Here is a 72,089-nt window from a genome sequence, read left to right as displayed (position 1 = left end):
TAAATGTTTAGTAGTCTTATATTAGGATATGTAAAACATTTCAACAAACATAAAGTATTTTAATTTGGGTGCAATGAGTTCATTTTACAGTGAGCGAGTCCACCCACTACATAAAATTACAAAACAAATATGTCCAATAATATATACAAAAATTTTACAAACTCTAAATTTCAAATGTCGAGATGCTTACAAACTTGTACTCGAATACAAGTATATGTCATTTGTGACAATCTCTGATGATAGCTTGTTTTAAAGCTTTCTAACGATCGGTCATCATATGCTCATGCCCCATTTATAATAAACAACGAGAAAGTTATGATCATTTTACGAATAACTAACAATCAATTAAAGTGCTACATTAGGCTATGCATCTGCGCAAAGTTATTAGGCGCGAACGCGCGCCTAACAACTTTGCTTCCCAATGTTAGCCACTGTTCTGTTCTTTGTTGTTCAATGCTTTTAACAAGCTACGACTTAGTCATGATAATTATTAGCGTATTACTTAGGGAATAATTTAGGGTTTTTTTGTATAATTAAGAAAAAAAAAACATTTTTATAGACAACAAAGTGCCTGTGTGAGATGCATCCAACCCAAGATATAACTCCACTTTTGAAAGATATTGTGAGAGGGAGAGTGATGCATCTCTTTCATCGTATCTCTTCTTTTATCATCCTGAAAGCTAATAATAATAATACTATACCTTGCCATGTAGATTAGGTCATGTTGACCTAATTATATATATTTGTTTTTTCGTCTCTATTTATTTCATATACTACGTATTTTTGTTTTATATTTCGTCTCTAATCAATCAAATTACTTTAATTTACTGTTTTTATAATAGTAGGAAATATCCAATAACTTATATATCCTTTATTGGATATAAAATAATTGTATAATTTTTATAAAAAAATAATAATAATAATAAATAAAAAAAAAAAAAAAAAAAAAAAACTTGTAATAGAGATTAAAAATCGGAGTAACAATTTGCTACGGTGTACTTCGTATTTATTTGTCCTCCCAAAATAAAGTGTAGTACTCCTATTGGTACTAATGTTTGTACACACGAATGGTAGGTCCACAATCTAAAGGCCTCAATTAATTTGCTTAAAATTCGAATTGTACCAAATTTATCATAGCCGTTGGATGGGTCATGGATTACTAACCTTAAGTGGGAAATCTTGCATTTGTGGCCGTTGGATGGTCTGATGAGAGAAGAATGACCGTACAAGTGTCATCTTTTCCAACCTTTGAATGCAAGAAACGCTGAGTCATAGAAAACGACAATAAAAAGGGCAGTACTACTACTCCGTACTCCCTATAGGTTTTTTTTCCTTTTAAAACCAATGTAAAATTTAACCCAAAACCAATAATAGCCCATACTATTTATTTTTTTTGAAAGGCCAGTTAGAGCATTTTATTAGCTTGGTAAGTCCATCATAGCTAATGTTACAACGGATTCAGGGAAAGACTCAAAACGTATGAGCTCAGAGTGATCCCCTACAAAAGTTCTAGCAACAAGATGAGCAACAGTGTTGCAACAACGTTTAGCATGAGAAAAACTACAGACCATAAAACTCGCTCTAAACAGCCTAATATCATCATAAACATTGAAGATCGGAGAGTATCCCCTAGCCTTCGACAGTATGGATGAAATCACATTGAGTGAATCGGACTCAATCCATATGTTATCGAAACCATATCTTTTGGCAATGCACATACCATATCTGACTGCAATTGCTTCAGCAATCTCCGGATCCTGCTGGACAATGGGTTGAGTCGCGGTAAATAAGATCGTCCCTTCCTCGTTCCTGCCCACAACACCTACAGCCGCCATCCCATCCCTACCCAGATGAGCATCCACATTTAATTTGAGAACACCACTAGGAGGAGGTACCCAAGAGCTACTACTTCTCAGCCCCACCTTTCTATGAGAGCTGAATACATTTTTCGCATAGGAGCAATAATCCGCCACCCATCTACAGAAATTACTAGCCAGTAATATTGGGCTATTCCGTATTCCTTCACATAGAAACGAATTTCTGCATTGCCACACCGCCCAAATCAAAGCAGCTACCTGAGATACTCCTTCTCCCTTTACTTTCCTGTTTATCCATTCTCATCTGGATATAAACGACTCTGTTGGAGCTTCCTCAACCAGATCCTTGTATTGACTATACTCCCATATTTCTTTAGCCATGGTGCACTCAAACAAAGCATGTATAATCGATTCATTCTCATTGTCACATATGGGACATTTGCTATCACTAACAATATGTCTTTGCAATAATCGATTTTTAACAGCTAGATTACCTTTTACTGCATTCCATAGGAAATGTTTGAGCTTCGGAGGTCCATTTATATTCCAAATTGCGTGCCATAGCTTTCCCATAGTACCCGTATCACTTATCACGAGGTCACCCCTCCTTGCCAAGTGGTAACAAGATTTGACAGAGAAGGCTCCATCTTTTGAATGGAACCAGTAAGCTATGTCCTGTCTCTCATGGGTTGGAAGAGGAAGAGATAGGACATGTAAACATAGGTTATCTCCCAGCAGCTGTTGTACCTTAGATGCATCCCACCTATTTCTCCCTTCGTTCATCAGCTCACAGACCTTCATGTCAACTGCAGCGTCAGTGGGTCTTTGAATACTCACAGGGCAACCATTTTGGATTAACCACGTATCGCTCCATATGTTCGTGTCCCTCCCATTTCCTATTTTCCATGCCAGCCCATCCCTAAACAGCCCCTTCGCGTTCCACAAACTTCTCCAAATGTAGCTTGGATCGTACCCCCTATTCGCCTTTACAACACTAGAATTTTTATAGTAGCGAGCTCGTAGTACTTTCGAAATTAGAGTATGTGGATTAGCCTGCAGTCTCCATAACTGTTTTGCCAGAAGAGCAAGGTTGAAACATTTTAAATCTCGGAAACCAAGCCCACCAAGAGCCTTTGGGCGGCATAGAGCATCCCAAGATTGCCAGTGTAGTCTCTTCTTCTCCTCCGTCGTTCCCCACCAGAACCGATTTAAGATAGTGTGAATTTCATCGATCAAACCAGTCGGAATATAGAACAAGCTCATCATATACATAGGAATCGCTTGAGCAACTGCTTTAATTAATATTTCCTTCCCGGGCCTAGACAAAAGCAACTCTTTCCATCCATTCAATTTCTTCCAAATTCTCTCTTTCAACCCTGCAAATATGGCCTTTTTCGACTTGCCAATTACAGTAGGGAGCCCAAGATATTTCTCATGTTTATCAACTTCCCTAACACCCAAAATGCCAATGATAGTAGACCGTCTCTCCGGGGAAACACATTTGCTAAAAGCAATCTCCGTTTTATCTAAATTAACTTTCTGACCAGACGCTCTTTCGTACACACTGATAATTTCAGCTATCTTAGAGCATTCCTGAGACGTCGCCCTAGCAAACAGTATGCTGTCATCAGCAAAAAATAAATGTGATATCCTCGGAGCTGATCTACATATACTAGCCCCATGAACGAGTTTATCTTTGGCAGCCTTTGTAATTAATCCCGAAAAAGCATCAGCACAAAGGAGGAATAGGTAAGGAGAAATGGGGTCCCCCTGGCGTAATCCTCTAGATGGAATTACAGAGCCACATATTTCATTATTCACCTTAAAGGAGAAAGAGACGCTGGATAAGCATTGTAGAATACGACTAATCCATAACTCCGAAAATCCCAACTTATTCATCACCCTTTTCAGAAAAACCCATTCCACCCTGTCATATGCCTTGCACATATCCAGTTTTAAAGCCATTGTTCCAGTACTTCCCTCCCCACCCCTCTTCATAGCATGGAAGATTTCGAAGGCAATCATAGCATTATCAGTAATTAACCGGCCCGGGATAAAAGCACTCTGATTAACAGAAATAATATCATCAAGGAAAGGCTTCAGTCTGTTAGCTAGAGTTTTAGAGATTATTTTATATATGACATTGCAACAACTTATAGGTCTAAATTCCTTCATGTATTTTGGGTCATTACATTTAGGAATTAAAACCACACAAGTCCTATTAATCTCTGTCAAATCCCATAAACCATTCCACCAATTTTGCACATATATAATGATATCAGGACCAATTATGTGCCAGAATTTTTGAAAAAATAATGCATTCATACCGTCAGTTCCAGGGGCTTTATTAGGATGCATTTGAAACAGGGCCTCCGAAATTTCATCCGCTGTGGGAGTTACGTCCAGGGCAGCATTCATCTCGGTAGTCACCTTCGTCTCCACTCCTACTAAAGCCTCTTCCATGCTAGCTGGATTCTCCGTCATAAAGAGTGTGTGAAAGTAGTCTGCAATAATCCCCTTCACTGCCTCCTCATCCGAAGTCCAGACTCCGTTATCATCGTACAAGCCAATGATACTATTTTTCCTCTTACGTTGGTTCGCCTTATGGTGAAAGTATGCTGTATTTATGTCACCGTCTTTCATCTCCATAGCCCTTGCTCTTGCAAACCAGTATGATTCCTCCATTCTCCTGAGTTCATGGATTTCCCCAGCTAGCTCTTCACACTTTCTAATCATTCTCGCATCAACCGGCCCATCTTGTGCATTCTTCAACTCATTTTCCTTATCTACTATCCTCTTCTTTACACTTCCGAAAGCCTTTCTAGCCCATCTACTTAGGCTATCCGCACAACCAGCAATCCTATCTTGAGGAGCAGCCCCCCTTTTGGTATCCCATGCCTCCCTCACCACCTCGCCACATTCCTCTTTAGATAGCCATAAGGATTCGAAACGAAATAGTTTAGCTGATTTGCCTCTTTCAAAATAACTTAAGGTATCTAGCAATATAGGGGAATGGTCAGATTCCGTCCTTACCAAATGCCGTACCCCGTATTTAGGGAAATTTACGCACCATTCATTATCACCTAGAAAACGATCAAGCCTTTCGCGAACCAACGTTTCTACACTTTTTCCCCTTTGCCATGTGAATGTACTGCCTTTATACCCTAAGTCATGTAGCCCACAATCAACAATTGCTTCTCTAAAAGCTTCCATAGCACTCTCCCTTCTAGCAAGACCCCCCTCTTTCTCCGAATGGTAGAGAATTTCGTTGAAATCACCAAACATTATGAACGGGAGGGTGCAATTTTGCTTCAAAGTTCTCATAAGATCCCATGTTTTGCATTTATTTTCCACCTCCGGCCACCCATACATACCCATTGCCCTCCAGCACGCTATACCATTGCTATCGCATACATCGGCTTCTATATGATGTTCTGATCTGGATACCAGAGCTAAATTGCACTCTCTCCACCATAAACATAATCCCCCTGACCTACCCGAACTATCCACATATACGCCATTAGTAAAGCCACAACGTTTTTGTAGTTTAACCAAGTAGCTGCTATTCGACTTCGTCTCCATCAAGAAGACAATATTAGGCCTCTCCTTCCAGCAAATGTCCCGGAGAGCTAGTTCCGTCTTCGGGTTGCCAATTCCGAAGACGTTCCAACTTAACAGTTTCATAGCTCTTCGAGGGGTTGGGTTTTGCCAACGCCCTCTACTTGGATGAATCTGTCCCCAGACAAAGGTTTTTGTATCATTCTTCTCTTCATACTTCCTCCCCCCTCCTCTTGATGGTATTCATTTGCATCTATTTTCTCGTGAGTTCTTTTTCCACAAAGCTCTACTGTAGTTATCATGGAACTCCCACCAACACCCTCCTCGATTCCCTCACTCATTCTATCCACACGAGTCCACCCTTTCTTAGTTTTTCTAGAGAAATTCCCCTGTTCCCCCTTAGCTCCCCTGAATAGTGCCTCGCCAACAGCCCTACTGTCCTCTCTCCCAGCCTCTCCCCCTACGATCTCCTCACCTCCCAACCCGGAAAAGTCAGCCCTTATTGCTGTATTGTGATAAACAGAACTAGCTACTGCATTCTGAGGTTCTGGTTCCATCTCTTTATTCAACGCCAGACTCTCTTCTCCCCCCATACTTCCTTCACAACTCAACACCTCCATAGGTCGAAGAACGATTTTGTTACTACTACTATCATAAACCTCTCCTAGTTGAACCCTTCTTTGTACACCCACCGTATCACCAGAACAACCATCATCTGTATTCCTCATCTCCTTGCCACTCGACAATGGTTTTGGGGTAAATTCCAGCTTCTTCGATGTCGACTTTAGTCGATTCATCTCTTCAGCTTTTTTACCTATCCCACGTCTTGGAGATGCCTTCAACCATTGCCCCCATTGTTTCTCTCCACCATCATCCTCATCATCACTAAGTGAGCAATCCTTCTCTTGGTGGCCCAGTATTCCACACCGAAAGCAGAACATTGGTAGACGTTCATATTTCAGTTGTATCACTGTGATCACCCCTTTTTTGTTTCTTATTTTTTGAATTCGTCGCAAGGGTTTTGTAGTGTCCATCATCACCCTGACTCTCCTGGATGTATCCCATCCAATTTCATCCCTCTCAATCTCCATAATCGGTCCAATTTTCGCAGCAATCACCCTTATATCCTCATCAGTTCTACTGTCAAAAGGCAAGTTATAAAGTCTAATCCAAAACGGACAAAATTTCAATTCAATTGATTCTGGTTGTTCATCCCCCTGCACCTCCTTCAATATCACTAGATGGTTATCAAAGCTCCAATAGCCCGTACTATTAATTACGGAGTAATAAAAAAGTTAACAATTGAAAAAAATGAGTTAAAACAATTCTAACCAGTACTACCTCCGTTGATTTTTAATTGACACGTTTTGACTTTAACATTATTCACTCACTTCCTCTTGATCGTATTTCATGATTTATAAGTAATAAAAAATATAATCATGTGAGATCTTAGCATGTTACATTCGTCACGATATATATTTTCAACATATCAATTTTTTTTATACTTTTTGCTTATCCGTAATTAAATATATTAATGATTGAATTTGTACACTGACAAACATGACTATTATAAGGTTCTTTTCGTTTTAATTGTGCACAATTACTTTGACCATAAATGCGAAGTATCTATAGTTGTACTATGTGTCTTCGTATATTAATCTTTTCGTTGCTTTTTAATCTTTATATTTAAAAAAATTTTATGAGAGAAAAATATTCAAAGTATAAAAACTAAGTGACAAAATGAATAATAAAAAATGTAACAGCTGAATATTAAGATGCACTAGTAATTAACTATTAATTGAGACGAATGAATTAAATAAAATCCAACATATCTATGTCTGTTTTATATACTCCGTATTAAGAGTAATTTTAAAGTTTTTCTTAACTTATGAATAATATCAAGATATCAAATATGAAAGCTAAGGGATTATAAAGCACCTGTATTGTTAATAGTGATGTAAGTAAATAGTGCATAAATCAAATTAAAGTACTACTGTAAAAAAAAATTGTTTATATCTTTTTTACAATGAAGTATTTTGTTTATTTTTACCAAGGTTAAATTAAAGTAGTCATAACAATGATAAATTCTTGTTGAAAAAAGAAAAGGAAAAAGGGTGGAATTCACAGATTCACTGTGACCTGACGAAGCATTAGTTGAAAAGTAAAACTCAACTACTCAAAATTAACAATTTTGGTAATTTTCGTTAAATACGTTTTGTGTTGCTATTAAAAACAACGTTGATTGTTTGACTGTCAAATCAATTGAATATGACAACTTCTTCACCTAGCCCTTATAGGCATACCTAAAGTATTAAAGTGTACCCTAAATTAAGACAAGTATATACTCAATTTAAAAGGGAAGGAGTACTCCTAGAAAAAACTGATCAAGTATTGTATTATAGCGCATGCATAACATGTGTGACTCTTGAAATATAGAGTGAGATATGAGTTCGCTATCACATGAGTTACATATATGTTACTCCGTAAACATTACATAAACGTATTAAGCTCAAATTCGATGTATGTCTATACTCAACAACCTTCCGTTCAAAGATATTGATCATTCCAATCCCAATACCTTTATATTTAATGTAATATTTATATAAATATTCATCACCAGTTTATTTTACTCCAGGCTAAGAAATTATACTTCATAAATACTTCTCCCTTTGATCCGAAATATGTATACCTACATTGATTTCAATTCTCTCATTTCGATTGATCTAAAATATGAATAATTTCACTTTGTCAATCTAATGTTACATGTCACTTTACAAAATCAATACAACATGCATCTAAATTACTCCAATTTTATAAGCACTATTAATTTATTGTCACTCTTTTATATCATTGCAATAGAACTTTATTTACTTTTTTTTTTTATATATATATACGAAATACTCTGTATGAGTAGAAATTCTAAAAACGACTTATATATTGAATCCAACCAATCAAAAGGGGATTGTACATTTTTTGGTGTTGAAAGGTTTGGTTCATGCATGTTAACAACTCACAAGGAGCCAAAAAAAAAAAAGGGGTGAAGAGAATAAACAGTTTTAAAGAAAGCATCATTAAGAGAAACACAGCACCTGTTTGCAGATTTTCACAAGATTTTATTACCACCTGCACTGAAAATTACTGATTTTCTGTCTTAAGTCATGATTAAGATGCATGGACTCTGATAACTCATTACAAACTAATTCCCTAATTAAGCAATTTTTTCCTTAATTTAATTGTTGGGGATGGGGACCAAAAATTAAAATTAATTTACTCTACAAAAAAAAAGATTTTAATTTTATTATTTTAGTTTTTATTTATTTATTTTTAATTTTATTTATGCTGGTGAACGATTCAATTATACTGAAAAGTGTTTTATGTAATGATTGATACTCTTTTATGTTAGACCTCCTTGTCAGTAAAGTGAAGAGAACTTTTCTTTTTTCATAGTATAAGAATAAGATGTTTAAGCTTGCTTTATTTTAAGACTTTTAGAGTACATGTACATGCAATAAACATGTACTAGACAGAGGTAAAGAAAATACTTAAAGTTGGTAGCTTATTAGGTAGTACTACTAGAGAAAGGATGAACACATTATGGCTTAATGTCCCTTCATTGCAATTTATATATATTTTTTTAATGAACAATATACATATCAAATTAGGGGAATTATATTTTCTCTCAAACCCTACCTTATCAAGAGATCGAAGGAAAAAAAAATAATAATAACAAGCTAACAATGGATCTATTTCTTACTCGTATCTGACAAATTAAAACCAACCATCGTGACTTCTAAAAGTGCGGCTATGGAAACTTTATGCAATATAATAACATGAAATAATCAAATATATTTCCTGTAATTGTTGACACGAACTTGAAAAAAACGTAATTAAACAAGAACCTGAAAAAATGTAATCAAATAGATAAAAAGGTATAAGTTTTTTAAGAAAATAATCTTTACTTGTTAGTTAAGAATTAAGTTGAAGTAATATTTGAATTAATTATACATTACAAAGTACAGAGTATGAAACTGTACATGTTACAATATTAGTAGAACATCTCGAAAAAGTATTGTTTTTTCAATTAAAATGCATTATTGTGCTCTCATTCTAGCTAGATTATATAACTCAAAAGCTCGTGCTTAATTAATCTCATTGTGATTAATATATAGAGGAATCGATCGATTATTTAACTAAGCATGCATAGACTAGTACATATATCGCCGTGATGTGGGAGAAACTAAGAAGTATGGAGAGTAATATTAATTAAAAGCTTATATGGAACAACGCGACGTACGCATAAACCATGCCTCAAGCAAACAAACATTATATTAGACGTAAATTCAAATCATACTAATTTAATTGATAGCTTGCTTGTATAATTGAATGTACTAATTATGTTCTCCTTATTGTTGCTTAATTTAGATTTTCTTTGTTTGTTTTTCAATTTATTTATTTATGTTTGTTATTCAAGACTTAACATACTTTGTGAATTTTAACTTATTATTATATATGTTGAATTCAATTTCATGTGTTTGATACAAGGTTAACATGCTAAAATCAATCGATGTTAGTGTTTTGTTTTAAGGGTACGTTGCAGAAGTGGCAAATTTTAATTTGTTACAGGTAGGGGGTCACATTTTCCCGAATTGAATGTATGTTGAAGACTTGAAGTGATGATAAGTTGCAATAATAATAGAGAGAGCAAGAATCGATAGAACGAGCTAAGGATTAAGGAGAAAACCAATTATCAACTAATTAATACAGCATGCTATTCGAAGTTGGTTAACCCTTAGTGCATAGTTGCTATTTGTTAGCAAACATATAGGATGGAAAAATGTACCACTAATGCATAATAGGTGACAAGTGGTAAGTATTTTGGGGAAAAATATTCAACCTTTAGAATGGTAAAAAGTACCACTACATGCATAATAATATACAAAAAGTACTATTAAGACAACTTATACTTTAATGGTACATTATACCACTGTAGAGTCAGCTTTTTTCTAGAAGTTTGCCAAATTTACATTTTTGCCCTCCTATATGATTTGTAAATGCATAGCAGCTATGCGCTGAAATGCGTTCATTTGAATTCACCAAAAAGAATTTCGCAATTCTCATATGCACTTGATCGATACATGCGAGTGATGCTATAATTATCTATTTGCTATACACTTATACTCCCTCCGTTTTTAAATACTTATTCTACCTTTCATTTGCGGCCGTTTTAAAATCTTGCTCCATTTTCTTATTTGAAAAGCTTTTACAATATTCAATTCATCTCTCAACTTAGTGGACCAACATAAATCATATTTTTATTAATTTCACAGTCTCTCTATTCCAATTCTCTCAACTACTTTTGTATTTTATAATTTTTTATTCTTCCACCTACCTACTACCTCTATATTTTATTACTTTTTTCAATTTTTCCTAAGACTCCGCGCGTGCAGAAATAGAGCAAGTATTTAAAAACGGATGGAACATCACTTACTTGTATATATATACGTTCTATCGGTAAAACACCGTTAAATATATCCTAGCTTCTCAAATACACTTGCATAATTTACCTCTTTTTTTCTAATTATTATTAAAGCCACTATTTTAATAAAAATATTGCTTAAGTATCAAAAGGATTGATAATTCTAACACGGTCACTAAAATTCTAAATGATCACATAAAAAAAAATAGTACGACGAGCAGCTCGAAATAGTGCACATGTTATTATATAGTCCACACGGTGGCCGGTGTGACAATGCACGCAAACAATAATTTTGAGTTACTTTGGATGAGATTAATTTATAATTTATTTTGATCCCAGTTTATATTAATTAAATGAAATTACTCCTTAATTATTACATTTAAATAAAAGGGAATTTAATTGACAGAAATCTAGCAAGGTAACAATCTTGAAATATGCTCCAAAAAAAAGCCCCATTATCTTGAATTAATGATTTAATATCTTTATTAAAGCCAAAAAGAGTCATAAAGTGGGAATTGGAATTACAATATTTTAAGTTAACTCACGGATTAATGACTTATTTAATTTATTATGACTGACACCATGGTTAAAACCCTCTAACGTCTGGTTTGTCAGTGTCATAAAATATAAATACAAATAAATAAATTAAGCAGGCCTTAACTTGTCGTTTTCTGGTGATTGATCGTTCAACTAGTAAAAATAAAATAATATCTTAGAACTTATTTGGTTGATATGGAAATTAAATTTCCATAGGAAATTATATTTTATGGGAAGTTATTTACCTAATGAAATTTCTAGGAATTTTCTAAATTTGTTTGGTTGGCTATGTGGGAATTTAGAATTCCCGTGAATTTTGATTGACCTAGGGGGGCTAGGTAATTTACTTCCCTTGTTTTGTGGGAAGTTGAAATTCCCATGAATTTTCACTTCCCTCATTTTTGCTTTTTTGTGTCAACCAAATAATTCCTCAATTTATCAAATCCCATGAATTTCCACTTCCCCCATTTCATGTTGTCAACCAAACAAGGCTTTAGTAAAACAAAAAATATGAAGGAAAAGGAAAAGTAACTTCTATACTTGCTACTCCGTATATAAGTAGATAGGTTATTGTTTTGATTATTCCATTTTAATCATATGAAAATTTGCTAACTAAATGTGGGAAAGAAAGAAAGGAAAAAAAAAAAAAAAAAAGTGAAACGAAGTTAAAAAAAAAAAAAAAAAAAAAAGTAAGGTAGTGTGTATAAAACCATCCTGGCAATTCTTGAAGGCAAAGGGATTCCAAAAAAATTTAATGACATCTTTATTATTCTGCTTCCGAAAGTTGAAAACCCCGAATTGGCTTCACAGTTTAGATCAATCGGGTTGTGCAATGTGGTCTACAAAATTGTCACCAAGGTCATCATTAACCGCTTGAAACCGGTGCTTCCGAATTTAATCTCTAATACTCAAGCAAGCTTTGTGCCGGGAGGACAAATCACCGACAACATTGTTATCATGCAAGAAGTGCTTCATACCATGAGAAGAAAACAAGGGGCAAAAGGTTATATGGCTATTATAATTGATTTTGAAAAAGCCTATAATCGCCTTCGATGGTCTTTCATTCGGGATACTCTTGTGCAAATGAATATTCCGATTACGATGGTTGAGTTAATCATGGAGTGCGTTACCAATGCTTCTCTACAAATATTATGGAATGGAGAACCTTCTCGATCTCTTAAACCAAGTCGGGGTATTCGTCAAGGTGACCCTCTTTCACCATATTTATTTGTCATGTGTATGGAACGTTGTTATCAAGTGATTGAAGAAGCCATTGCTCATGGCCATTGGAAGCCTATTAGGGATAGCCGTGATGGACCGACTCTTTCCAACTTATTCTTTGCCGATGACATTGTGCTTTTTGCGGAAGCCACTGTTGATCAAGCTCACTTGATCCGTAATTGCTTGCATAGATTCTGTGAAGCCTCTGGACAGAAAGTCAGTCTTCCTAAGTCTCGGGTTTTCTTTTCAAAAAATGTGTCGGATTTGAATCAAAGGGACATTAGTTCGGCTCTAGACATGGAAGCTACTTCGGACCTTGGTATGTATCTTGGGATGCCTACTTCAACTAGTAGAGTCACCAAGGACACTTATAATCATCTTTGTGAAAATATTGATCGTCGTCTCTCGGGTTGGAAATCCAAGTATTTATCTCTTGCCGGTCAAATCACTTTGGCTAAATCCACACTCAATACTATGTCTATCTACTCTATGCAAACGGTAAAAATCCCTCGTACAATTTGTGAAGAGATTGATAAAAAAAACTCGTTGATTCATATGGGGTGGTAATGATGAGAAGAAGAGAATTCATCTTTTAGCGGGGGAAACCTTATAGAAACCAACGAAATTAGGTGGGGTGGGCATACATTCGGCCAAGCAGGCCAATGTTGCCTTTCTCACCAAGTTGGGTTGGAGGATGTTGACTGAACCTCACTCGCTTTGGTCTTGTGTTCTTCGTGCCAAGTATTGCAAGGGAAGGTGCGACTTGGATATGTTTGTTCCGAAGCAAGGTATGTCCAATGTTTGGTGTAGGATAACTGAAAATGCAAAGCTCTTAAATGCTGGTTCGAGAACTGCTATTGGTAATCACTAGTAGAAAAATCGAAAAAGCCACCCCACTTTTGCCACCGGTTCTTAAAAACCGGTGTGAAAAATAACGGGGTTGAATTTTGATAACAACTTTTGCCACCGGTTCCTGAAAAACCGGTGCCTTATCCTAATTTTTTTTTGAAAAAAAAAGGAGGAAAAGAGATTTGCCACCGGTTCAAACCAAACCGGTGGGGAAAGGTACTTTTCCAGCGGTTCGAACCGGTGGCATTTAAAAAAAAAAACCTGCCTAATTACTTGAGTCTTTTTCCTTCGTTCAGGGCACTATTCCATTCATTCGCATTCTCCATATCCCCTGCTTTCCCATGCTGTTCTTCTCGCCTCCATTACTGCAACTTCATCAATTATTCTTCCTCTCTCGTTCTCGCCTACATACGACCCTCACCATTGTTCTCGTCCTTCCTGTCGTCCTCCATTGAAGCGCATTCTGGGTTTCTCACCTCCATTGCCGCGCAACTCTTCTCTTTCTCTCCATAACTCTCCTCCATTGAAGCGCATTCTGTCGAGCATTGTTACCTCCATTGAAGCGCATTCTGACTTTCCAACTGCTTTGAGGTATTATTGATTAATTTCGCAATCTAGGGTTAGTCGTTGATTTAGGGTTTTATGTTCTATGTGGTTTTATACTCGTACTATGGTGACAGCTTCAGCAGGGTAATAATTGGAATTAACCTGAAGAAAATCCCCTGAATTTTTACTCATATTCAATTCTTTGCTGTAGGCTGAATTAGATTACTGGTTTGTGTTGTTACAATTCAGAAATCAATGTGTATTATCATTGAAATTGCGTCCCAAAACCATTCAAATGCTCTTTTAATGTGATTTCAAGCCTTAGGTGCCTCTAACTAGGTAATAATGACATGTTAAGAGGAAGAATGAGCTAATTTGATCAAAAATATAGAAAATAGGCATACAAGTAGTGATATAGGCCTTATTTAGGCCCTTTTGGTTGAAAATGCGTCTTAAAATACTTGACTTGTTCTTTTAATGTGATTTCAAGTTTTAGCTGCCTCTAACTAGGTAATATTGACATGTTATGAGGAAGAATGATCTAATTTGATTATAAATGTAGAAAATAGGTGAAGTAGTAGTCATATAGGCCTATATGTATTAAATTTTTGCCTAACTTAAATTGTAAATGTATTTTTACATACATAACCTAAGTAATTAATTCTAGCAACATCATTTTTGATTAACCAAGTTTTGCAAGGTACAGAAAGGAGGTCCATTGACGAGCAAAGAGCTGAATGAAGTTCGAGATATGTTAGCGTCTTTCATTACATATAATTTAATTTGAACTTGTTAACTTGTACATTAATTATTAGTATAGTTTGTAAATATAACACATTTTAATTAATGAGTTGTAAAAGCTATATGACATTTCATTATTGTATCGCATTTACGGTTATTAATTAATATTTATGTATTGTTGTTATTATTCCAATGTAATAATTATTATATTATTAGTATATTTAATAATAATAATAATAATAATAATACGGGTTATAATTTGGGGTATTATTACTGTTATTATAATATATTTTAATGGCAGATTTAATACAGGATGTGCAGGTTTTTAATTATTTTTAATTATAAAAAAAAAAATTTAAAAAAAAAAAACAGGTTTTGCCACCGGTTTTTTCAATGAACCGGTGGCCAAAATTAATTTACAAAATGGTGCGCAAGAACTTCTGCCACCGGTTCACTGTGAAAACCGGTGGGGAATGGTGAAGTTTTGCCAGCGGTTCATGTTAAAACCGGTGGCAAAAGTGCTTAGATTAAACCCAAATCAGCAACTTTTGCCACCGGTTCACCCCAAAACCGGTGGGGAAAGTAATTTTTGCCACCGGTTTTAAACCGGTGGCTTATCTTTGACGGTTTGCCACCCCCCAAATCAAGAACGGTTCAAAACCGGTGGGGAATGGGGGGTTTGAACCGGTGGGGATTGGGGTTTTTCGTCTAGTGAATGCCTCAAGCACACTTTTTTGGGATCATAAATGGGCAACTAACAAGCGGTTAAGTGATCTTGTAACTCAGCCCGTACCTGTAGTGTTGGTTGGCGCTACAGTTGAGGAAATGTATGAAGATGGTCAAGGCTGGAGGTGGAATATATTTGCTCCATATTTAGATCAAGATACCCTCAAATTGATTCAACACCATGTGGTGTGTGCTGATCCGAATATAGGTGACTTAATCTATTGGCAGGAGGGTGGTAAGGGCAAATTCTCGATCAAATTTGCCCTTAGCATTATGAGGCATGAGTCAGATGTGCTCGACGAGGAATGTTGGAAGAGAATATGGGAGGCCCCTGTACAGCAACGCGTTAGAGCATTCCTTTGGCTAGCATGTCATGACTGAATTCTTGGTAATCTGAATAGATTTAAGCGCCGCATCACAGATTCTCCTCAATGTCACATTTGTGGCCATGAAGAGGAAAGCATGATGCACATCTTGATGGATTGCCCAGCAACAAAACAGGTATGGCGCATGGTTTTAACTACGAATTTATATCAGAATTTTTTCCAGAGTAATTTGAAGGAATGGTTAACTCATAACCTCAAAGAAACTGGAAATCCGGATGATCAAGGCTGGCCAACTTTGTTTGGTATTGTGACATGGTGGATTTGGCGTTGGAGAAATTGCTATGTTTTCAATCGGAGTGATGAAATTCCTGTGGACATTGGAGCTTTCCTACGCATAAGAGTGGATGAGGCCTTCAGAAGTTTAAATCAACAGGATAGCAATACAACTACTCCTAAGGTGCAACATTGTATAGCTTGGCAGCCTCGACAACCTCCCCTTTATGGTTGGTATGTACTCAATTGTGATGGAGCTGCTAAGGGGAGTCTAGGGATGGCAGGGGGAGGTGCAATAATTCGTGACCATGAAGGGAATTTTATTTCCGGGTTCTCAACAAACTTTGGGCGTTGTACTGCTTTCAGAGCAAAAATTTTGGCTCTAACTCGGGGTTTAGAACTTGCAAAAAACCCTTCGGATCATGCAATTGGAAGTGCAATTGGATAATCTTGCTTGTGGTCAAATCATGCAAAAAGGTTGCCCTCACACAAATGAAAGTGTTCATGAAATTAACCAATGCCTTCGTATGTTGAATTAGGGGTGAGCAAAAAATCAGGGTATCCTGAGTCGGAACTGAAACCTGTTAAAAACCGCAGGTTTCGGAAACAAAACCTGTACAAGAGGTTTTGGTTCCGGGTAACAAAATGGAGAACCTGTTGCAACAGGTTCTGGTTCAGATTTTCAATTTTTTGGAATCGGAACCTGCAGGGTACCCTGTAACCTTATAAAAGTATCACTTAATTTCAAATTATTCACCAATTCTAACTTATTTTTTAAATTATAAATATCAAAATTAAAATTATAAATATATGTATTAAATTTGTTAGACAACTACTATTAGTTTGTTTTATTTGCCAGTTGTAAACATGTAAATTAGTGACCAACCATTTTTTTGTTAAAAAAATCTTCAAAAAGTTAGTAAGTATATTACAAGACAGGGTACCCTGAATTGGAACCGGAACTTGTAGGTTCCGGTTCGAAACTTGTTCAACAGGTTCCGGTTCCCATTTTGAGGAACCTGTTGCAACAGGTTCCGGTTCCGGTTCCAGGAATTTTAACAGGGTACCCTGTTATGCTCACCCCTATGTTGAATGATGATGGTTGGGAGGTGAAAGTTGCTCACATCTACCGAGAGGGAAATCGCACTGCGAATTGGTTGGCCAACCGCGGAGTCACTCACGACACCGATATTGATATTCTTAGTTTTATTCCGTCTAGTCTTTCTAGTATTCTAGAGGAGGATATTAGGGGAGTGGCCTTCCCACGCCTAATACCTTCTTAGTGTGTTTTTTTATTTCTTTTTTGTTTCGTTTTCTCTGTTTTGTGTTTGTGGTGCTTGGTTTATATTTCACTTGGCTTTAGCCTCATTCGAAGAATAAAAAAAAAAGAAGAAGAAGAAGTAAGGTAAGGATAAAATGAATAAAATATCGAGAGTGAGTAAAAAAAGATGGATAAATGAGAGGGTGAGATGGTTAAATATACCAAGTACGAAATATTTGTTAAAAATGAATAAAAGTAAACGTGATTAGAATTAAAAAAAACATTCTTAAACATATGAAACAATGTTAATAAAATATTCAATTGCTCATGTAGTTTCTCATTATTATTTTTGTTTTTAAATTTAAAGTTTAATACTCTCTGTATGCATGTATTCTTTTGAGTTAATGATGAACAATATAAATTAAGATTACCTTTTTAAATTACATTGGTATTTCCTTAATTAATTTGTATCCTTGGTGATTGTAGATAGTTAGAAGGGCTATCTTAATCTAATGAGATCACACTTGATAATGGTTAAAATATTTTTAGTTAAATTAAACATTCAAATCAGGTCAAAAACATTCAAATCGACCAAACCAGACTTTACAAAATTTATATCAGAACACTTTAAATAAGGTGAAGAGAACAAGCAAAGCTTCCAAATAAGGCATTGAACAATTATTTTATTTTTTTCTTTATCCATATTAGTATTAAAAAAATAAAAAAAAAAGAAATTGGGGAAAAAAATAAAATAAAAATGAGCCTAGTAAAATAACCTAGTCTGATTTTTAAAATTTCGATCAAGTCTAGACATGTTTTGGATATGTGAATACTTAATATCGATTATTATAAGATGCATGATTATTGAATGAATAAAACATCAACATATAAATTTCTCAATAGTGTATACAACATATACACTTTTAAAATTAGCTATGTATGTAGTTGTTTTGTTAAAAAGGTGAATTGCTACCGTAGCATGCAAGATGACACATCTCAATACTTTCAATCCTCTACGTAAAAACAGGAATATAAAGTTTGAAACTTATGTAGAATTAAACAATAATCTCATTAGACGCAACAGATTGTGTAGATATAGACAAGTCATTAAAGATATTCACCCGACAAAAAACAATAATCTTTAGTGATGTTTTTCTTCAAAAAAGTTATATAAATGTTTTTTTTTTTTTTTTTTTTTTTTTTTTTTTTTTTTTTTTTTTTAATACTAACTTAAAAGTCTCACAATCAATATACAAGTTATAGATCTTACAATTAACCTTGAATTCCATATTTGTCAACCAATAAAAGTTATTCAATATTACCTTATCCGTCCTTAAAATTTTCAAAATATACTTCTCTCAAGGGTTGAAGGACAATCCTTACAAATAGGCCAATCTTTGTTTGACACAAGACATGATAGTTGAAGAATTATGATTTTGATTACATCAAAAGATACATTCCTTATGATGTTATACTACGTTTATGCTTAGTGTACTCCATTATTGCATAATTACATTGTTTTGAATTGAGTTATTAAGGTAGCATGAAAGTTGACACGTTTCGACCATATAATGAAATTAATCATGTTAACTTTGAAACTTATAAAGAAAGAAGCGATCTCATTATATATATCATATTGTGAAGATAGATATAGTCAATTAAGTCCTTAAAGATATTAGTAGGACAAACAATCACCGTACATACCACAATTGACCATGAATTTCATAATTGAAAACCAATAAGAGAATTAAAGTTGTGCAATGCTTCGCTATTCATTGTTAACATTTTAAAATATACATTTTTTTTTTAGTATATTGCAATAAAACCAAAGTATGAGTACAAGAGTTGTGATAACCCTTAAAATTCATAAATGTGTACATTACTCACAAGTCGCAATTTAGAAACATTGATCACCATTTTCTACATTGTTGTTTAATATTGACTCTCATCCTATACATTGTAATGAAAGATGTAAAATTACCCCGTTTTAACACAGAGATTATTTCTAATTGACCTTTGTAAAATTCATACTAATATTGTATTTAATATTTTGTTTGAAGTAGTCTCATCTAATCCACAATTTACCAAAAAGTCAAACAAATCAGAATTCACAAAAAAAAAAACAAAAAAAAACTCAAATCCTTGTTGTATAAGTGACGTGGCAAAAGGTAAGAATTTAGTAATTTCCAATTTTATTTATTTATTTTTAATAAAAAAGCACTTTCCAGAAATGATCCTGACCGTCTATGACTACAGAGTCCATCTTTCTTCTCTCCTTTAAATTCACAGTAGAGAGAGAAAAAAGAGAAGAGAAGGAAAATAAAGAAAGCAAAGAAAGAAAAGAAAAGAAAGAGTATTTCAGAAGCTCTCTTTCTCTCTCTTCACTCACTAACTATGCTTCGCTGATTTTGATGCATTTTACAGTAACAAAGAAGAACAATTAGAGAGAGAAAGAGTGGAAGACAAGTCTTTTTTTTTGACATTTTTATTTTTTTTTGCTTCTTTTGTTCATCCTTTGTTTTTTCCCTTTTTTTTAACACCCTTTAATTTCTTCTCCCAGAAAAATACATTTCTCCCTCATTTTGGGTTTTTTTTTCTCTCCTAATTTTCTTGGGGTTGTTTTGTTTTTTAAAACAATTTTTTGGGTTTATTTTATTTTATTAAACTGAGGAAAATCAATTAATCAAATCAAAAGGTATGTACTCTTCTTTCTCTCTCTTATGATTTTGCTCACTTCACTTTAGCTCATGATTAGAGTTATAATCTTTAGATTAACAACATTTAATCATCATTTTTGTTTGATTTTTGTTTTTTATTTGAACCCCATTTGTTGTATTTAGTGATTTTAAGTACTTTGTATAATTTTTATCTTGATCGGTTGTTGAACTGATGGATACAGTTGTATGGGTGATTTTCATGTTTTTTTCTAGAATTTTTGGGAATATTTGAATTTTTTTTTTTTTTTCTGGTAATAATTAGGACCTTGGAAAATGGGATAATCTGGGCAACAATTTCAATGATCTAATTTGTTCTTCATTATGGGTTTTTATCTAATTTTATCTGCATTTGCTTGAATTTTTCTGGGTTTTTTTTAAATTTTTTTTTTTTTTTTTTTTTTTTTTTTTTATAACATTTCCTCCTATTTTCAGTTCCTAGATTTGCATGTTATTTCCCCCTCCTTTTTATACTGTTTTTAATTTTATTTTTTTGGAATTTTATTTTTCTGGGTTTGATGATATATGTATTGTTTAATATACACTTTCTACCCAATTGTTGATATGATTTTCTGTGAATTATTAATACAGATTTTGGAAATTTATATGATAATGTTGAAGAAGAGGAGTAGATCAATTCAGCAAGAACAACAAATAATGGGGGGTCAAATAACATCAGATGGAGGTTCTGAAACTTGTTTACAGGCTGAAATTTTAGGGCAAAGACAAAAGACCAACTCTTTTTTTAATGTTCCTGGTCTATTTGTAGGATTAACCCCAAAAGTTGCTTCAGATTGTGACTCAGTTAGAAGCCCAACTTCACCTCTTGATTTTAAGTTGTTCTGTAATTTGGGCACTTGTTTTAGGTTCCCTAAATCCTCTTTAGAAGTGCACCAAAAGTGTTGGGAATGTCACAAGGTTGGACTTGGAAGCATTGTGGATTCACTTGATGATGATGACAGGAACTTAACTGAGAAGGATAAAGTTATGCCTTCATCTAATAGTAAGACTATACTGTTTGGGTCTCAGATTAGGAGTAAAGGAGCCCCAAACTCGCCCACCAACCGTGTCGATTTTTGTGAGTCGTCGCCTAAGTCGTTGCCAAAAAACTATGCAATTTTCCCCCATGCTAGGTTGATGAAGCCTTCTAATCTTCAGAAGGGTAGCTCTGATGTTTTATTTGAGATTGGAGGGGACCCTTTAGAGTCTGACCCTTTTGGGAAGATCCAGTCTTTTTCTTTGGATTCTAAGAGGCTAGGGTCAGAGATGTATAGGCTGAAGTCTCGTAATGTAGAGTCGAGGACCAAGCGTTCTTGTTTTGAGAACGAGACAATGGAGAAGTGTTTGAGTTTTGACTGGATTGGAGGAGGTCTGGATGCCGAGAATAAGCTGACTACAGGTACAATGGCGATTCCTTCTTGCAATGAGATGGCTCGGTCTCTTACCCCTGAAGAGATTGAGCTCTCAGAGGACTATACATGTGTGATTTCGCATGGTCCCAATCCCAAAACCACTCATATTTTTGGTGACTTTGTTTTGAAAAGTCACCCCAATGAAATTGATCCTGAAAATAAGAAAGAAAGTTTAGAGACCAAAATGCCTTGTATGGAAAACTGTTTGCAGATATCTGCACCATCACCATACCCTTCAAACGATTTCTTGAGCTGCTGCTACTTTTGCAAGAAGAAGCTGGAAGAGGGAAAAGACATTTATATGTATAGGTTCGTCCGAGTACCTTACTTTCAGCTAACCTTCTAGTTGTTGAGTTGTGATTATCTTGTCATTGCAGCATCCCTAAGCTGTGTATTTAACCTTGTTGCAGAGGTGAGAAAGCTTTCTGCAGCTGGGATTGCCGTTTGGAGGAGATCTCCAATGAGGAGGAGCAAGAGAAATCTATCACCGGAGATTCTCCCAAGGCGGAAACTGGTGATGACATTTTTGAGAAAAGCATGTTCGTTGCTATATAGAGAAATTATTAATTGCTTTCCTTGAAGTCATTATGCCCATGATTGATGAAACTGCCAATGTTTGATCATCTGATAATAAAGAGCTGTATCTTTTGTATATCTATAAGCAGCCTCGGGTGTTCACTGTATGGCGTGTTAGTAAAACCTTTTGTTGCAATTCATCTCTCATGGTTCTAATGACTTTTGGATAGCAAATCGGCTAGATCCTATAATTTTGACCGTAGTTATAAAAGCCGGGGATGGCTTCTTTTGCCATTTCTGCTTCTATCCTCTCCTGGCTTCTCCAGGAACTGTGAAAGACCCAAAAAAAAAAGAAGTGTTTTTTGTTCCTTCTTTTTGATTCACCATTTTGAAAGGAGTTGATGTATAAGCCTCCCATATGGACAAATTATTGAGATTATTATATAGTATTTTGGATATAAACCTTGATCATTTTGCTGGATATGATTCATATATAATTACAGATTGTTGTTTGATGTACATTATCATGAATATCATCATATATTACATCTTTGTCTTACAGTTGAGGCCTCGCGTGAATGTCCAAGGTATTTGCATCTCTGCATCTTATTAACAGAAACTGTTTTTCAGTTTCTTTTTTTCCCAGCTATCACATACATGTAACGTTATCATTATCATATACATGTAACGTTACGTTACACCCGTATAATTAACAATTTACCATAGTTGAAGAAAAGAAGTATCTTGCTAAAGACTTGATCAAAAACTGCATCAGCATAGGGTTGTTGAGAGATCTTATTACCCAACCCTGTATTTTTCATTAATTTCAAATCAATCTTTTTCTTGTTGTTGAATTATTTGCTTTACACTTTATTTGATACAAAAGTTGAGCAAATTTAAGATTTCCCTTGGCATTTTTAGTGTATGTGTTTGTTTATTTGGGACCCAGGTTTTCTATATCTGCATAGGTGGGGGAATCAGGGTAGTACAGTTTGTCAGTTATGAATTAATATGTATGACAGAAAATGCATACTTTCATGACCATGCAATTCATTGCAAAATCTAGGACATAAAATATTGATGCAATTTGCAATGATTCTCACTTCTTTAACGCTAAGGTGCAGCAGAAGCTTATAGTAGTAGTGTTTCCCACTCATTTTGTAGTTTTCCCAGGTTAGTAATGTCTGATCAAGGTTAACACTTAACACTTTTTGGTAACGAAATCGAGAAACGATAAACAACCGTTTAGAAGTCGTATTACCATGAACCTAGAGATTCTTCCTGCAAAAATTACATACATAACTTCTCCGTATTACTGCATTTACTATCGCCTATCTAATTAACCATCCTTGTTTGTTGAAGAATTGTTTAAAAGTTTTACCTTGAACATTGAGATTTTCCGAGCTAAACTACATACAAAACCATTACTATTACTACATTTATCATCGCCTTTTAACCGACCATTCTTATTTGTTGAGGGTATAATCATTTAAATGTCGTATTTTACTATAAACAATAAGATATTCTGATCAAAATTACATACAAAACCATTACTAGCTACTAGTGTATTTATTATGCCTACTTAATTGACCATCCTTGTTCGTTGAAAAACTGTTTAGAAGTTTTACCATGAACATTGAGATTTTCCGAGCAAAAACTACATAAATCATTATTATTATTGCATTTGTTATCGCCTATCTAACTGAGCATCCTTGTTCGTTGAAGCTAAACTACCATTTAGAAGTCGTATTACTATGAACATTAAGATTTTCCGAGCAAAAGTATATAGAAAATCATTACTAATACTGCATATATTATCATCCTTGTTCATTGAAGGATTGGCGTATTGGTTATTGTCCACATCATCCTCCTCTCCCCTTTGAGATTTATTGAACAAAATTACGTACGAAGCCATTACTATGAACATTAAGATGTTTTAGTATGGACTATGGAGTACTACTAAACAATGGAAAAACAAAATTTCTACTCTTTAAAATATGATAGAAAAAATTAGTCATAAGCTCATAACGTCAGTAATAGAACCTTGTTATAGGGAATTTCCTGTAGTTTGGGCTTCACGTGCAACCTCGTTCTATGTGTTGCAACACATTTTATTTTTTTTATATATTTTTTTAATAATCTAATATGGTCCGTCGTATGTTATATATATGCATTTAAACAGAGTTACCTTTGACAATCACAATAAATAATTTCTTGGTAAAATGCTGTTTTCACTTTACCAAAAAAAAAATAAAAAAATAAAAAAAAAAATTGTTGGTGACATACTGACATTTAGTAGCAGTAGTTTTCTTTTCTTGTAAAGGGGTGATTTCTTAACTTGTAAGTGTATTAATTTTCATGTACAGATTTGAGACTAGCAAATTTGTGTGTTACAAGCAATTTATAGAGGTATGATTATGACATAAAACCATATAAGTTCAGCAAGCATGCCCTCAAAAATAAGTTCACATATTCACCACAGGTTTCTTTGTTAAAACGTGATCAAAGTTAATCATTAGTTAATTTCTGTAAAATGATCCAATCTCGGTTTTTTGGACTAATTATTTCTCCATGAACCAACCACCTCTTAATCATGTGAGAGGTGTTGGGAAGTACTATGTTTTGTTCAGATGTACTAGTAAATAGATGACACCCTCTGTCTGAGGTGTTATCCGGTATATTTTCCGAAAGCAAACCAGACAAAGTATTTCTCAGGTGAAATTTTAACTGAGCAATTTCTCTAGATTATGATTTTAAAGATTTCAAGTTTAATCCAAGGAGATAGTAAACCTGAAATCAAAGTAAATTGAGCTCAACAGTACCTGGAGCTCTGCTGTATAGCGTACAAGATACAACACATTGAATCATACAAAAGACCAGACATAAACTTAAATAATACAGTTTGTACTAGGCGGAAGGTGACAAAATTGCAGCTACTCGAAGGCCTCAACCGAGCTTGGTTACATAGTTTGCAAATTTCCCATTCCAAACACCAATCATACAACCAGTTGCTCTGGAGCCAAACAAGGGGTAGGCACCAACATATCCATCGGAAGAAATCATACGGTACTCAACAATAGCCACATTTCAACCTAATTGGCGAGTGTTGTAAGATTTGCAGTTTGGGCACTTTTGAGCCACGATATGGTACTGAACGCAAGATTTTGACCCACAATCATTGCAAAGGATAGAGACCTGCATAAAAAAAATTTATGATTAGTTATTAGAGAAGCAAATCTTGAACCTAACAAATTTGCACAGTAAGCAGAAGAAGATATGCTTCTAAATCAGGATTAAGTTGCATCTTCCAGGCTGCCACACAATTATAGGTAGCAAAGACAACGAATTACTCACCATCTTATTCTGGTAAGGTTCTGGCATTGGAGTTGCGGCAATTTCCACGTCAAATTTCTCCCACACCTTTGACATGTCACAAACCGATTTTGAGCATAGGGGGCAAGCATACCTGCAAGACGAGATCATACAATGGTCCATTTAACATCCCATTCCATACAAACTGCAATTACACAAATACGTAGAGCATTGGAACCAAAAAACTCACTGATAGTGCTCCTTCATTTCATCCAAGCAGTTTTTGTGGATCGTGTGTCCACATGGCAATACTGTGATATCATATCTGGACTCAAACAAGTACTGAAAACAGAATCATATTAACACATTATTAGCTTCTGAGGAATTCATATTTCACAAATAGCTACATTTAAAAAATGCTAGAAAACAGGTCATATATACCATACCTCAAAGCACACGGGACAGTCATGATGCATTGCCCCCTCTACACAAGGATGACTATTTTTCAAGACCATGGAATAGCAGCAACCGCATTTGTAACAGTGAAAGAAATTTTCCCGTCCTCCAATTCTGTACAAAGTCAAAACTTGTTATAAGCCTGCTCAAGACAATCATCACAGTGCATACAAGTAACACCAGGGGCATTAATAACAATGCTCCTAATGTCATATAAATGGTTAATAATCATCACATTTCCCAATGGCATTGAGATTTCAGGGATCTTTAAGGAGTTTTTGAGTGATGTAAGATCATAAGAGAACAATCAATGTGAGACATTTCAAAATGGAAAGGGGAACAAATTAAGTAGGGACAGAATGAGTAAAGCAAGCTATTGAACTAATATTCAAGCAAAGAATGCAATCTATATCAATTAAACTCATACCTGCAGATTCCACACCCTTCACAGTGGTACTGCTTCTTAGATACCTGCAAAATCACCAAAACTATGAGTTAGGGAAACACATTACAGGGCTAATGTGGCAAGTCTCTATCACATATAGTTTCCATTTATTAAACTGAGACCATAACTTGAAATCATCCACACTCATACAGCTCCTAGTTTTCTACTGTATTAATTATAACATAATCTCTCTATGGGTTCTTAAAATCTAGCTTCAAATGTTTAAGTTTAACATATTACAGTCTGTAGTCATTGGTTCAGCTTGACTTGAAACTTGAAAGCAAAGATTTATGCTGTCCAAATTACACGACAATAAATTTTTTTGAAAGATATTCTGCAGAAACACGGAAGCCTGGTATTATGAAGAAAAAAGCTACTTACATCATCATCATATAGCTTGCATGTCTCACAAAAATATTTGCCCATGCAAACACCACAATTGATACACACTTGTTGAACCTGGATAGACATCATCCAACAACATTAAAATCCAATCAAAGTCAACATCTTGAACCATTATAGGCTTCACAATTGGGCCAGAAAGCTCAAAAATTAGAGATCAGACAAACCTCTTGTTCAGTACCACAAAGAGAGCAGATCACCTATTTAAACATAGTAGGAAGACAAGGTCAGTCAATAAAACATTGAATAACAACACTAGCTCAAATATGAACTCCTATTAGCATACATTTTCATAAAAATTCTACCTGCTGAACTTGACGTCGAGGAATGTCATGCCTCTTTGTCTTTTCAAGCTTGATGTTGTTCTGCATATCAATAAGACATAAGAATAAGTCAAGTAAAACAGGGAGAAAAATAAATGCCTCAGCTCAGTATATTGTTCTGCATATCAATAGGATCTATGTAAAAATCTTGCAAAACAGGGAGCAATTGACGGGGTAGTCCGGAATCCTGGCTAGTGGCTGTGGTCAAAGTTCATAAATACACAATGAAAATTATCCTTACAGACTCCATAAACTCAAATAACAATTAGAAACTTGTATTTACTTCCATCCCAATAATAACTTCACACTTGACATAGAGATTAAGAATAGTTGTTTAAAAGTATAACAAATATTTTGGAAGTGATAGAAAGAGAAATAAATAAACAATAAAGTGTTACGAGAGAGAAAAAGCATTGATGGGTCAAAGAGAGAAACAGGAAGATTACTCCATAACAATTGATATTGAAATGTAACATTAAATGGTGGAATTTACTTTAATAGAAAGGCACAGTAGTAAAATTTTGTAAGGGAAGTCTGGTGCCAACATCTCTTTTCCATCACAAATTTGAAATTTCTACAAAAACCATTGCCACTTTAGAAGCAGTAAAAGCCACATATTTGAGAATTAAGTTCCACCATATACAATGGCATGGAAATTTGAAAGTACATAGTATAAACTTATTATAAAAAATAACACCATTTATTACAGCCTACCATAAGGTTCCTATGTGTTATGGTGAGTATTTACCTATAAGAAGAAACAAGATGCTTTCTATTTACATCAACATAGAAGTGATAGAACCTGCATAATCAGGAAGCCCCAAAGTACCTCCCAGACAAATGGAATAGGGTGCCAATAAGGCTATAACTCAGGTAAAGGTCAAATATCAGCCTACACTTCAAGATTCAACAGCAAATCACAACCAAGACAATTGAGGCAAGCTAGTATATGCCAAATTATGCAAAGCTCACTAAATTAATCTTACATTGGTTTCTGTCAGTGTAAAATGTGATGAAACACAGGCTATATATTCATCAAGAACCAAAATTATAGTGCGAAACAAAAAGCTCTAATTAATAACTCCAAGATAACTACCAATCTTCCTAGTAGGAAGGGTCATTCACCAATTCAAAACATTGTTAAAAGTAAAGAATGATCACCTAAAAATTGGTAAACCAATCATTTTAGCTTTGGAAGTGTATGCCTACAGGTCACCAACCCATCAACAGTTCATTCTCAAGGAAGAATTTAGGGTGACAATATCACAGGTGTGGATTGTGGAATATGTAATCATGGGTGGCTATAAAATGCATCCCCAAATATCCTACCCAAGGCATAATATTGAATACTAAAAAGCTATCATTGTGGAAGGGATACTTACCATCGCTTCATTATGACAATGGCGGCAGTCAAATACCTCATTACAACAAGGTGCTCTAATTCGACATCTTCGCCGATAATGCTGACATCTGCAATGAGAATTTATCATTGTAACGGACTAGAGATTGTTTAGTGAAAATCTAAAGGGAAACAAGATTAAAGGGCCCCTGGGAACAATAAATAGCACATTACATACCCATACTCCATGTAACCCCTATCTAGCAGAGTGTCTGCACAATTGGAGGCATCCACAGAGACTTTTCTGTCTGAGTGCGACTTCATAGACTCGTACTGCTTCATGATTGCTCCCATGATGAATCTTACAGTCACTAAGCTGCTTAAAGCAAGCTAAAATACCTGCATTGAGAGTATCATTTAGGGACTAATCCTACAACCCAAAAAGGTACACTAAGCATCCAAGGCACCCAGGTAAATATCCTTGATTTCTTCTACACTGCTGCAGAGCAATGACATCAGCAAGAAGATAATTGAAGCAAGGCTGCACAGCTCCAATCGTCACAACTGCCAGAAGAGAGCAGATCAAAAAAGAAGATCTAAATATATCCCACTACAAACTAGAATATACAGCAATCAGGAACTCCGCAGCTTCTTGGTTTTGTAGAAATCAACAGTGATGCAAGATCTCTTGATGCCTTGAAGGTCCAAAAACGAGTCCAACTAAATTGGAGATGAACAATACAAGCCTCAACCTATGGTAAGAGCAGTAGATCACACAAATCAATTCTCGTCTAAAACGAAACAACCATACAGGGAGAATGTGTGAGAGTTGTGTGTTGATGGTCCATCAACATGCCTACCTTGATTCATGACTTCCGATGAAAACACCTTTAAGTTCCATTAATTATCCTGATTACTAATACTTGATCTTCATGAACTCCACTTTTGGATATTGGAACATTAATCCATTACATATCATGCAATATCAGGGCCTCCTCTATGTTCATCCCTAGGGCAGAAATTTAAAACCTAACAGAAACTACTTGAGAAGCCTGCACCCTAACGTGATATAATTCAACTTGTTGCCCAATGCTCCGAAGTACCTTCAGTGAGACCATTCTGACAATTGGTATGCAGTTGCCTAGGGATTTAATGAGTCCTTCAAAGGCGTCAAAACATACTAAACAATACATGTCAGAGTATTCTAAGTCTTTCTAATGGTTCAAGACTTTGAGATATAGTACCAAAGAATCCTCGGCCATTGACGGGTGAGAGTTATATCCAGAAATGCTACGGCAGGGTCAAAAGTCAGACTAACAAAAGACTCAGATTAATAATAACCTACAAAGTAAAGACAAACAACAGACGGTGCTTCAAAGTATACGAGAGACTGATGACTGCAGAAGGTGACTTGAAGAGTTTTAGAGAAATGGCCTCATGGGTTATTTCTCAAGAGCCCTGAAATCTTATCGTACAAAGTTAAATGCCTTATATTCATATAATCCGGCGAAATCCTACAGTATCACCTGAAGTTAGCAATCCTTTCCAATCTAAAATCAGAGTTACGAATCGTGGTTACACAGCCTGTAAGTCCAACAACCAATGATAGAATTGCAGCTTCATAGTTCTTATGAAACTGAGCAGAGACACTATGGTCATATCTCACACACAGTGTACTTGTCTCTCATGAACTCACTCATTTTACATATGAAATCGAAGCATCTATCCAAAAAACGCACATCAAAACCCGCTGTAAACCACAATTAGAAACCCCATTTGAATCATTACTCAATGATCCTCACCCCGTCCTCCCAAAACCCTCCTCCAATATACATCAGAGGAGAGTTCATCACATCTACAAACATGGAAGACAGGACATCCATGTCTCACATACGACAAACGAAAAATTGGGCATGCCAATCGTATATACACATCACAATAGCATGCACAATAGGCAGGTCATACAGTAAAGTTTCAATTACTTATGGAGCTGCAGCCAATTCAATTGCTTACATAATACATAATTACAAATAAGCAGATCAGCAAAAAGAAAATCACAGCAAACACCAACAAATTAAATAAGTTTAAATTCATCAATAAATAGACAATCAACACAACATAAACCACAAATCTGAGCTAAAGTGTTCATCTTTATGTCTTAATTTAGCAACACTAATTTCCAGAGAGCAATCATATTTACCAAATTAATTCCATATCATCAGTACCAAACCCTAGATCAAGCTATATCCTAGCATAAACTGTTTCCCACAACTTTTAATCTTCTGTATAATCCAAACCTAAAAATTTCAATAATTTATCACAGACCACTAAAACCTAAAAAAAAAAAAAATTAATCTTTGATCATAAACCACTAAACCTACCTTTTCTCGGCTAATTCAAGCACAAATCAAACCCCAATTCGATTCAATCAGATGGAAAAGCAATGATTAAATATTCAAATTAAGCAAAGATTAAAAGAGGAACCAGCTAAAATTATGATTATAACGACGAACTTTCGTTGGTTGATTAGGGTTTTTTCCGATGACGATCGTTGAATTCTGAAGACTGATTAAGCCGAAATTAATGAATTTTGCTCCCTTTTAATTGCGAAATCGAAGTTTCTTCTTAATTAAGAGAGAGAAAACATTAGTTGAGATGAAATGATGAGAGAGAAAATTTTGAATGAGCAGAATTTATAGAGGATTGGTTTAGTTCCAGATGCTACGATTTCGTGCACTCAATATCCACTAATTTTTTTAATTTTTTTGAGATATTTTTTATTAAATTGATTACTTTCATTGGATAGAAAAAATATCTTGCATTTTTATTCCAATAATATGATTTGACGTATTTAAATTAGTAACAATCTCTTCGAAATAAACTCCCATTCTATTGTACAGTAATATTTTCTATTGACTTACTAGTATGCATATCATTTTAGTGTAGAGTTTAGATTTGTATGGTTACTAATTTGACATATCATGTTTATGAACAATGTTATGGCCTTTGATTTGAGTTACAATGTTTATAAGCATTATTGCGACAACTACGATAAAAGTTCTTACATACTCTCTCCATTTTTAAATACTTGCTCCATTTCTCCATGTACGGAGTTTTAGGAGAAATTGGAGAAAATAATAAAATATGGAGGTAGTGGGGTAGGAGGAAGAATAAAAAATTGTAAAAAGCAAAACTAGTTGAGAGAATTAGAGGAGAGAGAATATGAAATTAATAAAATATGATTTATGTTGGGTCTACTAGGTGAGATAAATGAATTAAATATTGTAAAAGATTTCCAAATAAGAAAATAGAGCAAATATTTAAAAACGGCTGAAAAAGGAAACTGAAACAAGTATTTAAAAACGGAGGGAGTACTTAGTAACATAGTGTATCAGTAATTTTAACAAGTAGGTCACGTACAAACAAATCGCAACCTTGTTATAAAAGCAAGTTAAGTTCGACTATTATTGCTTGACTAACTTATAATCATGATCAACTTTGCAACTCAACAAGTTTTGTTTATGTACAAGGATATAAGGAGGACAAGATTATGTAACATGAACGATTTATCTTACATGTACAAAGATATATTATTACATGTACAAAGATATATTACTCTATTTTGTAGGATTGATGAACATAATTTTAAAGTTGCCCCCCCACTTTCTAACTCCAATTAATTGATCATTATATTTGAGAAAGTGTTTATAAAAGATAAGAGAATCGTTATTCTCAATTTTAGTGGAACTTGATCACAAATTATCAAGACAACAAAACTACATATTTATCACTAGAGTACAAGCTAGATACATTACGAAAATAAAACAGAAATGGAATCGTATACGGAATGCTCACTGCGTTTTGTAATAATTGCATGCAACATTTTGACTTTTACACTATTTACATGCTTATTTAAACTATACTTTTTTTATCAATACATAAAATCATATATTGCCATGTAAAATACTTTTGAATTCGTCTTATGTATATTTTAATTAGATCAAACTTTTAAACTTTTTAGTAATATACCATATCTATATTAATGGTCAGATAGTGTATCGACATGTATATCGGTCAAAATATTGTTATTATCACAAAATGGAGGGATTACATAGTTTTTCTCCGTTTAAGTTCATGTTTTGAAGAGTAAAACACTAGAACTCTATCACTCAAATAGTCACGTAGCAACAGGAAGTCTATGAACCTATTATTGCCACAAAAAAAAAACAATTCATGAACGAAAATTTAAAAAGTGTGGTCACATTATTCATTTACTCATGCCTAAACTCAACTAGATAACGATTCAAGGGCTTAGATTAGATTCAACAAATTCAAGACTACCAGACCACTAAGATCTTGCCACGTCAATGCCAGTCTTTTTAAATACTTTATTAGTGGTTTGAACACGTTAGTTTAGTGTAGAGAATAGAGATCTCTAAAGACGGACAATACGGAGTAAGTATTGGAAAAAGACCCGAGAAAGTAACGTGGAATGCTTATCCATAACAACATCAAATATTTGTAAACTTCAGATTTGCCGCCGTGTGTGTGTTCATCTGTCACGCAATTATAAGAGATTGCTTGGTAGTTACCAAGTATTATTAGATAGGTGAGTCAATTAGGCAAATAATTAATGATAAGTCTACATGGACCATCCCCGTAGCTTAGCGGGATCAACATCCTTCGCCGTACATGAGATACAACCGGTTGTTTGACTAGTTTGCTCAATGCATGAATATTCGATTTTGATTACTCCCTCCGTTACTTTTTATTTGCAACTTTGGGGCAAATTGCGGTTCACCAGCCAAAAGTTAAGGGGCAAATATTAGAGGAAGTATAATGGTGATTAATATATTATAGGAGTATGTAATTAAGGTGGAAAGAGAATGTTTAAAGAAATTAACCACCCACTGCCACCACCACCGTTGCCTCCACCAACAACACCGCCGCCTCCACCAACACCACCGCCGGCTTCACCACCACCACTACCACCCCCACGAAACCACCACCGCAACCAACCCCACGAAACCAGTCCGCAACCAACCCCACGAAACTAGTTCGCAACCAACCCCTACGAAACCACCACCGCAACCACCTTCAACAAAACCCAAAACCCACGCCCTAGACCCACCTCTAACCCAGACCACCCAAAAATCTGGCAGCTCCAGCCACCCACTCACCCCACCGTAACCAATTCACCACTAACCCTAACCCAAAAAAATCGAACAAAATCCAAAAAAAACCCAGAAATTCGAAGATAAATCACCCAAAAAATCGAAAAAAAATACAAAATTGTAGATCTACAATAATCAACAATAAAAATTAACAATAAAACGGAAAATTAACAATAGAAATACAATACAAAACCATACAATAAGCTTACAAAACGGAAAATTAACAATAAAAATTTTCCTCGCCGCGGTCGTCGGTGACAATATAAGCGTCGCGAAGTGGTTCTAGGTTTACCATGGTGGTGGGGGACTCGTTTTTTGGAAGTTGTGAGGATGAAATCTCAGATTTGAGGAGGAACAATGGAGAAAATTACAGAGGCGAAGGAGAGAGAAAGATGAAGAGGAATGTGGGTGGTTGAGAAAGACGAAGAGGTTAATTTAGATGTTTTGTAATATAATGTGGGATTAAGGTTAATAAGGGGTAAAATTAAAAAAAATCAGAAATTTTAAGTAAGGGTAAAATAGTAATTTTCAGGGTTTTTGTTTACCAAAAATGGAAATAAAATAGAAAGTTGCACATAATTGTTAGCGGACTAAAATGACAAAAGTTGCAAAAAATTAACGGAGGGAGTAGTTTTATTTGTTCTTATTACTTTCGGAGTATCACTTAACAAATTTGCTCAATCTATGCAAGTAAGAAATTTTTTTGCGGAATGAGCAAAGTGTAATACTACGTATATGGTTGTAGATTGCAAAATAAAATCAGTTGTAAAATGAGCAAGTTAATTAAAAAATAATTTAAGATGTGCCCTATTCACTTTAAAAAATACCGTGTATCACAATTAATTAATTTTACTTAGATTAATCAAACCCAATCAGAGACACATATTCCATCCAAATTAAAAATAATCAGATTTAATAAATTACATTCACATAAGTCAAGTTAAATGAACAAACCCTAAATTCATATTATGTATTGTATCTATGATCTATTGACTATTGGCGACCCTAATTTGTTGACACCCTAATTTGTATGGACGTGTCTTTTAACTAGGTCATGACAAGTCGATCATCACTTTGAAAGTTGTGTTACTTTGGTGGATGATTTATCCCAAGTGTTTACATGATTGTAACAACTTTTTTAAAGATCTAAAGTAGCACTAGAAAACAACCACCTCAAATAGAATAGACATTAAATTATTAATTCCTATGTTATCTTATCATTATGTGTAAGTAATTTATGCTGAGATAGATCTAAATTATTTGTTTTGATTGTCAATTTATAGTTTGACTCCATCAATCCATCTTTCTTCATCAAGATTTCTTGTTTTGAGAAATGGTTTTGCCTAATTATATCAATATTTATTCTTTGATAGGGCCGAATGTCAATTTTATTAATGACCAACCAATCAAGGATTAAAATTCTAATGACAAATTTAAATTTTAGAAGTCAATTTGGAATTTTTAATAATTTATTGAATACAATAATAATAATTTGTTGATATTGGTTCGCTGAATTTGAATTATTTGATATGCAATCATCCATGAACCTTCATAAACACCAAAACAAAGAAGAGTTTGTACGCAATTTTTTGACCAAAGAGAAAATAGTCAATTAATATTCATCAACCGAAGTAAATGCGACTTGTTATAATCACAAAGAGTTTTGCCAATCATAATAATGATATTATGATAATTGTTACGGAGTAATTAATTTCAGAATACTGCATTTTTCGTCATTATTGTAAAATACTCCGTATGAAGTAGCTAATACTCTGCAATATTCGATACTTCTGAAATTAGAACGTGTATCTTAAACAACTTTCTCTTTTTCCTATTTTATAACCAACAAATGATACGAGTAACAAGTATAATTCAATAATTCAAAAGGCCAATGCCTTCTAAAACCAACGTTTTAGTGAACATTTTGGATCTCAAACAAGAATTAGCTTAGAGCTCTGTGCTAAGCCAAGCATAAAATGTTAAGAGATACAAAGTGCAAATTCTTACGGAAAATAGGCCAAATTATAATTAATTTCAAACTTGATGGCCTTTACTATAGAATAGATCATATCATACATTAGATTTAAGCCTTCTAGTAATAACTCTTCACAGCAAGGAGTTGGCTAGGCATGATTCACTTAACGACATCATTATTTGTCATCATAAAGTTCGTGTGTGTGTCTATGCTATGTTGTACAAGACACAAGTCCACAACCCAACACGCACAATAGCTTATAAGGGCAAAACCATGTCGGGCGGGGCATGCTTAATTGCCCATAGCATTGCAAAAGCTGAAGTATTGTACTCCGCATTTAACATAGAAATCACAATTAAGGAATAGAGTGTCCGATTCCTGGCAAGGTAAAGATAAAGTGAAGTAATAGTACTTAAGATTAATCTAGTTAAGTAAAAAAAAGCATTATTCTTGTATAATCGATCTCATGTAAAGGGTAGAAAAAAATGGTGCTTATATTTATCTAATTGTAGAAGAAATTGATAGAATATGATAAATACTACCTCTGCCATTTTAGTCCGTTCACTATTATGTGCAACTTTCTATTTTCTTTCTATTTTTAGTAAACAAAAACCCTGAAAATTACAAATTTACCCTTACTTAAAAATTCAGATTTTCTTAATGTTACCCTTATCTTATTTTAATCACAATAACTTTTTTATCTAATCTAAAATCATTAACCTAATTTTACCCACCCATCTACTCATCTCTCTACCCACCAGCCACCACCCATTCACCCTCTTCATCTTTGCTCTTCATCTCTTTCACCTTCATCCTCTTCATCTCTTTCACCCTCCTCCCTCAAGAGTCACGACCACCGCTCCTCCCACCACAATTCTCTCTCCTCCTTCATCAACCTTCAATATCCTCTCAAACACTTTCACCAACGCCGCCTGCGCAATCAACCCTTCTTCCCTCTCCTCCCCAGAATTAGGGTTAGGGTTTTTCGAATCGGCGATGATGTGAATTATCCTTTCATCACAGCGCGAAAAGGGAGGAAGATCATCAACGATGCGAATTCGAGCACCGGTATCATCCCTAAGTTGGCGGACTACGACGCCGTGTTTTCCGATGACACCGCCGACTTTTGCGAACTTCCTTCTCAGATGAATCATCGGCGAAGAAATCCGTCACTTTCGCAACGAAATCAATGGCAGATTGGAGAAACCCTAGCGGATTCGAAGGATCGAGAATTGTAGAATACGGCTTCGGAGTAGGCGGTGGTTGTTGAGGTAGTTCTTGTGTAACACCCCAATAATTCTCTCTTTAAAACCTATAATCACCTGTAAATACTTTTAATAACCTGTGAGAATTACTGGTGTGCTACAGCCACGTGTTAAAACGTTAAGGCTAGTTTCAGAAATCAGCAGCGGAAAACTAACTTAGTTTTAAGAAGAATATAAGTTTCAAAACCAAAAAGTCAAGACTCAATTTAGTCCTACAAGTTGGAACCATAATGGCCCTTATTCAAAACCCAATTAAATAGGAAGCGAGCGGAATTAGAGTCAAAATAACATCAATTTATGAAATGAAATAAGCTAAATGGTTAACCAACGCTCCACTCAAATCCCATCACCCTGATGCAAGTTCAGTTTATGCAGAAACCTGTGATTAATCTGCTCCCCAATATTACAAGTGTAAGAATTGGATCATTACAGGGTCATTGAAGGCGAAGGCCATGACCAAAAGAAACACACAAAAGCACGTCATCAGCAACGCTGAGTACATACAAGCTACGAAACACAGTAAAGAGCCTTAGCATGATACTAACAAGCATTCCATACACTCAATATAACCATTGACTCGAACACATGATTCAATTGTTACTTATTACAAAGTTTTTATTTAAGTAGCATTGACCACTTCATTAATTGATTGGATTAAGCAATAGACCGGGTTGTCCCCCTGTGCTCCATTCCGGAACATTAAATAAGAAAATCCTATGCCTCCTTTCAGAAGACATTAATAAACATCCAATGGCAGATGGGCGCGACTCCGTGGCCATAGCTAGTATGAGATCTCATCTAACTCATTATAATTTTAAGAGAATTTAAAACAATAGACTCGTAGATCAGACGGCCTCTGAAAAGTACACGGCTAATACCCCGTGAACCCCAACCCCTGTTTGTCATTACTCTAGATGTGCACAAATCCAGAGTTTTATTGCTCATCCTTCTTGCACTTTACGTGATTTACAAGTTTAAATTTGGTGATGACTCATATGCAAACAACACAACCAATCATACATCAATCATTCAAGTTTCCAATTCAATTCTTAATTTATCAGTGACAAACAACATTTATTATTGAATCATTTAACTACCTCGGTATATAAACACCTTAAATGCATAAGACACCTCATATCCACAATCTTGTCTTATAAGACTTTAACTCTTCCTTTACTCATTCCATTTCAATACAAATGAATAAGTAATTAAAATGATTCATTCCATATATCCTTGTATTTTTGCCTCTAAGCTCACTTTGCAAATTATTGCATAAATAATGCTCATAAGGAAAATCAATGCAAATTTTCTCATACATAAATTAAACCAATCATCACATTTATCATCAATCAACTCATTACCAAACAATGTCAACCAATCCACAAGTTCCCTAGCATGATTCTAGGTTTTTTCCAAGTCCCTAAACATGCTCCTAAAATCAAGTTTCTCGTATTCTTATACGTACCTTAATTAAATCATCTTTCCAACTAGCCACAATGCTAGAAATTACTTAACTTAAAGTCTCCTACAATACCAAATACATAAACTCAATTACTTCCTTGATTACACAAATTTCTAGCAACTTTTAAACACTTTAAACCTTCTCTAATAAGCTGAAATTTTGGTTTAAAACCTTTAAAACTCTTTCTTTAAGTGGGTAATTAAAACCACAAAGTAAAAACTCATTCATGGTATTTATATAAAAATTCCAGCACACTTTTTAAAATTTAAACCCCCACAAATAAATCTGAAAATTATTTTTAGAACATTAAACCCTCGTCAAAAATCAAAAACTATCCGAAAACCCTATTTAGAGGCTGATTTTGGCCACGAGAGGGTGGTGCTCACTACCTTTTTAGAACGTTGTTTACACACGAATAACACTTTTTTTTTGTAAAAATCGGACAAGTTATAATCTCAGCGTGATTAAAACGGGATTAAAAATAATTAAGAACGGAGATCGGAATTTGATTACCTAAAATTCGTTTTTATGTTTAATAAATCTTTATAAATTCAATAGGAATGAAATCCCTAATTTAATTGATTATTAGTACCCTAAAAATCAACACTTTAATAGTTAAAACCCTAACTTTTAATACTTTATAAAAATCATAATTTAAAACACTTTACAATATGAAATCTATAATCTTTAATCATTAAAACACAATTATAAAACATACTAATCACGTTTCAATAATTAAAATCTAAAATCCATAGTATATAATTATAGGAATAATAATTAAAACAAGAGGGGAGATAAGGGTGGCTCACGGTGGGGTGGTTGTCGGCGATTTTTGGGCGGCCGGAGGTGGCTCGCCGACGGGATGTTGGAGGCAGCAGCAAGGTGGTGCAAGGTGGCGTGAGGTGGGGGTTGGTTTCTCCCAAAACCCTCAAGTACAGCATCATATAAAAAAAAAAGAAAAGGAAAGAATAAGAAAAGAAGGAAAAGAAAAGAAAATAAAATTAAAGGAAAAGAAAAGAAAATATTACTTACCCCAAAATCTGATTTTTGATCTCTTGTGTGGGAAAATTTTGGGGTATTGAGAGGTATTTATAGAGTAGGAAATAAAGACTAGGGTTGGGCTTAAAAAAAAATAGGCTTTAGTTATGAAATATTTGACCCACAAAGGTTCAAATAAAAGAATTGGGCTTACTTAAATGAAATGGGTTGGTCCACAAGGAGTATGTAAGGATTGTTTACATACTATTATTTAAACGAGCTCAAACGATTAATAAACGTTTAGCCCAAAATAAATTATACTTTTATAAAACTCAATAATTTAAATACTTTAGCCCTTTAAAAATTTAATTAAAATACTTGAGTACTTTAAAAATATATTTTATAATTAATTAAATAATTTATAAAATACATAAAAAATACGGAGTATTACATCTTGAGGTTTGTGCTCTTGTTCGACGTAATCTGGATGAGAATGGTGCCTTTTCCGATGACACCGCCGACTGTTGCAGAGGGACAGAGGAGTCGGAATTGGGTTTCGCCGCCATTTTCGGAGGGTATGAGTTGTTGAGAAGGTGGAGTAGAAGAATAAGATGATAATGGTGGGTTAGAGAGAGAATGAGAATGGTGGCGTTTGAGAGAGAATTGAGGTTCCATTGTTGAAGAAGGAGTTTTGGTGGCCGGAAAAAGGAGGAAAAGATGTGAGGGTGGTGGTGGTGGTTTCGTAGGGTTGGTTGTGGTGGTTTCGTGGGGGTGGTAGTGGTGGTGGTGAAGCCGACGGTGGTTTTGGTGAAGGCGGCGGTAGTGGTGGTGGCTGGTCTTGGTGGTGGTGGCTGGTCTTGGTGGTGGTGGCTGGTTTGATTAATTAACCAAACATTCTCTCTCCACCTTAATTACATACTCCTATAATATATTAATCACCATTATACTTTTTTAATCTTTACCCTTCAATCTTTTACTTCGTGAACCGTGAATTGCCCCAAAGTTGCACATAAAAAAAAAACGAAGATAGTATTATTTTGTATAAAAGGATATAGTTTTGTATTTTTCTGTGAATATCTTTTGAGGTTTCCTAACGTGATTAGAACTCATCGTTGTAACTCTATAATATGAATCAATGAAATACACTTCAAGAGTTTTACGCTATCTAACAAAAATTTCCAAGCGGAAACATGAAGATTGTGCGTCCGTGACTTGCTTTGCTTTTCCTCGAAACAGGAAACTAAAAAGTTGGTCATCCACTTTAAAGAACAAAACAAATAAAACATTATTCTTTGAATCTTTTGATCACGGGTTTTTGTAATCACTAAATCAGGAATACGCACCTAACACCTCCACGTAAAAACAATTCGCACTTGCAATAAAGTATACCAAGTATTTTGACACATGGTATACTCGCTATATTCCTTTTTATTTGTCTTATTTGTAAGGTAGTGGTGTAATATAAAAAGGGTATATTTATCGTATTTCATATTAATTTTTGGATTGGTGTAGTTGACAAGAGGGAAACTTACAGTAACCAAACTAAACATAGTGAATGTGATGGTAAACCGGCATACTCGTATGATTATTTAAAGATCAAGGCAAATTCAAATGAATAACTCAAAAAGAAAAGTACGGCTAAGTTTATAAGGATAAGGGGTTACTCCTATTGACAATTTGACATATATATGATCTAATTTTAAATGAAACTTCGTTTAACTTGTAAAGTGAACTATTTCTTCTAATAGTGAGTGCACCTAGACGGCCAGACCCTTGTAATTTACAAATGTTTTATAATGTTTGTTGTTTGAACCTCGTTATTTGTAGAATAAAGTGTTTGTGAAATGATGCAAAAACTTTAGTGCGATTGCCCATACATTCATACTCACTTTTTCACCAACTATTCTTACGTGTGGTGGGTTTTATTTAAGGAATCCAACAACGTATGCAAATAATTTTTCATCATAAACGTTAGGTCACACTCGTCACGTACACAATTAAATACAACTATTAAAAATTTATCCACGTTTACGTGAAAATACATTTTTCTTTTCTCCGACAATAACACAACTACTACAACAAACCTCGGAGTACATGGTAAATAAATATTGCTTCATGTGCTAGTGTAACACCACAACATCCATGTCATCAACGAATATAATGTACAAATGGTTTTTTAGTATGAGAAGCTTTTTGGCTTATCATGTTCATGCATGCATGCTTTATCATTAGGCGCTTGATTAAAAAACGATGGAAATTAATTACGTATACAGAAATTACGTTGTTGATGACACTTGAATTAGTTGATTACACAAGAACTCCGAACATAAACTTATTATGGCACTACCCAAATCCAACGTTGAATTCTTACACTTTTCCAGTATTTTAAGAGACTACAGGAATCCCCAAAATATAATATAAAAAATAAGTAAGAAAAATACGAAATAGTTTTAAAATAATGGAGCATAATAAAATAAGCAAAAAAAACCTAAGAAAAGTGTTGTTATGGAGCTAAGTTATTCAAGTAGTTCCTCTCGCAAACTCCAGAGCAAGATTTAACGCACCCTTCTACTTCTTTTCCACCTGCAATTGTCAATTTAAATACAACTTGGTCACAAAATAATTACAATATAATGCATGATAATAAAAATGTCTACAAAGATGTTGATAATTACTTAATAATAATATAGTACCCTAAATCAACTTATTTTACAAAATAACGACCGTTAACCTAGTAACTACCACGTGCTTGTATTAGGAAAACACCGTTTCTCGTTTGTTTAGAACAATCAGTGTTTAGGAATACAATTATCCAAACTATGTTAAACAAAAGACTGATGATGTATAATAACAAAAAATTAAAAATGTATATACGTGCGTACCTGGTTTTTTTATGGTACTAATTTTGGTGCAATGAGAAGAAGCACAACCAAGGTTGCAAAAATGGAAGGAAGTAACAAGGGTATTATTTGAAGGGATAATACAATCCCTAAGACACTCAAAAGCACAATAAGAAAGAGTGTGAGTTGGTTGAATAGCACAAAGAATATAACATGGAATATAACACTCTTGGAAAGTTGTAGCATTGCATTTTCTTGACATTATGCTTAAACCCATTATTATGAACATTAACAATATTGTTAATGATCTTGATTTCTTGAACTTCATCATATTTAGCAAGTGATAGATGAAATTTAGCAAAAATAATTTAGGGTGTTTTGCTAGGTTTTTGGAGCACTGATTTGGAGGTTTATATATACAAGAAACAATTGGTTGAGTAGATATAATCTATATAAAAATGCACAAGTTGTATTATATAGAGCCAACAAGATGATAATTTAAGAGTCACATGTGAACCATTTAGGTTTGTTGCCATGTGAGATTTCTCATTCATTTTTGCCAATTATTGGATTCTATGGGTGGAATTACAAATCACTATTCACGAGTATGGAGTTTTCCATGATTCCTAGATGATCCTATGAGTAGATTATAATAATCCAATATTGGTTATTATTTTTTTTTATTAACTATTCATACCTTTTTAGGCTTCTTATCCATTCACGGAATTTTCAAAGTACCTTTATATATCGAGTGCGGCTACATTTACTTTAATCATTAATTAATGTCTATTGGATGACAATTTTGAAAATTGAATTTTTTTCCTAAGACATTAATCAATTACGAGTAACAATTTCAAAGACATTAATCATTAAGTTAAATATTTCCATTTTTTATCGTATTATGTAAAACACAAAATGTCTATCATATTTGTCACCTAACAAATACTCGTGACTTCGGGAAAAAGTCCTTCGTGTTAAGCACAAGAGGAAAAAAAAAAAAAAAATCAATATACCAAGTATGTAATTGAGTGTTATACGACTAATAGTTAGCCATTTAACCCACTTGGCAAAAGCAAACGTTCTTTTCAGTTAGATTTCCTGTCATATCATTTGACAATTGAATTGGCCAATATTCACAGGTAAAACAGTGATTCGTGGAGAAAAGCAAGTAACATTAACCAGAAAAAAGAAAGCCCTGCTAGGCTGATATATAACATATTCACTAGAAATTTCACAGCTGATTCTTTGCTCCTCAAAAAAATGCTCCTCTGAGTCATTTAGCTGGCTTACATACCTTGCCTTGACCAGATAATAGCATTCTGGTTGGATTTGGAGGCTACAGCAAGAGTGTGATCGAAAAGCATCATAAATTCACAAGTTCCGGCTCATCATTTACCCAAATGGATTTCCTCCACCCATAGGATATGAACTTTGGTCTGTAGGTGCTGGATATCTATATGGAGACTGCTGATTCGAATGTAACAATACTGTCGATCCTATGTCGCCACCAAAGCCATTCGTTCCTTGTATGCTGCACTACATTATTGACATGAGATACAATTACACTAGTAGACACAAGAAATGGATCATCCATTCCAATTCAACAAAACCCATGACGAAGGTTAAAAAAGCAGTGTAATAACTAATGGCAAACAAATCACTACATACCCTTCAATTTCTGCCAATGAAATTTAGCAAGTTATAAAGTCGGTAAAACCGAAGCCTCATATTGAAATATACCATACTAAACCAACAAATCCTCTATTAAATGGCTTGTTTGTGATAGAGCTAACATGTATATCCTAGCAAGAACTACCAATAGAGAGATTCAATTTGGGTTAAAGCTATCAAGTAGAATCAGTCCCTAATTGAGTTGAATTATTGCAGGGCCAGAAAAGAAAAGTCATTAACACAAACAGGTATAAATCTTCACGTGTTCAAGAACGAAACATCAAAATCCACAGATCAAAAAACAAGAGAAGAAAATAAAAGGCACAGTTATAACTTTAAACAGTCAATTACTGCATATATTTTTTTGCGAGAGAACTAATTTCCTGAAAATGAACCTATTAAATCACCAAATTTGTCATATCCTACAGTCAGTCCCAACACGTTAAAGATCAAATACCTGGTCGTTGGCTTGTTATGTAGAAAATGCTGCCCCATATATGCACCTGAAATATTTGAAGCACTTGTAAGCAAATCAAACAAGCTTGGTGCAAACAAATTGGTAAAAACAACTTGACATAAATATGGAAGAGAAGAAACAAATACTATGTGAAGAACTACCTGGAGCACAAGGTGATTGATGATGCGCACTAGAAAAATAAGCAGTAGAACCAGTTAGTGCAGAACCTGGAAGATGTGATCCAAATCTTGTAGCATGTGACAAGCCTGCTGGAATGAAAGAGTGACTCGATCCTCCTTGCAGATATCCCATTGCAGAAGACTGCATCACATTAAGCATAGCTTGTGATGGTATTGCTTTGTAATATATTTCATACAGCAAGGGGAGTAGTGTTGGACAAGTTAATATAGTGCTAATGTTGCCTATTAGCTTCATTTCATGCTAAGAGAAGCAAAGGATGGAATAATACAAACTCCACCCCCCCCCCCCACCCCCCTCAAAAAGGTACATCCCTAGACCCTCGGCCACTAACTATCATCTTCTAGGATTCTACTAAAAGGCTCAGTGATAAGGTGAATTCATGTTCAACATCAAATTCAATACAAGTTCAGTCAAGTTGCAAAACATCTTTCAAGAGCTATAAGCTTTATTAGTGGTGAAAATTTTAAAATAACTGTACCAAGTTAGTATGAGGTTGAGCACTGTTGTCATTCGTGTCAAATGGGTTACTTGATTTGGCCACATATTGAAACGGGGGTATTTTCTGGAATACAAAATCCACATATAATCAGAGAGACAAGGAAAAGTTAATTTAAGACACCCAAGGATTCAAATATACCATCAAAAAGTTCCTTTACAATCAAATATTTCTATATAATCAAATTTTGGTGAAGTCTTCAATATTACACCCTCCATCCCAAAATAATTTTGACACTTATCATGTCACATAGTTTTATGAGATAAGTTATTATTTGCATATCAATTGTTTATTTATTGAAAAAGTATATATGTAGAGGGTTTTTTTTTTTTTTTATTAAATGTAAGAATTGGGCCATAAATTTTTAGTAATGAAAAGAAAAATTCATTAAAATAATAATAGAGCAATTTCTAAAATTGAAGTGTATAAACAACTTTGAGAGAGATGAAAAGGAAAGTGTAAAATTAAATCCAGAACAAAAGGAATATAATAATAATAAAATATACCATCTGAGGAGGGTAATAATGCATGTTAAAGCCCATGCCATTATTTGAACCAGCTGGCCACCCTGAGGCTGAAATTGGGCTTAATAGATTAGGAGAAGCAAAAAGGTCCTACAGAGAAGACAAGTACTTTGAGAAATTCGTAATAAGGAACAAATATTTAACAAGATTATATTAATGCTTACTGCAGGAAGCTCTTTCCTTCCACCAGTTTTTGTGTCTGCAAGATAAGGCTTCATTTCAATTAAAGATTCTGCTTCTCCAGTTGGACCTAGAGCAGGCTGAGGTGATTGTGCAGTAGGATCGCCAAAAATTACTGGAGCAAATGATGCTGGGGGCAACATTGTTGGCTGCCAAGTATACATAAAAAATAAGCAATGTTACTGATTCATGCATCTCAAGCCTTCATGAAACAAAGCAAGGCTTCAACCCTGTGTCCTTTAACAGACAAATCTGCAAGCTTCAACATGCAGACAGTTTGACAACTATCTCAGACACTTTTTTTTAACACTGGCTAATTGTCTTGTTGTTCACTGGGAAACACATCTAATACGGAAATCAGGTGTACTTCCACACAATGCATGGAAAATTATTGAAAACTTAAAAGTGTCTGATTCTCTTAAACTTTTCGTTTAAACTTTTACAATTCAGGACCAAGGAGACAAGGATGGTTTACAGAGACATTAAGGGAAAGGAGACTACTAACATTAAGGGCCAAGACCAGAGAAGGGTCAGGGGAGGTTTCCTTAGCCTCTCTCTTACCTTCTTTCTCATTGATTCAGTCCAAAATTTCCAACCTGATAGCAAAGTAATTGTCATTTAATGTTAATTGTACTTCAAGAGTTTGAGGATTAGATGTGCTCGACCTAACAGAAGACGAACAATAGAACTCTAGCTCATTGGCACAGTAATGCTTCACAGAGGCTATAGGCATGCATAGAAGAGTAAAGTCAGGAACAGAAATAGCCTTCTCTTCATGCAAAAACCTTTATTTGGGAGCATTACTCTTGAGTCTTGACCACTAAGATTTAAAATTAGCATGCTACTATGTCAATTGCCAAAAAATAAAATATGATAGTCAAATTAACCGATTTTATCCACCACAATACAGAAATGGAGTAAATTAAGTCTTACCTGATTATTTGCACCTTCATTTAAATGGCTGATTTGAATAGGAGCGGAGAAAGTATCTGAAACCAGGGTAGGCCCAAGATGCTGTGTACTTGAAGACTGCTTTATGCCAATATCTTCAGTGGCATACTCACCATCATCACCAAGTAGATCTGGCACCATCTGAGAAGTAGCACCTTTAGGAGTATCTGCATCAGTTGATCTTGCTGGCATGCTGATGGATAATGTATTGGATGTGGTGGTAGCAGCAGCAGAATACGAAGTACACTCATCAGTTAAAGCTTGAGATACTGCAACATGTTAAAAAATCCTCAGAGCCACTGGAAATAATGGCAGTTCATGTGATGGTTCTAAAATATGATTACCACTTGTGGATGGTGCTAGTACATGATTCCATGTTGAACGGTTGCTTGAAGGACTTGATACATCATTTTCCTCACAGGGAATTCCAGACTGATTACTATGGGTCATTTCAGCCCGAGAAAATAATTCAAATAGCAAGAATTCCAAAGTATTAGGATGAGCATAACCAGGAGTATTCTTCGCAGGTGGCTTCATAGCAATATTCATTTGTGGACCAAGACTTTGGACAGATATATCAGATCGAGAAGAAAAATCTGTAAAGACATCCAATGATCCAGAGCTTTCACTTTTGCGTTTCGGTTCAACGTGGCTGGATGGTGGTTGACTTCCAGATTCTGCAGTGTTCTAAAAAACCGAACATCATGTATCAATTTGGGTAAAAGCCAAATATTTTTAAGAATCTTAAACCATATCAATACTTCAACCAATCAGGGGTATAAAGCCATATTCAAATAAAGCAGATATGCCTTCTGTCAGATACGGGAATATTTAGCAGCAAGTAAAAAAGAATTAAAGATATCCCAAAGAAAAAAAGGACAAGCAGCAACTAATATTGAGCTAACGACTATAGCATGTAGAACAATAAAGGATTCTATGATAGGTTAAAGAAATTGCATACAATAGTACCTCAACCCAAAAAATAAAGAAGGTTCCAATATATGGCCCACCTGAACATCAGCTGAAATAGCTCTTTGAAGAATTGTTTCATTATGATCTACACTTCTATGGCTTTCTTTATGATGATCACGCTCCTGCTGCACATATCATGGAGCTACTTTTAACATGAAACTAAAATCAGCAGCATTTCACAAATATGGAATCAACCATAGAATCAGCAAAGTACTCACAGCATTAGCAGTAGCAACTTTATCATATCTCCTATCAGCAAATTTAGGATGATTGGCAACACGTAAAGCAACAGAGTTTTCTCCAAGGATCTCTTTCACATGATGTAGTGTAGGGCTTTTTGCATCAATACTCCGTCGGCGATCAGGGGACCTCCTTCTGGGCTTAATGTCTTCAGTGGTAAACATCTGGGTAGCAGCTCGCCCAGAAATTCTAGTGTCATCCACTTGATAACGACCTTCTGTACCCTCAAAACGAGACGAACCAGCCCTGGAATCACCGTATCTAGAGAATTCTCCTGAGTAGGGAGGACTTCTAGATTCATCACAAGCATATCTACTATATTTGTCAATAGTTTTCGCATGAAAAGTGGAGCTTTCACCCTTAACTACTCTTTTGTGTTCATAAGGCTCGTACATTCCACTCTGGATAAAATAGGTTCCAATGAAGACAGGTTATGAGGGAACAAAATCTTAACTCAAATTACAACATATGAAATCCTCCTTAACCCCCCAAAACAAAGAGCCTATTTTAGCAAAAACAAAACCAAGCCAGTAAAATTATCAATGTTTCAGAACAGATTTTGTGCATAACAGTCAGAGAAGGATTCCACATTCTATGTGTTGATGTGTTATAATTTGCGTGCCACATTCTCTTATTGGTTGAGAATAAGCAATGTTTTTCAAATTTTGAAAAAAGGGTGGTGGGCATTAATTGCAAGATAGGATTTAAATTCTTTTTAAAACATACAAAAATTGTCCCTAGATGAGTAGTAATTGAATAAGATGCAGTTCAAGGGCTTACATTTCGTGACCTTTGAGCCGAAGCAGGATGGGTCTCACCGGTATATTGTTTATCCACATAGACATGCTTGATAAAATCACGAATTCTATGTATATTACTGCAACAAAACCAATGTAACAGAAAACACATAAATATTGTTTACAGCAGTACATAGTTTAAATTCAATTCAAAATGCACTAACCTGTTTTCTGGGAGAGAATTACGCTGTGGATCCCATGTTTTGAAGTAACTCTGCCTTGCTCTCTTTAAGGATACAAGTAGGTTAGACCGTACACTTGACGATATCATAGCATACATATAATAAGTGAACGAGTACACACCTCATTTCCTCCTGCTTGAAGAGCAGTAACTTCTTCCATGGAGAATTTGGCCATCGATACAGATTTTACACGATGAGTGAATTCACGGCTGGAAAAATAAAATCAGAAGGCCACTCATCATTTCATATCTAAGGTGCTATGATGAGATGATATTCACTGGTGTAAAAACACCCAGCAAGAGTATCATCAAAAACACAATTTATTTTAAAAGAACACATAGATACTTACTGCACCCCGCTACAATTTGTACACACGTATGTCAAAAATGTCATGCAAACATATTGTGGTCCCTGATTCAAGATAAGACATATGTTCAGGAGCAAGGCAAAGAAATAAGTAACAACATTGTATTACTTCAAATACAAGCTGGCGGTGTATCATTTACTTACTACTTAAACAATAACAAGCAAGACATTTGAGACATATCCTCATTAAGGGAAATAAATTCATCTACAAAATAATTTTCTAGAGTTGTATATACATATCTTCTTTTAACTGAAATATTTAGATAAATTTCTTATATTATTTCTGATAAATGGCTATTGTTCAAAAATGTTTATATTCATGAAGAATTAAAATTTCATAAGCCGAATTTCATAGGAATAATATCATGAGTTTATCAAAAAAATATTCTGAGTTTATCTCTGGGTAAAAAACTGATATCTCAGGGTAAAAGACTTGTATAAGACTATAAGCGAATACTTTAATCACAAAAGTGGTTATTAAGTTCAAGCAAAAGCGCAACACCAATTCTCTAGTATCCTAAAGAAGATTGTTGTGGCCTTGTGGGATGATTATAAGATGAATTCAGATCAAATCCATCCACACGTAGAATTTAGGTATATAGAAATTCTAGCATCAGGAATGATGGCTGAAAAACAGCAGTCTGCAGTACGAATAATCATAAGATTCCATCTTAAAGTAAAGAAGTTACAATCAGTACCTCCATGCATACAATTCTAAGCATAAATTTGCCTCGGAAAGTAAAACCCAGATCTAAAAGTTTGGGATGAACATCATATTGCAGTTGGTGTTATTTAGCGGCCATAGCAAGACCTATTAGGTACGGGGCATAAAACCTCAGCCATTTAGACGGGTAACTCAATACAAAAAATATGCCACATTAGCATTTTCGAAGATCAAATAACATTATCTGACTCAATGTTGAGAGAATACAGATAGGTAAATAACTAGACATTGCATAAAAGCTTTTAAGCAAAACATATAAGCCCATGATACCTCATTCCTATTCAATCAATCACCTTTACCATTTTTTAACTAACAAGTTTGAAGGAAAGGGCTAAACGAGAAGCTAAAATAGAAATATACTTCGTATATCATTTGATAAGCATTAATTACACCGATTGGTACAATTTTGTCATCAATTATGGGGTCTATATTATTTCACAATGTATAAATTATATTGGGTAAAGATTTTGCTAATGTAATCCATTGAATTCCCCAAAAAAAAAAAAAAAAAAAAAATAAAAATAAAAAAAAATCAATAACTTAATACAAAAAAATTCAGACAAAATTCAAACAAATTATAAAATAAAAAAAAATATAAAAGAATTTTGTTTTTGGGCTTTACCAAACTGTTGCAATTGATGCATCGCCGATTTTCTGGAAGTTTCAATAATCCACGAATAATCTTCTCTATCTTGTCCTCTTCCTTGGATTTCCCCATATTAATGTACAACTCCCCTGTTATTTCCCGAAAAAAAAAAAGCAAAATTTGATTGACATTTCAGAATTAAACAGTAACCCATATCAATAATCAGCATGAATATCAAAATTGTTCATCTGGGAAACGTAAGAAAAATTCCCTAGCATTGAAAATAATGTGAATTATAATTAACAAAAAAAATAAACAAATTTTGCATGAAACAGGAAAAATAATTACAGCAAGATAAATCTGTATTCTTACCAGGGGAAGGGGGATTGGAAGGCAAAAAAATAAAATAAAATATGGGGTTGAAACTTGATAATTGATGATGATAAATATAAGCTGAGGGTTTCGCCCATTTTGCGGTGTAAGAAGCCATTTTCGGTAGCACCATTGCAGAAGAACACTGGGCTGAAGAGATGATCAATCCTCGGGCCGGGCTGGAATATATGTGCCCAAATCCGCCTAAATTAGCTGAGTTGTGCGGGCTTTCGGGCCGGGCCAAAAAATTTGTATAAAATTAATATCCCAACTCCATCCAAATTTTTAAAAATTAGGCCGGGACCGACCTGTTTTTGGGCTGGAAAAACTGCACAAAACCTGTCCAAATTGGGCCAGGTCGTGCTGAACTTGTTTAGGTCTATATAAAGGTTCTTTTTTAAATAAAGTGGCATAAAAGTCTTTTTATCGAATTTGGGTTGTGGCGAGGGTCTTATGACCGGATTCTGACCATTGAATTTTTTTTTTTTTTTTGACAAAAAAAGTCACGTACATTGCACGTGACAACTTAAAATTCGTTTTTTTCTACATAAGGTACGAATCTCTTATTGTTAAAGATTTAGGTTTTATGAAGAAGCTACTATCAAACTACCAAAACTATTATTAGTGTGATTAAAATACGTAGTATTAAAATTATTTACGCTGTACAAAAATAAACACCTCCTTTTAAATTATTTACAACGATTTAACGAAGGTAGTTATATTGAAATATACATAGTATATTCCCGTAAATATATATATATATATATATATATATATATATATATATATATATATATATATATATATATATATATATATATATATATATATATATATATATATATATATATATATATATATATATATATATATATATATATATATATATATATATATATATATATATATACATAGTATATTGAAATTGTATGACACCTGTAAAATGTATTAAAATTATCATTTGTATAAAATTTAAAATATGAAGGGCCCAAATATATACTTTGTATTTTAGAATAGACCCCAAAATCATTAAGATGACCCTAGTTTCTAAAACCATAAAACTTTCTATCATATACTACCTCTGTTTCAATTGATTGATATTGTTGGTTTCAGGGAAAAAAGGTAAAACAAGTGTTGATTGATTGGAAAAACCTACTTTCAAAATTGCTGGTAGAAATCATTGAAAATTACTTAATGATAATGTAGTTGTTTTTATTAGATTTCATTTTCCCACAAATTTGGACGGCGAGGATTTGAGGATTTTAGGCCTCAATGCTAACAACAAACATAAAACGGTTAGACTCAAGATCAGAATTAGTTGTTGATTGAGCTAGAATAGTTGGTTCATAACAAAATGGTTAATTTTCAATTATATTACATGACAGTAATATCATACTCATTAAGTGTTATATGCCGTCGATCGCTCTGGTAATCATAATCAGTATTATACTCATAAGTCTTCATATTTTCATCTTAAGCTGACATTATTCAATATTGTCCTTTATCAATAATTCAATATTGGTATCCCATCTAGCCTTGGAGATTCAACTGATCCTGACTCCTTCGCTTTCGCCCTCTGTTTATCAGCCTCCTCCGCCTGCTCCAGAGCATCTGGGTTGACCTCTAGTACTGCTATGAGAACTGGGTTATGTTTTTCAATCTGATGTAGGTAGAATTGTACTAGTTCTTTTGAGGTAAGCTTGTTTTGGTGGAAAGTTGTTTGGAGATCTTTTATGGTAGCTTCTTTAATTGGGAATTTTGATTGGAAATCATCGTTGTCTGATGATACTATGGAATATATGAGCCTATGTTTGTCATGAATAATATCATAGGAATACCTCACGGTGGTTTGTTTTCCTACTGGATTTGTTTGTGTGAAAATACATTCAATAGTAGCCCATGAGATAGATTTTTTTAGAGATTGGAGGTTAATGTTTTGGTTTTTCAAAAACCATGAGTTTCTTCTGTTCAATAGGTGCCGAAGGGAGAAAGCAAAGGAGACTTTCCAAGGACTTGATTAGGGAGAGAGAAAGAAGAGGTGAGGTTGATTTTTGTTAGAGTATATATTTATGTACTTTTGTATTATGTAATTACTTTGTTAACCTAAGGCTAAACCCTAATCTCTTTGTACATATTGTGCATATTAATCCAATCACTAAAGTTCTGGAAATAATATGGTGTGAATTCAGGAAGACTCCAGAGTTTAAAGGCTTTAGGGCATTTCTTGAAGAGGTTCCTTGATATTTTGGCAGAAAATGTTGTTTGGACTCTTGCTATTTAAACGTTTGTTGAGATTAGAATTTAAGTGCAGTTTATCCTTGCAGAGTTGCCAAATGAATAACTCCATTTATTAAAGTCCAGCTGTTTGTGAATGGTGGCCGGATTCAAGGTTGAAGAGAAAGTTGTTTGAAGGATCCTTTTCAAGGGCAATTTAGGTTCCTTTCAATCTTGCCAGAATTCTTTTCTTTGTTCCAGGGATGAATTGCATATTATTTGACCATTCAACGAGGTTTAGTTGGAAGGAAGAGAGCTTATCAAGTAGAGTGTTTGAATTCGAGATCAAAGAATGGTGGAAAAGTGGTTCAATAAAGGATGGTTCTAAGAACATGTTGGTTCAAATTGAAAAGGATTAAAGCCGGGGGGTGAAATTTTTGTTACAGACAGGATAATAAGATGATGATCAGAGGAGGGTTAAAGGCTCTAATATTGTGAGTTTTTGGAGATCAGAGTTCCCCCCTCCCCCTTTTTTCATATTAATTAGCTATTTCATAGAAGTTATAGGGCGCTGCCTAGTTTATCTTATTGATAGGCAAACTTCGTCAATCTTTTTCGCCAGCTCACATTTGTAAGTACAAGTAATGTGGGTTCCATCTTCCGCATTACACATGTTGCCAGCTATGCTCACTCTGCTTTCATATTGAGCGACTCCGTTTTTTTTTTTTTTTTTTTTTTTGAAAAGAGGGGGAGAATATATTAATAATTGTCAAGTTCCGCAAGCTGTAAGACAGTTTCCGGAAAAGACTCAAACATAACTTGTTCGGGTACAGAGGTGGTACAAGATCTAGCAATAAAGTGAGCCACTGTATTCCCTCCCCTCTTTACATGAGAACAAGCAAAAGAATTAAAATTCGGGATTATCTTCACAATGTTATCCACAAACAAGTGCACATAAGAGAGACCAAGTTGATGTTGCCTGATTTTCTGCACAATGTTTATAGCATCACTTTCCATCCATATATCAGCATACTCAAAGCGTTTAGCGAGCTCCACCCCATAACAGAATGCTGCGGCCTCGATCACAGCAGGATCCCAGCAGCCCTGCATTCTCTTTGCTGCTGTGAACAGAATCGTGCCTTCAGAATTTCTGGCAACTACCCCAACACCAACTTCTGCATTCTGAAATAAGGCAGCGTCAACATTAATTTTGATTGTCCCTGCTGCAGGTTTCTTCCATGTTGTTGCTGTGAGGTTGCTGCCAAAGTTAGGCCCACCAGACACCTTTGTTGAATATGAGTTATAGTCTGCTACATATCTTACCATGCTGCCTGCAAGAGCTTGAGGATCGTGGGCTTCATTTGCATGTATTGTTTTGTTTCTGCTCATCCACAAAGCCCACATGAGAGTAGACATAACACAAAGCTTCTCCCTAGACAAGTCCACAGCCCAACGAGAGAAAAAGGTACAAAAGGGCTCATCCCTCACTGTGGCAACTAAGCTATGAAATGGACTTCTCTGCCAAACATCCTGTACCGAGCGACATTGAAATAGCGCATGGCTGATTGTTTCTTCCGCTTCATTGCATCTCTGGCAGACCCCATTCTCTCTCAAATGCCTTCTATGCAACTCACTTCCTACCGCTAAAGCATTGTGACAGGCCCTCCAAAGAAAGTGACGCAGCTTAAGGGGACCCTTAACAGACCATATGTGCTTCCAAACTTCATTCTGCTGCCGGTTGCTACTGGTATGGGGGGCAGACATACCCAGCCAGTAAGCCGTTTTCACCGTAAACATTCCAGAGTTATTAAAACCCCATATGGGAACATCCGGACCCAGAGGTGAATGCAGGGGTAAAGCTAGGATAGAGGAAATATCATCCTCTTGAAAATGTAGCTCCATTTCCTGTTGATCCCATTGTCCAGCCTGGTAGTCAATTAATTGTGCCACCTTTAAGTCATGGTCATACAACCCATTCGGTGGAGGCGTAGGAATCTCTCTTCCTCTCCCTTTCCACAACCACTTATCCTTCCATACTTTAATGCATTGTCCATTTCCCACTCTCCAAATCAAGCCTTCTAGTAACAAGGACTTTGCTCCCCAGATACTCCTCCACGTGTAGCTAGGATCGTATCCCCTACTAGCCTCCAGAAAATCAGCATGTTTAAAGTATCTTGCTTTGAGCACAGAATAAAGAAGGGACTCTTTCTCATGAATTAAACGCCATCCCTGCTTTGCTAATAAGGCCTGGTTAAACACCTTCAAGTTCCGGAAACCCATAACCCCGTTTGCTTTCGGTAGACAGAGAGTGTCCCAAGATTTCCAGTGCATTTTATTAACCCTTCCATTTCCCCACCAAAATCTGGCCATAATGGCATGAATTTCATCCACGAGACCATCCGGTAGTTTGAAGACACTCATCAGATAGGTTGGGATGGCTTGGGCAACAACCTTGATAAGAACCTCCTTACCTGCCTTCGAAAGTAACCTCTCCTTCCACCCCTGTAATTTCTTCCAGATCCTACTTTTAATGTTTGCAAAAATCACTTTTTTCGATCTCCCAATAAGCGTTGGCATACCCAAATATTTCTCATGTTTCACAACCACATTGACACCAAGTAAGTCACAAATATCCCTTCTCCTACTTTCAGGCACATGCTTGCTAAAAGATACTTCAGACTTACTTAAATTAATTTTTTGGCCTGAAGCATTCTCGTAAATACAGAGGATTTCCGAAATTTTCTGACATTCTTCAATGGTAGCCCTCGCAAATAGAATACTGTCGTCGGCAAAAAATAAATGGGAAATGCTAGGAGCACCATGAAAAATCCTTACCCCATGAATCACCCTCTCATCAACACCTTTGATCAGGAGTCGAGAAAAAACATCTGCAACCAGTAAAAACAAATATGGAGATATGGGATCACCCTGTCGGATGCCTCTGCCCGGAATAATATTCCCAAAAATCTCGCCATTTAATTTTACTTGAAAGGAGTAGCAAGAGAGGCAGCCCATGATTTTACTCACCCAGGAAGCACAAAATCCAAACTTCAGCATTACGTGTTCTAAAAAACCCCATTCAACCCGGTCATACGCCTTCATCATGTCCAATTTAAGGGCCATAGTACCATGTTTCCCATCCCCCTTACGCTTCATATAATGAAAAATCTCAAAAGCAACAAGAGCATTATCCGTTATAAGTCTACCCAGAACAAAGGCACTCTGTTGTTGGGAGATTGCTGATTTCAAAAAAGGCTTGAGACGGTTGGCCATCATTTTTGAGATTATTTTATATAGCACATTACACAAACTGATTGGTCTATATTCTGTTATCTTTCGGGGCTCTTGACATTTCGGAATTAAGACAATACAAGTTTTCCCAATATCCGAAATATCCACATTACAATACCACCAATCAAGAATAAAATTAATAATATCAATGCCAACAACATGCCAAAATTTTTGGTAAAAGAGAGCGTGCATACCATCAATTCCGGGAGCCTTATTAGGGTGCATTTCAAAGAGGGCTCGGTGAATCTCCTCCCCTGTAGGCTCGGCACACAACTTCTGATTCATCTCATCTGTAATAACATTCGAAACTCCAGCAAGTGCCTCATCGATATCCCTACTGCCATCAGATGTAAAGAGGGTGGAAAAATAGCCTGAAATAATGTCTTGCATATCTTTTTTGTCCTGCTTCCATACACCATCTCCATCTTCCAGCCCCTTAATACTGTTTTTTCTCCTCCGAGCATTAGCTTTATGATGGAAATAACTAGTGTTCTTATCACCATCTCGTAATTCGTTAGCCCTTGCCCGAGCATGCCAGTAGGATTCCTCCAACATAAGAAGCTCATCAAGCTCCTGCGATATACTCCAGCATCTATGCAAATTGACACCATCCATTACACCTTGCTGTGTTGCTAGAAGCCTCTCCTCAGCCTTCTTAATTCTTTTCCTTATATCCCCAAAGGTGTTCGAAGCCCACAGACTGAGAGATTCCGCACAATTAGCAATCCTCATATGAATAGGATCAACCACATTATTGTTCCAGGCAGATTTGACCACACTTTCGCACTCCGATTTTGAGAGCCAAAGTGCCTCAAACCGGAATATCCTTTTTTTTCTTCTATTCTCCTCCCTCAATCCCGCCTTGAGAATAATTGGAGCATGATCAGAATGCTTGATATTTATTGGGAGGTTGTTGACATTGTAATACGGGAATAAACCACACCAACAATCGCATGCCAGGAACCTATCTAACCTCTCCCTGATAAGCGTTGAAAGAGATTGACCGCGCTGCCATGTGAACTTACAGCCTTTGAAACCCAAATCTCTAACACCCATAACATCCAAAACTTCCCTAAAGTTATCCATGCATCGCTCACTCCTAGGAATACCGCCTTCCTTCTCTGTATCAATAAGAACTTCATTAAAATCGCCAAAAAAAACCATCGGAATGCTGCAATGTTGCCGTAGGTTCTTCATTAAAGCCCAAGTTTTATGTTTGTTTTCCTTCTCCGGCCACCCATATACACCTACTGCCCTCCATATTGGGTCGTTATTACAATTTACAATGTCCACAGCAATATGATTGGAAGAGAACGAAACCAGCCTAGCTGAAACATCCCTCCACCATAGACCAATTCCACCCGACAGCCCATTACTACAAACACTAATACCATCTGTGAAGCCACATTTGTTACGAATACCCTCTAGTCTACTCGAGTCAATTTTAGTCTCCATAACAAAGACTATATATGGCAACTCTCTCCAGCACAAGTCCCTGAGAGCAGAAACTGTACGGGGGTTGCCAATTCCCCGACAGTTCCAGCTTATGATTTTCATGGCTGTTCGCGGGGTGGATTAATGTCCTCCCCCGCTACTTGAAGAAGAGAATTGTTATAGGCACTATCATCCACAGTCACTCTACACTTTTTGTTGCTTAACACCATTTCACCACGGTTCTCATCATCTATCTCCATATTATCCCCGTGCTTTCTTTTCAGGCAAAGATCAGGCCTATCTTCACTACAAGCCCCCTCACTACCCATGCCCCCTTTCTGTCTTTACGTACAGAAAGAGTTTTCTTCCCCATCCTAATTGTGCCTTTCAACTTGTTCACTACCTCCTTTCTTACCTCTGCAGTACCCCTCTCAAACAATATAGGTGCTGGGACTACTTCACCCTCTCCTTCTACTCTCTCCCCACATATACCATTGAGCGACTCCGTTAGTAGACAGACATGTATTCATGGTAAGACTATTTAATATTAGGTAGTTGGTTTTTTGTATCCATGCTTTCTTCAATTAGAGAACGGCTTCTGTTACCCAATTCTTTGACTAGCATGGTGGTTCATTGAGATAGTTGGTGACCGCGCAACTGTTTGAGTGTCACAAATTAGAGAGCTGGTTGTAATCCCCCATATTTTTAAATAATTTATAAATGAAATTTTATTTTATTTATAATATTTATTTGTATTTTTCCGGAATTTAATTTAAAAGTTTTAAATCATTAATTTGGGTCAAAAAATATTTTAGTACAAATTATTTTATAAACCTTCATTCTACAATTTATGCCTATACAAAAAAGCTTAGTCCATTTTATTTATTTAATTGGCCCATTATTTTCATGAGGCTCAATCTTCCTACTTACCCTACGACTCTCTCTCCCCATAAATCCCCAAATTTTTCCCACACAAAAGGTTAGTTTTATTTTTCCTTCTCCTTTATATTTACTTTCTTTTATTTTCCTTTTCTTTTCTTTTTCCTTTTTCTTTCTTTTCTTTTCTTTTCTTTTTCTTCTTCTTTACGTGAGACTTGCTGGTCACTATTTCTTGCTGCTGCCGCCACTTACCTCGCCGGATTCTGGCGCCCTTGACCTCCAACCGTCGGTGAACCACCAGCCCAGCCACTCGTGGCCATCCCCCTTCTCTCTCTTTTCTTGTTTTTATTCCTATTCCTTAAATTTATACTATTGGTTTTGATTTTTGATTTTATTGTTTTAAGTATGATTAATTGATTATATAATCATGATTTTGATGTTTTAAACTTATAATTTCAGTTTATAATTGTGTTATAAATTTTCAGATTTTGTAATTCTAAAACCTATGGTTCTATTTATTTAAATTGGGATTTTAGGGTTCTTATGATGATGAGTTTATTTTATATATATTTTTATTTCCCATCCCACGGTCAAATTTGTGCTTATTTGAGCTCTACGGAGCTATTTTTATTACTAATATACATTTTCTAGTGTTTTTTTAGAGTTGGTATTATTAGTAAGATTTTGCAGAATTATGATAACTCCCGAGTTTATTGAGCCACTACAAAGACATTGGAGTCGGATCGTATTTTATGACCGTATATTTAAAGTCCAAGACCGAGTTAAAGGAATTTGGTTCGGTAATTAAGGACTCGATATGTGATAGGTCCAAATTAATATTTTAGACCAAGTAATGAACAAGCTAGTACACAGATCAAGCAAGTTAAAGATTTGGGCTAAAATAAGAAGCCCAATCCCAAGAGGATGCTGCTGGGCTAGTAAAAACACCGGGCCCGATCAATCTAATCGTGGTCCGACCGGTCGCGCTCACCTATTGCTATCGCAACACTGCATTGTCTATCTTCGTATATTATCAATACCCAATTACGGAAGTATGAGGGGACAACTTTTGTTTTATTAAGACCTTTTAGCTTAACTTTTATGCAGCTTTTGGATTAGTGGCAACTTTTGTTTTGCTTTTACTCCATTATTTAGTTACCAAAGTTTTGTTTTAGTTTTGCTTTTGATATTAGTTTTTAATTAAGTTTTGAATTGTGAGTTTCTTTTAGAAATTTAGTTAGGCCCTGTTCTTTTGAGCTTTTGGGCAGAGTAGAGCAAGAATCAGCAGAGCAGAGCAAGAGTCAGCAGAGCAGAGCAGATTTCATTATTATTATAACAAAAACCTACAAAGTCAATCAATTTACAAGAAATTAGTGGGGAGCCGAGATACAATCTGGGCCCCCACCCCTCTAGTTATAGCGAACCCAATCCTGTTGAAGATGTAAGCAGCTGCACGAGCACCAATATCCTGAGTCCTAGCGAACGCCTGAACCCGCTTTATCAACGCAGCAGCATCCTTCTCTAATTCCCCCAATGAAGAAAAGGAGAAAGGAAGAAAACCATAGCCAATTGCCCTGCAACGCTCCCCATACTTGTCCCGCTTCCGCTGAGCCGCAGCCGACACAACACGACCAGGAACAAAGTCAGACAACCCAGATTAAGTCAAAGGAGAAGACCCCGTCAAGTCAACACATACATCAAGACCTCTATCCCAGGAATAAAGCAACACATATGCCGGTCGAAGAGCCCCATCGTTCCCTCCAGTCAACCCAACGTTAACCTCCTTCCTTGCAGAAATCCCAGAGCGGAAACAAATATCAATAAGGGTATCACGAACAACGTTGTGCCGATGTTTAATACCCACCATCCCAGCACAAGACACTGCATGATCCCCATAAATATCCCCATCAAAAACCCTAGAGCAAGCAGAACACGGAGTCAAAACGGAGAACAAGGGAACACTCAACTGGTAGCAAAGAACACAACGGTAAGTTTTACTATTTATAGTCTGACCCAAACCTGATATTGGAACCACTCGCAACCAGGTAGAAGTGTGATCCCCCTGCTGGGACTTCAATAAGGCAACCTGACGCTGGGATAAGGAGAAAGTGGATTCTACAGATGCCGTGACCTTCGTGAAATATATATCTGCCAATTTCTTCATGAGTTTGGGGGTAGCGATCTCTCTAGGGTTACGCATAAGGTCAGTCTCCACAGTCCTATTAAAAAGACTAAGAGCACCATCAAAGGCCGGTTCGGGACCAACAACACCAGAATTGCGAAGAAGCGTAGCCTGAAGACCAGAAGACTGCAAACACGACGCAAGGAAAGCATAGTGCCGAACATCACCCGCTGAATAGACACCCAATCCACCATAAGAAAAAGGTAAGGTGGCAAGTCGCCATTGCCAATCACCAAAACCTGGCCCCGAGGCAGTGACAATGCGCTCCAAAGAAGCTCGAAGGGCCACATCAAAAGAAATCTGGGCCGCTTCAAAAAGGCGAGGAGGACAAGTGCGCATAGAAAAGTAGAGTTTTGAAACCCCAGTACACGCACGAAGTAGTAACAACTCACATTGGGGATCATCAAGCTTAGCAACAACATCCATTAGCACAATGGTCTTCGACACTCTCTGTGAAACAAGCTCAACACAGAAAAAGGAATCCGCACTAACAGGACCACCAAGCAACTTAACACCATGTACAGGACAAGCAAGATCTGGAGGAAAGACACCGACCAGACGGCTATGTGGGTCCTCCGTGGGCCAGAAAACTTCCGTTTTCTCAACGTTTACATAGAGGCCGAGACGAGTTCCCTCCACCAAAATGAACTCCATAACCTTTCCTACCCCCAAGGTGTCACCAATAATAGTGCCGTCATCCAAATACCAAGCCTGCAAACATAAGTTGAATGAATCCCTGATACGGTACACCAACGGATGCAGCACCAAAGCAAAAAGCAAAGGGCCAAGAGGATCACCTTGCTGCACTCCTTGACATAACCTTAAGGTATGCTCCCCATAAAATAGTCTGGCTGGAGAAGAGTAACAGAATTCAACCCAATGCGAGAGAGCTAGACAACGGAGACGGACCCCACGTTGTAAAGCCGTACGATCAACCAAATTAAAGGCATTATGAAAATCCACTAGCAACATAGAGAGTCCAACATCACCACCACGAGCCACAACCAAACGATTAACAGCATGAAGAATAGCCTCACCACCCGCCGGCACACCAACACCAAACTGAAGACCTCCTAACTATCTTCCCAGACGTGGACCAATTAAAGCAGCTCCAACCTTTGAAACCAGACGCCTCCAAACGGTACCCATAGCAATAGGCCGAATACCACCACCAGGCTTAACAAGTGGCATGAGACAAGCACTAGCAATGTATTCTCCCAACTTAGCAAGACATTTCCTAGCGAGAAAGAGATTAACCACCTGCGCAATAAAATCTACCAACCCATCCGAAATAGCAACTGCAGCACCACTCAAGCAATCCATAAGGTGTTGAGCACGTAAGGCGTCCTTACCGCGTGACGTACCAAGCGGAAAACCCTTCATCTGATCCAAAACAACAACAGGTGTAGCAATAAGAGGCTGATCAACGGGGATATCCGATAAGATAGGATCCGAAAAGGAATAGTGCTTAGCTTGTAAATCAGCAAGAGTAGCATCATTGTAAGGGGCAAGACCAGAAAACGAAAGAACCCTAACCGCAGCAGTGTAAAGTCCGTCACAAATCTTTCTCTTACATTGCTTAATATTACGCTCAGACAAATCATGCTCATCATCAGCATCCAACAAAGGAGGAGACACATCAGCCAACGTATCCCGCACAAGATGCATAGAACCACCAGGCTCACACCAAGAACGAATAGCAGCGGTGATACTCTCTTCCTGCCGCTGCCGCCTGACACCCGAAGAACACTCACAACTACTCCTCGGTGAAAAGGTTTTAAGAACACAGAGAGGCAACACAAGCAGTTGAACCCAACAAGAGACGTCATCAGGCTTGCAAATCACCTTATCAAGCGCTCCCTTGAGAACCCGAGAAAACCCCAAACGACACTTAGGAGGAATATATTTAACCGAACAGAACCGCTTAGATAGCAACCTATCCAGAAGAGCAACATCGAACGCCAAAAGAGGCTGACAAGGCACACTAGGAACAAGATCAGATACCTCCGAAGAAGGATCCTGCAGTTTAGGAAAACCATAAAGAACAAACCGAACAACACCATCCCCAGAATCGGGTGGGGCCACTAAATCATCAAAACTAGGACCATGTCGACACTTCGTACGAAGAGTATGTGTCTTGAAACACTCCCCACAAAGCCAAATGCCGATATGACGAAAGGTTGACTCCTCCTCTAAGAAAATAGCTAAATCAGAGGTTATATCCCGCGGATCCACACAGTACAACAATGACGGTCACGGAGATGAGTGATCAAATATGCTTTAGTGAGCCCATCCCCCCCCCCATCAAGACACCCATTAAGGCCCACAAACGGGCAATGAAAGCGAATAGAAGGAGGCAGAACACCCACCACAACTTGACACGAGAAGATCGCAATACAGCACAACACAAACTGAACTTGAAATAGCCCAAAAACGCACCAAAACAACACACCAATTCACACCAAAACTGCACCAAAATTAGCACCAAATACACACCCAAACTGCACCAAAAACAGCACCAAAACACTCCAAAATTTACACTAAAAAAACAGCAGTGAATACACACCAAAGCAGCACCAAAATCCAGCACCGAATACACACCAAAGCAGCACCAAAATCCAACACCGAATACACGCCAAAGCAACACCAAAGTCACCCCAATATCCGAGAGGAAAATTGCCCACAATAACCACCTGAAATTCGCACCAAAGTTACACAAAAAATGCACCAAAACCACACCAGAAAACAGAGCAGCTCCATGCCTGAAAACACAGCAGAATTACGCCTTTAAATCACCCTAAACCGCACCTAAAAGACGCCTGAAAACGCACCAAAAAACACCCAGAAAAAATCGAATAAGACCAATCCGAGAAACTGCACCAATAAACCGAGGAAGTCGCACCCAAAAACTCCCAGAAACGTCCTGAAATTCGCGTGAAATACGCCTGACTTGAACGCACAACCCGATGCCTAACCTAAACTCGCTTAAAATCGCCGGAAAATCCCCCTGAAAAGACGCAAACAGCCTGGAAAATGCCACGAAAACCCTGCTAGAAACAGCACCCGCCACCGTGGTAGTCACCTGAACGTGGAAGGCGTCGGAATTTGGCCATGGAAGGCGCCGGAACTTGGAAGAGGAAGCATTCCTAATCACCCATGATGATCGCCCGTTTTTGAGAGAATTTTTACCGTTTATTATTATTATTATTGTTGTTGTTGTTGTTGTTATTAATAATACCGCAATAACTACTACTACTACTACTACTACCACTACCACCACCACTACCACTACCACCACCACCACCACCACCACCACCACCACCACCACCACTACTACTACTATTATTATTATTATTATTATTATTATTATTATTTTTATTTTTATTAATAATCATAATTATTATTATTATTATTATTACTATTTTTATTACTATTATTATTATTATTATTATTATTAAATATTAATTATTTTTTTTATAATTATTAAATATTAAATATTAAATATTAATTATTATTATTAAATATTAATTATTATTATAATAATTCAATATTAATTATTATTTTTAAGCAGAGTAGAGCAGGGCAGAGCGGAGCAGCTCTAAAGAACACGGCCTTAGGTGTTATCTTGAGCATTCTTTTTACTCGTAACTTCATAATTTTCATAGCTTTTGATTTTGTCAACACCTTAGTTTTGTGCTTTTGTTTAATTTTATTGCTTTCGTTTAATTTATTGTTTTCGTATTAGTTTCATTATTATTGTTTTTATTATGCTTAATTTAATTGCTTTGATTAGTTTAGTTTTAATTATGCACGAGTAGTTTATTTCTAGGGTTCTTAGGGATCCATGATTAATATGAAGGGATAATATATTATTGTTGATTGTTAATGTGTTGGGTTAATTTCCTATTGATTGTTATAATTCTATGCAATTAGATTCGAGATAGTTTAATTGTATGAGTTATGCAATAGTGATTCGAGATTCGAGAGATGAGAATTAACATTAAGGCCTAGTTTCAATAGGTAGAACTAATTTGTAAATGGTTAAGTCAAGATTCGAGAGATGCGATTTAATACCGATAGATTAATTATGTGATTATAATACGTAGAGAAAGCCCTTAATAATCTTGTTAATTTATCCATTGATAATTGATTGTTATGTTTTATCCCGGAGTATTAATTATTGGTGAACCTATGACCCTAGGCTTTTTATTATTGATTATTCCCTTAATTTAATTATTGTCGTAGTATAATTCTTACAATTCTTACTTGTTTCTTGATAATTTAGATTATAATAATTTATTAGGAATAAAAGAGCATTGTTTCCCTGTGGATTCGACCCTACTTCCCTATCTATATTAGTTAGTGGTTTTAGGAATTACTTTTGATTAGGTGATACGACTATATGAACAATTAAATTAGGGCTTTTGTTCTTATTGTATTTCTAATGATTAATTAAGCATAAAAACATGTTGATATTTGATAAAATTATATTGCTGGAAATTAGTTTGGGAATTAATATTTGATTATTGATTGTTTTCTAGGAGGTGATTATTCCCTAGGAAACTTTTAAGTGATTAAAAGTGGCACAAAGAATTGTTTATACGAGGTACGTACATGACTACTTCGTTGTAAGTAGTATCATGTTTAGGTACCAAAAGGAACGAACTTAGTTTCATGTTTAGAGTACACTTGATGGAAATTGTTTGATTATACATTGAATTAATTAATGTGCTTATATTTTTAAGACATGTTTTGGTGAATTGATTTTTTTTTTTTTTTTATGGAATTATGGATGCAAGCATGTTGAATTATATTGGATTAATTTTTGTATGAAATGTTGATACAAGCATATTTTTATTGGATTGGTTTGTTAACCACGTTTGGATTATTGAAGGATTGGAATTGAATGGTTTAAGTGGAATGAATTTATTAATTATTCCATGAGGTTATTATTATTTTATTTATTACTCAAGCATGACTTGTTAGTATGTTGAGTAAAGGTGGATTAAGCCGAAATGGCTAGGTGGGTTGACTATGTTCAACAATTTTGGTAATTTGGAATTTAAAGGAATTAAAGGTCAATTTAATTTGTGATGTGTTAATCGTTGTCCTAAATAAGATTAAAAGCGAATTATATGTATGATTATTATGTATGGTTTATTTGAATCAGTCGGCTATTAATTAAACTTGTAATCACGTAAAGTGAAACATGGATGAGCAATAAAACTCTGGAAAGGGTGCACTTCTAGAGTATTGACAATTATGGGTTGGGGTACATGGTGGTAACCCATGGCTTTCCGAGGCTTGTTTGATCAACATGTCCTCTTTTCTTTTGGTATTTACATTTTTATTTTATAATGAATGTTAGATGGGATCCTAGACTAACTTTGTGAGAATGGAGTTGCGCCCATTCTTGCATCGCGCTATATTTTTATTTTAAATGGTCATTTGGGACCAAAATGATTTGGTGGGTTGGACAACCTTGTCTATTACTTACTCCAAATTAAATTAATTGAATTAAATATAAAGAGTCAAGCGGATTGGAATTGGATAGTGAGTATGTTGAATTGATTGAACTATTCTAGTGTGGAGTCTTGGTTAATAAATTCATGTTGAATGTAATATACTTTAGTTAGTTGAGCATGCTAGGTTTTGTGCGTTGTAGCTTGTATGTACTCAGCTTTGCTAATTGTGCGCTTTTGTGTTGTTTTCTTTTGGTCATGGCCTTCGCCTTTCAATGACCCTGTGATGATCCAATTATTATACTTGTATTATTGAGGAGCAGTATTGCACAGGTTAGCTTGATGATGTGAAGTTCATGGATTTGACATACGCATTGTCAAGGGATTAGTGTGATTGAGAGTATTCGTTCTTTGTGTTGAAATTATTATATTTTGTTATTCATTTATGTTTTGGGATTTTGAATATTGGTTTGATTTTAAATAAGGGCCTTATATAGTTCCAATTTGTAAGTTTTGACTTATTGGTTTCTAGACTACGTTATTTTAAAGACTTATGTTTGGTTTTACGGGCGATACTTTGATAAAGCCTTAACGTTTTAACACATGGCAGTAATATACCAATGGTTCTCCTCTATTTTGTTTAAGGTAAGTGGTTTGGAAAAGGGAGGATTATTGGGGTGTTAGACTGCCAACAATGAAATCTTAAACTACAATGTTCTGTATTAAGTAAGAAAAATCAGAAAAGTAGCATGTGTTGGGACATTGTACAACACTTACCGGCTTCTGAAGGCACAATCTACAATCAGGGTACGTACTATGGTGCGAAATACTGTGCTATGATGGGAATCTGTAGCAATTGAACTTTGAAAATGTAATTGATAAGCGGGATCTGGAATTGGGAGATAAAGCTCAACGTACCAATTTGTGGGAAAAAACCCCATAAACCCTAAGCTACGATAACGAGTCAAAACAAAAGGGACGTTACATTGAAACTAACGTCCCCTCTACTCCAGTTTAAGTAGTGGCATCTAATGTGACAAACTACTCATGTCAGCAGCATTGAAAGGACATTAAAACCCTTCATTAAGTAATGCAAAATGACGCATATACCCCTAGATGTACATAGCATGTCAATAAAAAAGATAAACATGAATTTGTCGGAAGTTATATCATTTAATTCCATAATTTCAATCTATCTTTTAAATTTTATAGGAGCATAAATAGCATATAATAGAAAGTGAGACGAGTTATGTACGTTAATGATGTCATGTTAATCAATTTATTGGTTTTATTTGCTGGATTTAAGGGATCCCTTTGATGAACTGAAGGATATCAATATAGGTGAACTTGTTGAAATAGTGAAAACAACTAAACAAGATATTAAGATTATGGTGCTGCTTCACAAAACCAAGAAAATGATGAGGTTGTTGTGGTAGATACCAACATATATATAATAACTTAACAAATCACATTAATACCATATTATATTAATATAATCCAATTTCATAAATTAAACCAATATTTTCACCAAAATAAAATAAAATAAATTTAGACCCTTGCAATGGCGAATCTAGCATTTTTTATTAGTGAGCTCAATCAATATGAAACAAATTACATAAAATTATTAAAATTAACAAATTATGTGAATCTACATATATATTATATTACAAATGACACATATAATTATGTGTATTGATAGATTACTCATAATTTTCATATTATTTTTCTTATATTAAATAATTTAATTTGAGGGTGTCGGTTTTACTGGTGCTGGACCAGGTTAGGCAAAAAGGAGTAAGATGTCTTCTATTGAGCTTCTAGATCCCAATTCTTTGACGGATGTTGGCGTTGACCAACCCAGTCAGTCATCATGAGTGCCTTATGCTTGAACTGTCAAGGTATGGGCAATCTGGAGTCAGTTCGTAGACTTCGTAAATGGAGCAATGTAATAGCCCCTGATCGAGTTTTTATCTTGGAAACTATGATCCGTAAGGTAGCAGTGGAAATTTTAAAGGAGATGATAAGTTTCACAAATGCTTTTGGGGTGGCTAGCCGAGGTAAATCTAGGGGTTTGTGTCTTTATTGGAACGAGAACGTTATTGATTTTGCTCTAGTGTTTTTTTTTTCAAAATCATATTTGTGGTGATGTGACGAAGGGACGAGTGCTTTGGAGATTTGTGGGAATTTATGGGTGGCCGGATGTGGAAAATAAACATCGTATGTAGGCTCTTGTGAGACACTTGTCTAAGGAGACCACTTTACCATTTTGTTTGGTGGGGATTTCAATGAAATTTTTTTCGTATAAGGAAAAGGGAGGGGCGTAGATAGGAAAAGAGGTGAAATATCTCATTTTCAGGAAACCTTGGATGTTTATGAGTTTCGTGATTTAGGTTTTGAGGGGCAATGGTGAACTTGGAAACGAGGTAACTCGGAAAACACTTGTGTTAGAGAAAGACTTAATCACTCTGTCGCTTCTTCCTCTTGGCTCCATCTCTTTTCGCAAAGCATATGTAGAGCATTTGTTGAGGTACCAGTCTGACGATACTCCAATTGTCGTTCGAACCAAGGATTTAAAAAAGAGTAAAAAGAAGAGGAGCAAGCAGTTAAAATTTCAAAACCGCATGGTTGCTTGATGAGAAGTGTGAAGTTAAGATAAAAAAGAGTCTGGGATTCGGCTTGTGGGCAGAATGTGGTGGGTAAATTTAATATCATGAGCAGGAAATTGCTTGAGTTATTAAAATTGCAGATGCCGAATTTGCTTTAAAAGAGCTTCAGCAGTAGCCTAGCTATTTCTCGGCAGCAAGTGAGGAACGAATTGAGCTTGAAAAAAACTCTTAATGACCTTCATAATTAGCATGAAACTTATTGGTTTCTTCGTTCAAGAGTGTTAGAGGTTAAAGATGGAGACCGAAATACGAGTTATTTTCATCATAAAGCGTCTTAGAGAAAAAAGCAGAACACATTTGATGGCTTGTTTGATGAAGAGGACAATGGCAAGATGAGGAGGAGATGATTGAGGAAGTAGTGAGTTGCTATTACTCACGACTATTTTCTTTGACTGGAGCTTCGAATGGGAGGTATGTGAGGTGTTGCAACATGTAAAGACTCTTGTTCCGGAGGAGAAAAATGCAGAGTTATTACGACTGTACTCAAAAGACGAGATTTTTGTAGCTTTGCAACAAATGCACCCTTGCAAGGCGCCTGATCTAGATGGTATGCATGCTATCTTCTATCAAAGATTTTGGCATATTGTTGGTGATGATGTCTATAATTTTGTTAGTAATATTTTACATGGCCATTTGTCTCTGGAGAGTGTAAATAATACTAACATTGCGTTGATTCCAAAAATAAAATCACCAAAGACAATGTCAGAGTTCCAACCCATCAGTTTGTGTAATGTTTTGTACAAGCTTGTCTCTAAAGCTATTGCTCTCAGATTAAAATCTATTCTGTCGGAGATTGTGACTGAAAATCAGAGTGCGCTTGTTCCTGGTAGACTTATTACAGACAATGCTTTGGTAGCTCTGGAGCTTTTCCATACGATGGAAAATAGAAGCAAAAATAGGAAGGGCACTATTGCCTCCTTAATGTTGACATGAGCAAAGCTTATGATCGTGTCGGATGGGGCTTTTTGCGGAAATTGCTTCCAACTATGGGTTTCGGTGGTCGCTGGGTGAATCTGATTATGAACTGTGTGTCCTATTGTTTCTTACTCTTTTATACTTGTGAATGGTAGTGTATGTGGTGCGGTGCTCCTTTCCCGGGGGCTCCGTCAAAGGGACCCTCTATCTCCTTATTTGTTTATTCTGGTTGCGGATGCTTTCTCCCAAATGTTACTATAAGTAAATAAAGTGCAGGTTTTAGAACTTCAAGGGCAAAAGCATCTAGGAGAGACCCGATTATTTCTCACTTATAGTTCGTTGATGATAACCTTCTTTTTACTAGAGCATACAGACGTGAATGCGAAGCTTTAGTTGATATACTCAACGAATTAACTATGAGAGGTCTGAAGTTTCTTTTAGCAGTGGGGTTAATGCCGAACAAAGAGGTGAGTTGATGGGTATTCTGAACATGCGCCAGGTTGACAGACATGGGAAGTACTTGGGTATCCTGACTTTAGCAAGGGGATCAAAAAAGACAGTTTTTAGTTATTTGACGAACAGAATATGGAAAAAGCTCCAAGGTTGGAAAGAAAATTATTGTCAAGAGCTGGGAAGGAGGTACTCCTAAAGGACGTGGTCCAAGCGATTCCAACATATTTAATGGGTGTGTATAAATTTCCTTGCTCGGTTATTCAAAGCATTCGCTCAGCTATGGCTCGGTTCTATTGGGGGTAAAGGGATCAAAAGTGTAAAATTCATTAGAAGTCATGGGATTAAATGTGCACTCCAAAGTGCCTAGGTGGGATGGGTTTTAAAGATTTGGAGATTTTTAACGATGCTCTTTTAGGTAAACAAGCATGGAGGCTTGTTCACTTGGAAAATTCTTTGTTAGGGAGAGTTATGAAGGAAAAATATTGCCCAAATAGCTCTTTTCTTGACTCTTATCTTGGAGTGGCTGGGAGTTTCTCATGGAGGAGGGAGCTCAAAAGCTCTTCTTAAGGAGGGGTTGATATATATGACGCATAGGTAATGGCTCAAAGGTGAAATATGGCGTGATCCTTGGATCACAGATGCCGAAGGGAAGTACGTGTTGAGTGAGGAAGTTGAAGGCTTGACTATGGTAAGTGAGCTGGTGGATTTAGAGACTATGGAATGGAATCTTGACATCATTGTTGAACATTTTAATGAGAGAGACCAAAGGTGTATTTTATCAATCCCATTGAGTTTGCGATCGGCCGCTCCGATAATCAAAATCAATATACATTACTACATTATACTAATTCTACAATCAGGAGTGATATGTGTCATCTTCTGTTTAAAAATAAAATTTCTCGCCTTTTCCAAAAAACTAAAAAAAATAATAATAATAAAATAAATAAATCAATAGCTTTGCACAATTTTTTGCGTACATAATATCTTATTTTGCATAATATTCATTGCATACACAATATAATTAAATCATAAGTATTATTTCTAAATAAGGTGAACTAAATAGGGCCTTATTTCGCCAAAAAAAAAATGTAGGGCATTATTACATATTTAGTTAACCTTATTTCAAGACCTTATTACTTATTTTAAATTAGAACAGAAAAATTAAATTATGAACATACTTTATGGTTTTAGGTGCGGTTTTTTATTGCTAAAGATCTATAATTTCATAATGAAAAAAAATATGAAAATTACATATTAATAAAATGCACATTATTACAATCAGACTAGATCAAACTAGGTCCGATCATGCAAGCTAATTTATCTTGTATATATAGGCATGCTATGGAGGTAATTAAATAAGAAAGTTTGAGATTGTTAAGATAGGTTTATTATTATGTTATAAAGATTTGGTTTTGTGTAGGTTTAGGAAAGTGATACGTGGCAGAGTTTTATTGGGTTTGGGACTCTGGGTTATGTTTACTAATCTATAAATATTGTTCTCATCAATACAATTCAAGAAATTCACCTCACAAATATTTGTGTCGAAGGTTTATCTGAGATGGCTGGTGATATTTTGTGGAATCGACAAAAATAAGGTGTTTTCAATCTCAGATTTTTTTTTATTTTTTATTAATTAATTTATTATCATGACAATTCTAATTTGGTTTCATTGTTATGATCATAACTTAACAACAAATATAAATTACTCTTATTACGAGTCATAAATCTATGGAGTGTACTAATTATTGTTTGTTGAATTGATTCATTTATTAGTTCGAATTGTTTCCCATGTTTAACAACAATTTAGTTTATTTTTCTTGTTAATGTGCCGGGGTTCTCATAATATTATGAAACAATGGCTAGATTCCTACCTTAACATATAACCCTAATTCTAATTTTGTTTTATCAAGAAAATTAAAAACAAAGTACG

The 72,089-nt window shown here is 35.5% G+C and overlaps 4 protein-coding genes across 9 annotated transcripts; 1 reads left to right on the top strand and 3 right to left on the bottom strand.

The window, feature by feature from the left end:
* Positions 1 to 19,620: 19,620 nt before the first annotated feature.
* Positions 19,621 to 22,488, top strand: LOC110712192. Of its 2 annotated transcripts, XM_021890646.1 has the most exons (3): positions 19,621 to 20,026; positions 20,637 to 21,766; positions 21,868 to 22,488. In XM_021890646.1, exons 2-3 carry the CDS (start codon positions 20,652 to 20,654, stop codon positions 22,010 to 22,012), a joined length of 1,260 nt encoding a protein of 419 aa, XP_021746338.1. In that variant the 5' UTR covers positions 19,621 to 20,026; positions 20,637 to 20,651; the 3' UTR covers positions 22,013 to 22,488. The 2 variants fall into 2 exon arrangements, with proteins under 2 accessions (XP_021746338.1, XP_021746337.1); XM_021890645.1 differs by lacking the exon at positions 19,621 to 20,026 and having other exon boundaries at positions 20,044 to 21,766.
* A 2,192-nt stretch (positions 22,489 to 24,680) lies between these two features.
* Positions 24,681 to 30,930, bottom strand: LOC110712150 (probable E3 ubiquitin-protein ligase RZFP34). 2 transcript variants are annotated; one of them, XM_021890587.1, is made up of 11 exons: positions 29,111 to 30,930; positions 28,489 to 29,002; positions 28,294 to 28,381; positions 26,894 to 26,953; positions 26,756 to 26,788; positions 26,568 to 26,645; positions 26,169 to 26,212; positions 25,732 to 25,855; positions 25,536 to 25,627; positions 25,328 to 25,439; positions 24,681 to 25,168 (listed from the first exon to the last, which is right to left on the bottom strand). In XM_021890587.1, exons 2-11 carry the CDS (start codon positions 28,602 to 28,604, stop codon positions 25,061 to 25,063), a joined length of 855 nt encoding a protein of 284 aa, XP_021746279.1. In that variant the 5' UTR covers positions 28,605 to 29,002; positions 29,111 to 30,930; the 3' UTR covers positions 24,681 to 25,060. The 2 variants fall into 2 exon arrangements, with proteins under 2 accessions (XP_021746279.1, XP_021746278.1); XM_021890586.1 differs by having other exon boundaries at positions 28,489 to 30,930.
* A 12,038-nt stretch (positions 30,931 to 42,968) lies between these two features.
* On the bottom strand, positions 42,969 to 51,146 carry LOC110712200 (arf-GAP domain and FG repeat-containing protein 1-like). Of its 4 annotated transcripts, none has more exons than XM_021890660.1 (15): positions 50,664 to 51,146; positions 50,328 to 50,440; positions 48,965 to 49,026; positions 48,737 to 48,824; positions 48,598 to 48,659; positions 48,417 to 48,513; positions 47,615 to 48,037; positions 47,435 to 47,521; positions 46,769 to 47,111; positions 46,407 to 46,693; positions 45,458 to 45,622; positions 45,276 to 45,383; positions 44,234 to 44,393; positions 44,073 to 44,118; positions 42,969 to 43,480 (listed from the first exon to the last, which is right to left on the bottom strand). In XM_021890660.1, the coding sequence occupies exons 1-15, from the start codon at positions 50,794 to 50,796 to the stop codon at positions 43,441 to 43,443; spliced, it is 2,214 nt and encodes a 737-aa protein (XP_021746352.1). In that variant the 5' UTR covers positions 50,797 to 51,146; the 3' UTR covers positions 42,969 to 43,440. The 4 variants fall into 4 exon arrangements, 2 of the variants coding, with proteins under 2 accessions (XP_021746352.1, XP_021746351.1); XM_021890659.1 differs by having other exon boundaries at positions 42,969 to 43,475; XR_002509517.1 differs by having other exon boundaries at positions 43,389 to 43,475; positions 45,276 to 45,343.
* Positions 51,147 to 53,636: 2,490 nt separating this feature from the next.
* LOC110712252 lies at positions 53,637 to 57,725 on the bottom strand. The gene has a single exon (XM_021890714.1). The coding sequence runs from the start codon at positions 57,723 to 57,725 to the stop codon at positions 53,637 to 53,639; it is 4,089 nt and encodes a 1,362-aa protein (XP_021746406.1).
* Positions 57,726 to 72,089: the final 14,364 nt, after the last annotated feature.

This window comes from Chenopodium quinoa, unplaced genomic scaffold (assembly GCF_001683475.1).
Source record: "Chenopodium quinoa cultivar QQ74 unplaced genomic scaffold, ASM168347v1, whole genome shotgun sequence".
NCBI classification, from domain to species: domain Eukaryota; kingdom Viridiplantae; phylum Streptophyta; class Magnoliopsida; order Caryophyllales; family Amaranthaceae; genus Chenopodium; species Chenopodium quinoa.
This window is presented reverse-complemented; position numbering and strand designations above follow the sequence as displayed.

Bases quoted from the DNA above. Each gene is read 5' to 3' on its own strand.
- LOC110712192 (XM_021890645.1), top strand. From the start codon at position 20,571: ATGTATTGTTTAATATACACTTTCTACCCAATTGTTGATATGATTTTC. The intron at 21,767-21,867 runs GTTCGTCCGAGT...ACCTTGTTGCAG, and splicing joins AAAGACATTTATATGTATAG to AGGTGAGAAAGCTTTCTGCA.
- LOC110712150 (XM_021890586.1), bottom strand. From the start codon at position 28,604: ATGGGAGCAATCATGAAGCAGTACGAGTCTATGAAGTCGCACTCAGAC. The intron at 26,646-26,755 runs GTTTGTCTGATC...ATGTCTATCCAG, and splicing joins TTTGTGGTACTGAACAAGAG to GTTCAACAAGTGTGTATCAA. The intron at 25,628-25,731 runs GTATGGTATATA...TTCTGTTTTCAG, and splicing joins ACTGTCCCGTGTGCTTTGAG to TACTTGTTTGAGTCCAGATA.
- LOC110712200 (XM_021890659.1), bottom strand. From the start codon at position 50,796: ATGGTGCTACCGAAAATGGCTTCTTACACCGCAAAATGGGCGAAACCC. The intron at 49,027-50,327 runs GTAAAGCCCAAA...ATCTTGAATCAG, and splicing joins GCATCAATTGCAACAGTTTG to GGACCACAATATGTTTGCAT. The intron at 47,112-47,434 runs GTGGGCCATATA...TCGGTTTTTTAG, and splicing joins CTATTTCAGCTGATGTTCAG to AACACTGCAGAATCTGGAAG.
- LOC110712252 (XM_021890714.1), bottom strand. From the start codon at position 57,725: ATGAAAATCATAAGCTGGAACTGTCGGGGAATTGGCAACCCCCGTACA.